Source organism: Phragmites australis, chromosome 1, assembly GCF_958298935.1.
Source record: "Phragmites australis chromosome 1, lpPhrAust1.1, whole genome shotgun sequence".
NCBI classification, from domain to species: domain Eukaryota; kingdom Viridiplantae; phylum Streptophyta; class Magnoliopsida; order Poales; family Poaceae; genus Phragmites; species Phragmites australis.
The window spans coordinates 49,785,662-49,857,750 of record NC_084921.1 but is presented as its reverse complement, the minus strand read 5'-3'; the positions used below and the strand labels follow the sequence as shown (position 1 = coordinate 49,857,750).

The following is a 72,089-nucleotide window of genomic DNA, read 5'->3' as shown; positions in this document are numbered from 1 at the left end:
GAGTATCCCCCTGCAGGGTGTATAAACAGTTCGAACTACCGCGTTCTTGGTCATGAGCATGCTATTGTTTCATTTGCACCCGGTCGTAGAGTTCTCGTGGTTGGTTCGGTTGTATAGTTCGGATATGTGGTTTGTGGTTCGAATATGTGGGAGGTGATTGAGATGGTACTTGTTATATATTGATACTAATATGGTTTCAGTTTCATATGATCAGTTGGTAGTTGCAGGGTAATTTCATATATGTTGGTTAAGTTAGTTGCTCACACATATGTCTAGGTTGCTTACCGTATATATTTTACTTAACCTTGTGGCCTACTCTTGCTAACAGCTCAATGCATAATCCTTGGAGTCGGGATATTATATACCCATATTGTGTAAGACTTGCGAGTACCTTCGTACTCAGGGTGCTGCCCTTAAGTTGATGCAGGTTCACAGGTCGACAAGGAGGGGGCGGTGTTTGGCTACTTTGTGCCTGCCGATCAGGGTGACGGGCAGGAGTAGCACATTCTACTCCAAACTCGGTGCTCTTGGTATGGAGCTTAAGGGCATGTGGCTCCATATCCTTTTGTTGTATAGTTTATTTTCTTCCGCTGTGTAGATCTTTTGTTGGTTGGGAGTTGAGGGGTTTTTGTCTCCTCCTAGCTCGCTTTTGTTGTAAATTATTGAAATCAATTGCATGTTTAATACTTGTAATATAAATGTTTATTACTCGCTCTTTATTAAGCTATGTTGTGATGTACCTGTTGGAAGGCATGTGTTTCGATCTTGGGCACACGTGCCAGGACTACCGGGATGATATTTTGGTTAATCATCGAGGTTGTGATTATGAATAATAATTCTCCTGGTGATTAATTAGAATATTATTTGGACGGTTCCTCACAATTCTGGTTATCATGAATTGTGTCATTCCTTAACTCCCAAATCCTCCAGATTAAGATTAGAACTCTGCGTCTCTGTTCTATTGGAATATTGCGTAGCACATCAAATAGCCATTCTGGACCAGTATACACAATGTCATCTATTGTCGGCAATTTCCACACTTCAACCATTGCTTTCCACAAGTTATATGCATTAGGACAGATTATCATAGCGTGGAATGTGTCTTCATCATTCATTCCACAGCGTGGACATGAACCAACCCTTTTAATATGATGGTGTTTCTTGTTTAGCATAGTCGACAACCCATTCGATAATAGTCTTCACGAACAAAGTTTCATCTTCTGTGGCACCGGGGTTTGCCAGATAAGATTCCAGTCAGGACTCTCCCCTAATGGCCATGAGCTTAAAGCACCAACATGTCTTCTCTGCACTATGTTATCTTTAACCATTTCTAACAAAGCTAAATAATATGCATTTTTAACTGTAAACCAGATTTCTTCAGGTGCCAAGCCAAAAAATCTTCATCCTGTCCTATCGAGGTTCTTATCTTCATAATTAGATCAACATCTTCAGTTAAGAAGTATTTTCTCAAAAAGTTTTCTTTTCCACATACCATTCTCGTCAAGGAAACTAGCAACTCGGGTAAATCTACATCGGCCCTGAACAGAGATAGGATGATGAGATGAACCTCGAGGAATCCATGGATCCCTCCACACACAAATGGTACATCTCCCGATCCTCCAAATAATCACCTTCTTCAGCAATTCCATGCCATGTTCTATACCTTTGTAAACCGCAAATGGACTACCTCTGAACATCATGTCCCTTTAAAAATCTGGCACATAAACTCTCTGGCCTTTCTAGTAGTCGCTAAGCCTGACAAGCAAGCAAAGCTTGATTGAAGAGACACGTATCACGGAAGTCAAGACCACCAGGGTTCTTTGGGAGGATCATTTTATCCCATGCAACCCAATGCGTCTTATGTTTTTCGTTCTCCACACCCCACCCATAACTTCTCATTATTTTCGTTAGATCATCCCAAACTGACAGAGGTAACTTAAACACACTCATAACATATGTGGGCAAACCTTGCGCCACTGATTTGATTAGGACCTCCTTAACCCCACCGAATACAAATTTCTTTCCCCAGTCCACTAATCTTTTATACAATTTAGCTTGTATTGATACTTTCCCCTATTCATCCTCCCTTTCGGCACATGAAGCCTTAAGTATTTAGCTTCAAAGCCAGCTTGTGTAACCTCCAACATAGCTTTAACTTCATGTTGTACTTCCTCTTGACATGAATTCTCAAAAAACAACGAGCACTTTGATGGGTTAATAAGTTGACCTGTGCTCACTGCCTACCTTCCAATGACACTCAGAATAACCTTTGCTTGATCTGGAGCAGCCCTAAAAAATTGCAGAGTATCATCTGCAAACAATAGATGAGATGCTGAAGGGATGGTAGGGTAGATAGTAATTGGATGAAGCCCTCTTTCAACAACAACATCTTGAATCAAAGCCAACAAAGAATTAGCGACAAAAGAAATAAGAAAGGAGACATTGGGTCACCTTGACGTAGCCCCCTTAAGGGTTTGGAGCTTTGTAATAGTCGGCCATTAAACTTCATTGAATAGCTCACAGTAGTTACACATTGCATGACCCATTTCGCCCACTGTTCTGAAAACCCCAACTTCAGCATTGATTTTTCTAGAAATTCCCAATCATAAGCCTTCGAAAGGTCCAGCTTGTATGCACAGTATGGATCCTTCGGATCACTGTCATGCTGGATAAAATGCAGACATTCGAAAGCCACAATGGCATTATCAGAAATCAAGAGGCCGAGGATGAACACACTTTGATTTTCTAATACAATCTTCTCCAGCAACGGACTTAATCGATTCACAAGACACTTTGACACAATCTTGTATAGAATATTACACAAACTGATCGGATGGAAATCTTTTAAACTTTTCGGCTGTGGTATTTTCGGGATTAATACAATTGTTGTCTCATTCACACTAGCGGGCATAACACCATCCCTGAAAAAAGCTAGAACTGCAGCCATTACTTCATTTTTCATAGTTCCCCAATTTCATTGGTAAAACCTAGCCAGAAATCCATTCAGTTCTGGTGCCTTTATAGGACCGATCTGAAATAGAGCATCAGAAACTTCTTTCTCCATGAATTCCTTAGATAGTATATTATTCATCACCTCTAACACCTTAGCGCCGATCAGCTGCAACACTGACTCCGGCTGCAAGGTAAGATCCTTTGTGTATACTTCCTGAAAATATGACGATGCCATTTTCTCCATGTCACTTGGCACATCACACCATGCCCCATCTGACATCTTCAGTGTTTTTGATATGGTTCTTCTTTGCTCTCCAAATCGTCTTTTTGTGAAAATAATTTGTATTCCTATCCCCTTCACTGAACTAGTTAATCCTTGCTCATTGTAACCACATTATCTCTTTGCGGTACAAAAGCTCATTCATACTATCACATTTTTCTCTTAGTGCTCTTCTTCCTGCACCCAAACTTTGCAGATCCTCGAGCTCTTTACGCATTCCTTCTAACTCCTTTAAAACATTGCCAAACTTACTTGAACTCCATGCTCGCAGGTCCTTCATTACATATTTTAATGACTGTGACACAGAAGCAAGATCACCCGAAGGTGCTGCTTTGTCCCAGGCATTACTAACAATATTGGGCAAAGTTGGCTCTCTTTCCCACATGATTTCATACCTCTGTAGGCGTCCTCTAGGCCAAGCTACATCCTCCTCTTTTAACTTCAGCAACACTAGGCGATGGTCCAACCTAGGAGAGGTAAGGTGGACCACTACCGTAGTGTTAAACATATCTCACCACTCCACATCTGCACACGTCTGATCCAATCATACTCAGACGTTCCTTTGGCCACTCTGATGGTTATCATACGCGAAGGGTACACCAGAAAACCCAAAATTGATAGCTCACAAGTTGCTAAAACATCCAGAAATGCCCTCATCTGCATCTCCGGCCTAAGGCAAGACGAAAAATGCTCATGTTGCCATAGGGCTTCATTAAAGTCTCCAATGACCATCCATGGCAGATTTGATCGAGTCTTCAACTCTGCCAACAAACTCCACATCAAATGCTTATTCTTCACTCTTGGTTCTCCATACACAAGCATTGCTCTCCATGGCTGATCTCCCATGTTCTCCCAAATACAGACATCAATGTATTTGTTGCTCTTTCCAAGGACTTCAACGTGCAACTGTTCCTCCCAAAACAATCCTAGGCCACCACTGAGCCCATCACCGCCTACCACCTCAATACCTCTCATACCAATTCTCCGCTTCAATCTCTTCATTCTGTCCTCTGATTGCCTAGTTTCACACAAGAAAACTAGCTTGGGGTGATTAGCGCACTAGGGCCAATAATTCTTGAATAGTTCAGCGGATCCCCACACCTCGACAGTTCCAAGACATGAGATACATTAGGCCCAGCAACGCTCCTCGGAGGAGCCCACCGATGTTGACAAGTCATCATAATTTTTAGGGTTGGTTGATGTCTTCCTCTGCCTTTTTGTATCTCTCTCCTTCTTCTGATTCTCCTCTTCCTGCTCCTTCTCCTCATCCGGGAGTCATGTTCCTTCAGTTTGCATTATAATATCCTACCCAGCGATCCCAACACAATCATGCTACGAGACATCATGCCCCTTATTCTCTATATCCTCAAGCATCAATCTCCTTTTGCTTGACGTATTTGAGCTCAACCTCCTCGCATCATTTTTGTCTAGGCTCAAGGCAGTTCTTCTTAACTCATCATCCATTGCATCGAGTAGTTGGGATACATCGAATCACCTCAGCCACCCCGGTCACGACCACGTCCACGTCCCCTTCCTCCCGTTGCCATCCATGGTTCATCCCTTCTCCACTCCGATGCAATCAGTGTAGGGGAGTACTGAATTGCATCCAATGCATGTACACCGTCACCATGTTCCTTCATCACATGTCCAACAAGCCCAGAAAACGTCGGCAATTTCTTGTACATCAGCCGATAATATTGTTTCTTCATCCTCACAGCGAGGCTTGTGCACCTGGTCAATGGCTTGTGTACATCCATCAAAATTTTCACTTTGACTCCCTTCTCATGCCCTTTCACCGTCACTTCATCCAACTTAATGAATTTGCCTTCTCGAGAGGCAAACTGCGTAGCAATGCTATCTGTTCTCATCTTCTCCTTGAGGTCACGGACTTGCACACATGCAAGGTATGTGTTTAACTTCACAGTCTTCGGTTCTGCCCATCCATCATACTCACCAAATAGAACAGGACACCCGCGGGAGATCCACAGGCCCTCATGCATCACACGCTCTCAATCTCCCAAGCAGTGAAATTGAACCGAGAACATGTTGTTCTCTAGAGCCCTAAACTCTACCTCCTATATACAATTCCATACTGATCTCATGTTGCCAAATAGAGCACCATGACTGAACTTCTTCTCGGTGTGCACACTTGCTAGGGCTAGCCATCTCGCATCTTCTTGGATTTGCTCCAGATCCTCCTCCAACACCACGTCCTCCTCCTCGTCATCACGTAATTCGAACCCCTTGAGCATCTCATCGATCGATGCTGACTGCAGAGCCATCGCCTTCCGATCTAGCCAAAGCCGTCGCTTTACTTTTCGCTGCTGAACCTGCATCCGAGTTCACCGATTGTTTGCCAGAGCGTTCTCCCTTCATTGTGTCGTGAGAAAAATCGTGAGGTCTTCTCTCCCGATCTCACTTTGTTATGTAGACGTCATAGAACTGAAATCCAATCAGAATCGGTGATGAAACCGAGTCCGATCGGTATTATTTTGGTATACTCCGTCCGTCGCTAGAGAGGATAGTAAACCCTAGTTTCTTAGGGTACCGAGACTTTAGTTTTTGTTGTTCCTCTTTTATACTCATTCATCGCGCCAGGGGGTCACCAACCCAGACAGGGGAGCGCCAGCTCAGCAGGGCGACACCTGACACATATGCTTATCATCGTAGCATCACGCTAGTAGATACTACCTCCACTCTCTTTTACCTGTAGTCTAGAACATCGACACGGTCTCTATCAAACACATTTGATTATTATTTTTGACAACTATCTCTTGGCAAAAGTTGATAAAAATTAGATGATGTTAAAGTATTTTTCATGATAAATTCATTACTATTATTTTTATGTGCTAAATTCTAATAATTTTATATATAAATAAAAAAAATTAAAATTTCACTATACGTATTTCAAGTCGATATATTTTGGAATCGAGATAGTACCGATCTGCAGGCTCGTGGTCGTGAGTGCTTACGTGAAAGTTTGCACTGCAGGTAGTGCAGCATTATCGAGGGCTACTATTACTCGCAGGTACCGTGTAAACTGGTGACCGTAGGCACGGCAATGCAGAGGGAATTAGCTAGGTACCGTGCACATGCAAAACTTGTGATGCAGCTAGCGCTAGCTAGGGCTACAGCAACTTTTAAGTAATTGCATAGTCCGTTCGATCCCAAAGGGCGGTAGTCATGTTTCAACCAGAATCCATCACATGGGAACGTGACCGATAGATCGATGCATGAGAAATATCGCATGAGAACGTGAGCGATCGCATGTCAATTAAACGCTCCGAATGACTACTGTTACAATTGATGGGACACACGAGAAATACATCAGAGGCAAACAAATGTGCCCTGCCGGTACGGTGAACCGGTGTAAGCGGAGGAGGTCCTCTTTTATGTCTAGAGGACTACTTCGAGACAATGGTGGACTACACAAAGTCTACCTGCAAATATTATTGCTACCATTTATATTACTCGCAACAATTATTTCAGAGATGATGGGTCCAAATCTGTCTCACATGGTCACACTTGACAGCGACACCCTATATGCATGTGATCTGTAGTACATCTTTCAAGACACTACTAGTAGAAAATAATCACTGAATGGCAACAAGGACAGCCACCATAGAATATAGACAGTGGGACCTTTCCAGCCGACGAGTATTTAATAATTAATAATTAAGTATCTTTGTACACGTATTCGTCATCTTGTACGGTAGGTTTAATAACCACTATGAGATAAATAAGACATATATGGATATTTCAAACAGTTTACAAAAATTATTTCTAGATTACAAAAGAATCCTCTACATATTATAATTCGGGAATGTTCTTAATGGGAGAAGATGCCCGATCTTCCAAAAGTAGTGATATATCGGTTATGGAGAACGTGACGTTGATGATTTAATGGCTCTGATTAGAATATATTGGTCCCCTCATAATTATTACATAAATATGGTTGACCTCGCCAATAAGGTGAAATTCCTGCAAACGCACCAATAACACAAGCAATAACGATGAAGAAACAATCTAAAAATTGCAAATTGGAAAGATAGCAGCCTAGTCAGTTTATTACAGAGGCAAAAATCTCACAAGCAATATATGTAGATATAATCTAAGCAAAACAAAAGTCTAAGAGTGACAGCAGAGAACTATACAAAAGAATGGGTGACGGCTGCCATAGAGAAGGCTACGACCAAGAGGGTGGATGTCCTATGGCACCCTTGGGCATGCTCTAGTGGTGGGGTGCATACTAACTTGGGCATGGGTTCCAAATGAATTTACAAGACCCATGACCCAATAAAAATTGATGCAACACCCGATAGAAAGAAAACGACTTACCACAGCATTTTGAAGGTCTTACTAGATGAATTTTGAAATAAGCTTTACATCAAGTAATCATACGCTCCATCAGACTCCAGATGAAATAATTATAGCTTCGGAAGGCGGTGCTGTCAAGTTATCCTGAACTGATTGCAGATGTATCGATGTAGTGGAAATAGAGGTAGGCTCAATCAAGTAGTGGAAGTAGCAGTTGCACATATTGAAGTAGTCATAGTCGTGTCTATGCAACACCATATCATGATCACTATGATGTAGGGAAAGTAGTGATGTGCTATTGTTCATCCTCGTAACAAGCTTATCATCATGTACCTGAAAAATCACGCATGCAAAAATATACATATTACATAGATTGTATGTATTGCACAGTTGTAGTTGTATCCGTGATGAACATGATCAAATCAGTTATGTTTGAGACTCTAAGTATATTATATTTTTCCGACTCAACTATATAAGAAGAGAAGGAGTACGTCAAAACAAAAGTGAAGGGGAGCTAGAAAACAAGACAGAAAGAGAGCCAAATAGAAGTAATATGAGGTTAGGTAAAAACAGAAACAACTCGTTGATACCCACATCAGATTCAAGCCAAATCAGATTCATCTGATAAGAGCTTCAAGATTTAGAACATAAAAGAACTCGCTAAGATTTATAATGATAGATCTATACACACTCTTATTATAATAATCTTCTTCTGGGATAATCAAGGCGGCATAGACATAGGATTATTATCGTAAGAGAGATTTAAATATGTATACAATCTTCTATCTTACTCTTCAATATGCACATATGCACAGTGGATGTCCAGATCTTCCAACCTTAAGTAAGTGTTTGTATAATCTTTTTTAATAATCATCGACAATGCAATATTATTATACAGATACATCCACGGGAGTCCTAAACTACTACTCTGCCCAAGCAGTAGGTATACCAACGGACATAGATCCTCGGCAGTTGTCACTGGCAACTACAGAGAGCTACAATGGAGTGTATTAGGAGCACTCCACAGCCGTTGATTCGGAGATGGATGGATTGGATCAACTGCTACAGTAAAGATACAGTAACTAGTGTTACAGTACAGATCCGTGCTACAGCAGAATCAAACAATGCAGCTACAGCATCCTCAGTAAACAGTGATTAATTAATGCCGAAGACTGTAGCAGCAGACTTATATTACTGTGCAAACAGTAATCTTCTGTATCCGTATCCTACACCAACAACAGCTATTATCAGCAGGTCTATATAAGCTACGATGTCCCACTCGCCCTACTGCTATCTAGCCGAGATTGCAGAATGGCGCCAAAATTAACACGTGTCGACATTTTACTTAGCTCCATCTCTTCCGCACAGCAACTTCGGCTCCATAGGGTCCATCCTGGCTCAACCGCCCAAGCATGTGTAGACCTCACCTCAGCTGATAAAAGCATTGCATTACATATTCACAATATCATGTCTTCTGTCATCAAATTTAGTAATATAAATTTGTTTACAAATGCAAACATCAATGACGCCCTAGCAGCAACTTCCAGCGTATTGTTGCCGTGCTAGCCTACAGCTCTATGTTCATGGAAATTAATATCCATCATATTTTCTCATGCATATGTCATGAGGTTTGCACATGTGCATGCTGTTGCCAAGCAAAAGTAGATCTAAGGACTTTAAAACCTTTATGCCAATTCAACAAAGGCACCTATTATATTACTATTTGAGTTGAAAAGGAGCTACCGCATTCGCTTTCAAAGTCACGAAATTATCACACTAATCGAAAAAAATGATCTGGATCACTTATTATTATAAACATCTAAAGATCTAGATTAAACTAAAGAGCTCATATCATATACAATTCATAAGTAGCTAAAGTCGAAACCAAAGAGTCCATATCAAATATAATTAATAAATACCTAAATTTGGATTTAAAAATTATGAAAAATTTACAGTTCGATTTTTATATGGTTTAAGAAGCAAACTATCTAAATAAAAAGTTTGAATAAAATAAAATAAAAATAATAATTAAAGTGTGGTTAGAATAGAAAAATAAGGATTCATATCAAATATGGTCCTATAAAAAAATCAAATTGTTATAAAAAATTAAATACCTAAATAAAGAGTCCATGTAAAATATAATTAATTAATAGCTAAAATTCATAATAAAAATAATGATTTTTAAAATTCTTACTAAAATAATAGATTAAGAAGCGTCTTGTAGCTCAAAGTCATCACATCAAGCAGTCAGCAGGGAAGACACAATACGTAGGCAAGGCAAATCTATTTTGATTTTTGTTAAATTGCCTATATCTGACTTATGATTTTGATAGGTGATCAAAACATATATGAATTGAACCAATACGTATATATGATTTGGGTACAGATTTGGAGCATAAATAATTTCCTTTTTCACTAACATAATTTTTATTTTCTCTTCTAATTTTATCCGTTTTGTACTTAAATGACACTAACCTTATAAAAAATAAAGACGCTAATTTTAATAAAAGATTATCATGATAAAATATTGCATCTTGGCTAGCTACGTTATTAACGTGTGTCAACTTGCTATTTCAAAATAAAAACGCAAGATTTTGCATGATGGAGCAAAGTTTGTGGGTTGTAATTTCAATAATGGACAGGTAAGTTTCTTTCTGTATCAACAAAGCTGTGTCGATATCTAATAGACTGTTAAGTCGACACGATGACATCGCATGAGTAACATAAGAAACCCTCTCCTGTTTTTAAGTGATTAGTTGAACAGTATGATTAAACGCCATTACATGCTCGCATGGCTTGATCCAACTTTCTGTACGTACGTGTCTACATGACTACGCACGCTTGGGAATCTCTACCCCTGGATATGATGATATAATACGAGTACATTGCTACCACATACAGACTATTTAAGTAAGGCATCAATATGAGCTATCACTTGTTCATAGATTCGGTGGATTAGTTCATAGTATTTTCATAGTTTGCCGTCGGTAATACTGTTCATGAGGCTAGCTGATAGCCTGGGGTGCCCTTGCGTTCACTGTTCATGTTCTAAAGGGAAATTTCCACTTGCCCTTACAAGCACATGACTTAATTATCAGGATAATTTATCAAAGGTGGGTCTGACCACCGTTTCATGATTTGATCGGTCAAACTCTTAGTCAAACTTCATAGTCACCCATGAGTTTGTTCTGACCACCAGATCTATTCAATATCGATTTCTTTTCTGTTTAACCCCCACGGAACCACTTTGGCCAGTGTGACCGCCAACCACACAATACCCTTTGAGCTTAAGTTGTCTCATGCGAGGTGACGATGACAACTAGATAATTACTATATATCCGGGTACCTCAGAGTTTTCCGTAATTCTCGAGACATATCTTTATCTCCAAGAAGGGAATCTATAGATAACTTCCCGTAGAAACCCAGGGTATCCCATAAATAGATAAGTTTGTCTCCAAGAATGGGAAGAAAGACTCCAGAGTACGTGCGACGTCTCTATATATACGGAGTCTGGGGATCCTAAAGAGAGGACGACAGGCCAACATAAGTAAAAAAAGTCACTCAAACCTTTTGACAAAACCAGAAGACACCCGCAACCGAGCAAGAAAGTCACCGACTAGGTTTAGATCCATCTAGTCTACTCACATACACCCTTGTAATAGGCTAAAATCAATACAAGACAAACATGAAATATGATTATTATCCTTAGGGAGACCTAAACCTGTATAAAAATCCTCGTGTGTTTTTTTTCTGTAATTTGTCTACTCAAAGCATCATCTATTTCTTCAACAAGTTCATTAGATTGGCGGTTCACAAATCGTCGACAACTGGTGCCTTCCGTGGGGATCATGAAAATAGGCATTAAAGATTCTACACAAAACATGTCGTAGACTATGCCGGTACCAAAGACTAGTTTTTCGGATGAGGGGTTTTATGACAACTTGACCCCTCCCGTCAACGAACCAATGATCAATCAGGTAGACTTCAGTGAGGAACTCTCCAACGATGATTCTAGCGATGACGTGAGTGGATTTACGGATCAATGAGGCAAGGAATATGACATCAAGATCAAACTACTCAGCTGCCAAGACAACCGTGAATGCCCTATTCACCACAAGTTGGGATCTTCGCTCGTAATTTTTGACAACATGGATTGTTGAGACACCTATCTGAAGCAATCCGATGAAAAATTCATGATGAATATGCCATCAAGCTGGTTATACAAGCCTTCCATGGCATAATACCCAGATCTTCGGCCACTTCCATCGGTCAGATATTGCTCCCTATAACCTTTGGGAAGTATGAAAATTTTTGGACAGAAAAGATTCTGTTAGACGTGGTTGACTTCGAGACGCGTACAACACAATCTTGGGAAGACACACTCTTACCAAGTTCATATCAGCCGCGCATCACGCTTATTGAAGATCCCGGACCTAAAGAGGTAATCAATATTCGGGGTTGCCCCAAGTCAGGTCTCCATTATGAGAAGCGCAGTCTCGACATGGCATCTCAACACCAACCAAGCAAGAAACCTAAGAACTCAAGGATCAAGGTTAACAAGAAGCCTCAGTCGTAACCGCGACCATAGTGCCTTGAGACGCAAACCCAGAAACTCGGGGGTTGGATTCCATGACTAGTTCAGAACTCATGTAACAGCGTCTACGCAACCCTCGAAGTAATAAGGGTCACTACTTATTGGCTTAATCTAGTCTATGTCGCTTAGATTTAAGATTTTGGGTCTACAATATCTCATGGGTCGTCAATAAACTCTGTAAGTCATAAGCGTAAGTACTAAGAGTATCTTTATAATAATGAAGATCATATTACATAGGAAGTCGATCAAATTCTTTTCCTGTCTTACTCATATTTCTGTGCATCATCATGCCTGACAATGGGATAACCCACTTCTTGGGTTTCTCATCCCAAACGCGCACCCGGGGCGGCGGAAAGTTTTTCTCAACCCAAAGACAATATCAGCTCTATTCTCTTTATTGTGTTTTCTATTTAGACTGGCTACCCAAAAAATTCTTTCGAGCAAACAGTCATGGGCTTAACAATTATTAGGTGCTAGAACCGAAAATGACATATTGTGTACTATCTTGAAGCAAATTCCAACAAGAAGGGAAGGATCGCTATGTTGCAAACTTGGGTTGCGAAAAGACTCCTTATTGCATTCCACGAGTGACCGAGGGCTACGACGCTTCCTGCTCAAGTGACCCTAAGGCTGGTCATAATAAGTGCTACGACTAGTAATTAACGTGTCCCGAACTAATCGAAAGAAGAAATCGGTAAGGAGATCACGATATGTTGTCGAATGCATCTACTACAAAGTATTCCTATCAAATGCGAAAATCGTTTAAATTCCTATAAGTCTAATAGATCTACCAAGTTATTTATTACAGACTACATGGAAAAGTTTTAAGGCAAGACGACCTCAGTGTCCTCGAAGAAAAAAAGACACAAGTGCTGATAAGATCAACGTGGTACCAGCAAGCTCTCCGGCGCTACTACGACCAGAACATCCACAAAAGATCCTTCAAACCCATAGATTTGGTTCTACGAGTCGTATAGAGCCAAAAAAATATCAACAAGCTATTTCTGAAGCAGGAAAGTTATCTGGTGGTCGAATCTAACCAACCAGGGTCGTATAAGTTAGTAAAGGAGGACAGTCAAGTCCTTAAAAATTCTTGGAATATCGACAGCTCCAAAAGCTTTATGTGTAACTACTAAGATTAAGTTTACACTAGTAAAATGTTCATATTTTCCGTAAGTTCGCTTGAATCTCTTTGTGTTTTTTTGTCTTTCCTAAACTAAACGTCTGACACTCATGATATGGGTACACCGGTGGTAAGCCCACCCAGATAAACCTGAACAAGGTCACACAGGAATTGACTTTAGGAAACAAGAGTTTTTATGACCAGAGGTGAAGTATGAGTGCTCAATTATTTCTTACCTGGGTCGGCTAATTCATAATGGCCGGTCGGTAGTTTTTTTCTATTTTCTTTGATTTCATATATGAGTTTTCTTCCCAGATTACTAGTCGGGACTGGATGAACACAATATATCAAGAGCTAACGGCAACATATTGTGTGTGTGGCAAAGCAACTTCTTTCGTGTGGAGACGATGTTCTAAGTTATGAACTCGTGTGATGTGACAAAGGTTCCTTATCATGTCCTTGAGTGCTTGGGGGCTACAATGCTTCCCACTCATGTCGGACCTAGGGCTAACCCAGTTAAACTCCCTGATTAATAACGAAGTCATCCTACCCTAGCTGGAGAGGAAGGGAGTAGCACTAAGCATGTTAAATTGTAGGCCTTGGTATCGAGTTCTCAAGAAGTCCCACCATTTTATTTCATTCTTTTTTTGTTTTTTACTAGCAAATGAATAAGTTTATATTTCCAAGCACATGATACAGAAGAAAGTCTAAGCGAACACGATGATTCTTTGACTAGCTACCGCGGCGGTTGCGAGTCCTACTCGGAGCTATGATATTTTGTGCCAGGGTCCCATCACATTTCCTATCCGGGATATCTTTCGGCTTATGTGGGGCCTGTTGGCACAAAATACTAGGAGAGCTAGCACACTACACTGACAAAGGTACTTAGTTTCCAAATGCCATATTGATCTTTTGCCAGAAAAGGAGGAACGATTATCTCACCATCATGCAAAATCTCTGCCACGACGGTTCAACTTTTGAAAAACCAACCGGACAGAGAGCCAGATTTTCCCCAACTTTCTCAAAATCACAAAAAGTTGTGACAATGCTTATTGGTTGACCTAAATTTCCTACTCAGACGAGGTCCCTACCCGGAGGCCCACGGAGCTACCCAGAGAGGGCCTAATATCTCGACAAGATGACACGATGACAATCAAGAACCCAGGTAGATGTACATCATACTCGGAAGCCCGAGTTATCATTCGGAGAGGTAGCCTGTCAAGGTGTCTTCCTCGGTCGTGCTAAGTTTTTTGATCCGTCACAACCTCATTTCATATGATGATGGAGGGCTTGACGATTACTACTAGATAATTACCACATTCAGGCACCCTAGGGTTTCCCGTAATTCTTGAGGCATATCTCTATCTTTGGGAAGAGGATCCCTGGATGAAAGAAAACTACTTGCAGGAACCCAGAGTATCTTGTAAATAGGGAAGTTTATCTTTAAGAACAGGAATGAAGACTTCAGAGGACATACAATGCCCTCTATATAAACGAAGCTTGAGGACCCTACAGAGATAGGGAGACAAGTCATTACACGCCCAAACAGAGAGGAATCAAGTCTAATACAAGCCAACTTGTCGCTCAAACCTTTTGACATATCAGAAGACACCCAAAGCCGAGTAAGGAAATCACCGACTAGGTTTAGATCCATCTAAGTTAGCCACATACCCCCTTATAACAGGCTCAGATCAATAGGAGACAAATATGACATAGGGTTATTATCCTCTGGGAGACCCGAACCTATATAAAACCCCCGTGTGTACTCCTACAAATCGTCTAGTCAAAGCATCTCCTATTTCTTTAACAAGTTCGTTAGATAAACCTTTTCTAACTCAATTTCTTAGGCATTCTTTTGCAAATGTTTTTGTAACATGGTGTATTGCACCTCGTTCACGATCATGCATCATAAGCATACATTTTCATTCGTTCATTTGTTCATTCGATGCATTATTCAATTATTTAGAGAGTGATGCATCAATGGTTTAAGCGATTGAGGACGATACTGAACCGGAGGTGTACGTGAGCGAAGCGCTGGTGCAACAAAGCAAGCATCTATGTATATTTCACCTTTTACTTTGGATCTTGTGGTGTCTAATTTGATTAATGATCACCTTATGCTTGTTGTGTATGATAGCGAGTCAATGTCAAGATTTATGGGTAAAAACTATGTTGATGCATGAGTTTCTACCTTTAATATTGATGATTCTCTATCCTTATAACCTACGTATAACAATGTTTATGTCTAACTTAAAAATTACTTGAGGTGCTTAGTAATGCATAGGTCATCGGTAGAAGTCAAACGGTATAAATATCCATCGTTCACGAGCTATAGGGCTTAAATATTATTCACAATAAAAATGATGTTGGGATGAAGAGTTTGTGAGAATGAGAAGAGATGTGGGTGGTGCTAGGGGTAGGTGGGGAGAGGAACCTGAATGCCATAGACCGCTTCCATTGATTAAGCATCGACCGTTATTGCCGTTGGCTTAAGCACTTTTTGTACCTCCATATATTCAATAAATATATGAATGAGCCAATTATTATACTTCATGCTAATGCTTGATTTGGGGCCCTATGACGCGTAAGAGAAAAATGATAAGGAGAAACAAGGTGGTGGGGAGCCAGATGTATCTGGGACACGCTCGTGATAACCCCGATGCCATATGGGTATGTGCAAATTGGTTGTTTTGGTTATGAGAAAGGTTGTCTCAGGGGCCGCAGAAATCAGGAAGTCCCGAGGAACCGTATTCCTCACAACCGGCATTATCTACATACGGCGATCGAAAACTATCGTGAGGAACGCCGTGAAGACGATCGCCGCTACCACGTCCGTAGATCCACATGACAAGATGGTTGACAGGACTCCCCTGCTCGAAGAGACAGGCATGACAGTCCCCCACCACCTCCTCTTGAAGATTTTGACGGGGGCTGCGAGGCTTTTGTACGCAAACTTCGGTCAATTCGGTGGCCCGAGAAATTCAAACCGAGCCTGATCCAGAAGTATGATGGGAAGATCAATCCCAATGAGTGCTTGCAGACCTACACCACTGCCATTCGAGCAGCCGTGGTGACAACAGAGTGATGGCCAACTACCTATTAACCACCCTTGATGGACCCACAAGGTCCTAGATGCTAAACTTGCCGCCCAACTCGATTCGTTCGTTGGCAGAACTTAAGGCTCAGTTCATAGCCAATTTTCAAGGCACATTCAAGCACCTCGGAACGGAGAACGACCTCCACCATCTGGACCAAGGCGACGACAAATCCCTTTGAGCTTTCATCCACCGGTTTAGCGACAAGTGTAACACGATCCTGGACATCTCCGATGAGTCGGTAATCATTACCTTGAAACGAGGTGTTCAGGACATGGATCTGTATGGAAAGATGGCTACTCAGAAGATTTGTACGATCAAAGAGCTTTTTGAGTTGGCCGATAAGTGCGCAAAATGAGTGGAAGCACAGGTGCATGCTAAAAACCTTCAATTTTGCAAGGACAAACCCAAGTCCTCGAAGAGCGGAGGAAAGAATAACAAAGCAGGTGGTAAGCGCAAGGGTTCTGATATGACTATAGTCGCGGTCGACAGGAGCAAATCGTGCAACACTAGGGACAACAAAGGCCTCAGTCGAGGTGGCGGAAAGTGGTGTCCCATCCATCGGAGCAATCAGCATGACTTCGATGAGTGCTATGTATTCAAGAAGAAGCTTGATGAAAAGATCAAGGCAAATGCTGAGCATGGCAATAAGTAGGCTAAGCCAAACATTGAGGGTGACGGACCCCAGTTTCACGAAGCTGACCATAGCTTGGCACACATCTTCGGAGGATCCACCACGTATGAATCCAAAGGGCAGTACAAGATGATCGACCGAGAAGTCAACCTGGCCCTAATTGGGCCCACTCGGTATCTCAAGTGGTCGGAACAGCCGGTCACCTTTGATCAAACCGACCATTCGGCCACAATACCACATCCTGGTCGATACCTGGTCGTGGTTCAGCCAACCATACTCACATCAAAATTTCCATAACTCTAGTCGATGGTGGTAGTTCACTCAACCTTATCTTCTCCAAAACCTTGGACAAGATGGGAATTCAGAGATCAGAGCTTAGGACAGGAGTCGAGTCTTTCCATGGCATAACTCCCAACTCATCGACAATGCCTCTCGGCCAGATCGAGCTGTCGGTCACATTTGGCACGTCCGACAACTTCCGTATAGAAAAGCTGACCTTCGATGTCGCGGTCTTCGAGATGGCGTACAATGTGATCCTAGGTCGCTCAATGCTAGGCAAGTTCATGGCGGTGATTGACTATACCTACCAAACACTAAAGATCATGTGACCCAATAGGGTCATTATGGTTAAAGGAGATCAGCGTGCAGTAGTTAAATGCGATAAGCAAAGCCTGGATATGGTCGAACACTTCAGTCGAGCAGCCACCACTCCTAAGGCAAACTCTATGTGTCAAAGGCACCAAGGTGTCATCGAGGCCAAAGATTCCAAGCTCGTAAGTCTTGCTGGCACTTCTAAATCCACCGTCGCTAAGGGCAAGACCAACGATAGCACCAGCAACCAAAATACTGATGGTTACGTCAAGTCAGTCCCCCTCAAACTGTTTGAACTATCCAAGACGGTTAAGGTTAGGGCTAATCTTGACCACAAATAGGAACTCGAGCTCATCAGTTTCCTCCAGGCAAACCAAGACATGTTCGCGTGGCAACCATCCGATATGCTTGGGGTCCCCAGGGAGGTGATCGAGCATCGACTAGATGTTAAACCCGATGCCAAACTTGTGGTGCAGAAGCAGCGAAGATTTGCGGAAGATAGGAAGCAAGGCATCTAGGAGGAGGTTGATAAGCTCCTAAAGGCGAGCTTCATTTGAGAAGTACGTCATCCTACATGGCTTGCAAATCCTGTCCTCGTCAAGAAAGCCAATGGTAGATGGAGAATGTGCGTCGATTTTACCGACCTCAACAAGGCTTGTCACAAGGATCCTTTTCCTCTCCCGCGCATCAACAAGATCGTCAACTCTACAATAAGGTGCGCGTTGCTATGTTTTGTAGATGCATACTCAGCGTATCACTAAATTAGCATGTGATTAGAGGATGAGGAGAAAATGGCTTTTACTACTCCCTTCGGTGTATTTTGCTATGTAAAGATGCCTTTCGGTTTAAAAATACGCCGGTGCTAGGTATCAAAGGTGTATTAATAATTGTCTACAACCCCAAATTGGGCGCAATGTAGAATCATACGTCGACGATGTTGTAGTCAAATAAAAAAACGGAAATGCATTGGTTGACGAACTCAAGGAAACGTTCGACAACCTTAGGCAGTATCGCATGATGCTCAACCCCAAAAAATGCATGTTCAGCGTGTCGTCAGGCAAGATTCTCGGTTTCCTGGTGTCAAGTCATGGCATTGAGGCCAACCCATGCAAAATTGGGACTCTCGACCAAATGCGGTCACCTCGAACACTAAAGGAGGTTCAGAAATTGACAGGTTGCATTACTACTCTTAATCGATTCATTTACAAGATGGGCGAGCGAGGGATGCCTTAATTCAAGCTATTGAAGAAACAAGACCGGTTTCAGTGGACAGAAGAAGCGGAGCACGCCTTACAGGACTTAAAAAGGTACTTATCGTCTCCATTAATCCTTACACTGTCTAACTAAAAATAGGAGCTCTTTTTGTATGTTGCAGCTACCCCACAAGTTTTAAGCATGGTACTGGCGATCGAACGGGAATGTTCCGAGAAAAAGGCCAAGGTCCATAAACCTATTTACTACATGAGCGAGGTTTTACATGATGCTAAGCTACGATACCCGTAAGTACAGAAGCTGATATATGTAGTCTTGATGTCTTCTCGGAAATTACAGCACTACTTTCAAGCGCACAGGATCACCGCCATGACGACGTACCCACTGAAGGATGTAATACACAATCGGGAAGCTACTGGACGAATCGCACAATGGGCGGTAGAGCTAAATGAGTTCGATGTAATCTACGCAACACGCACAAGTGTGAAATACGGAATGTTAGCAGATTTCATCGTAGAATGGACAAGCGTTGAAGAAACAAGGCCAAACATGGTCGAAGATCACTAGACGCTCTTCTTTGATGGATCGCTCACGCTCCAAGGCTCGGGGGCTGGCATTGTACTCAAATCTCCACCGGGCGACGAACTCAAGTACGTTGTTCAATTAGACTTTAAAGCTTCCAACAATGTTGCATAATATGAAGTACTGATAAATGGGATCCGCATAACTACATCGTTTGGAATTAGATGACTTCTTGTGAAAGGGGACTCACAGTTAGTCGTGAACCATGTTCAAAACGAGTACCAGTGCTCGAACTACAACATGGCGACTTACTTACTCGAGGTACGAAAGCTCAAGCAGAAGTTCAAAGGGCTAGAAGTAACGCACATCAAAAAGAGTAATAACTCAGGTGCGGATGAACTTGCTAGACTCGCTTCTTCTCGAGCACCGGTACCCACAGGGGTCTTCGTTGAGAAAGTCCTTAAACTATATGTCCCGACAGTTCGGTGAACGGATGCTTCCCAACCTGACCAGCAGTCTAGCCAGATCAGCATGGCAGAACCCGTAGACACTGATGTTGCACTACTCGAATGCAACTCGACATGGATGACTCCGTACCAAGCCTATCTTGAGGGTCGAGACATCCCTGATGATAATGCTTCTGTAGAGAAAATTGCTCGTAAATCCAAGCTCTACATTTTGGTAAATGGCAAGCTCTATCGAAAGGGGAGTAACGGAATCTTGATGAAGTGCATCACTCAGGAAGAGGGCAGTAAAATATTGCTCGATATCCATGCAGGAATGTGTGGTAATCATGCGTATTCTCGCACCTTGGTCGGAAAAGTTTTCCACCAGGGATTCTATTGGCCGACTACCCTCCAGGATGCTTATGAGCTGGTCAAAAAGTGCGAGAGCTGCCAATTTTTCGGAAGGCAGACCACTCAACCAGCCCAAGCTCTGCCAACAATTTCGCTTTCTTGGCCTTTCTCCATCTGGGGCTTGGATATCCTAGGACCATTCCCAGACCGTTCCCAAGGGTCCAACATGGTTACAGGTTCCTATTCATGGCTATCGACACGTTCACCAATTGGATAGAGGTCGAACCCGTAGGAAAAATAACAACAGAAGCGACCAGGAAGTTCATGAGGAGCATAGTTACTCGACTCGACATTCCGCATCGGATAATTACAGATAACGGTAGTAAGTTTAGAAGTGGGATCTTTATTGCATTCTGCAAAGAATTCGGTTTCAAAACATGTTTCGCTTTAGTAGCTCACTCACAGAGTAACAGTCAAGTTGAGCGTGCTAGTGGTATAGTCTTACAGGGTATCAAAACTCGGGTCTTCGACAGGTTAAAAACCTACTCGAAATGCTGGATAAAAGAACTTCCCTCAGTACTATGAGCCATTCGTACTTTGACCAATGGGGCCACTGGTGAAACTCTGTTCTTCTTGGTTTATGGAGCGGAAGCGGTGCTCCCGACTGAGTTGCAGTTCGGATCACCTCGAGTGGAAAGTTACTCTGAAGAAGGGTAGGAGCAATTACGAGTGGACAACATAAATTTAGTCGAGGAATACTGAGATCAAGCATCTATTCGGGCAACTAAGTATCAGCGGGCGTTGCGTAGATATCAAAGCCAAAGAATCCAGCTCAGGAAACTCGTTACTGGGGACCTCGTCCTACGAAAGGTGCAGAAACATGCCCAGTGCCACAAGTTATCACTTAAGTGGGAAGGACCTTATATATTAGTTGAAGTCACTCGACTTGGATCAGTACAACTATCTACTCCAAACGGCGAGATACTCGAGCACTCGTGGAACATCGATCAACTCCGAAAGTTTCATTCATAGAAAAGGTAGGTTACAAGTAAGTCGATTACATTTAATTTGGTTAGCTACTCGATTACATATTTTTCTTTTTCCCTCTAATCCGTGTGGCTAGTGCAAAATTGACAGAAAGGATCCGCTTAGCTCTTGCAAATAATGAAGATTCACAACCTCCAAGAGTTTGGAAGCGTATGGACCTTTATTCACACGAGTCGAGGAACCTTTTATACTCCTCCCTCTGGTGGCAGCTGATCACTCCAGGAATCGGCCACCGACCAGCATAAGGATCAGGAAAAGTGGCTGAGGCGAAGACACTATTGAAGCTACTGGCCGGTGTTAGTGATGTCGAGTGGTCTTCTGCGTGGCGCGAAGGCGATCTGGAGGTTGTCGACGGGGAAGACGACCGCGCCTCCTTAGCCAGCGATGACTCGGGGGCTCCACCACCGAAGACCTCGATGGTGGCTTGATCGATGATCTAGTCGAGATCACCATCATCCTTATTCCTCTCCGGTGCAGAGCGCTGTGTCATTTGGCTTGAAGCATAGGTCTTGTTGTAATAGCGAATGCACTGAATAAGGGGACGACGATGATCTATGATGGGCACTTCTTCCCTCTCCTTCCTAGGCCTGCCACTCAAGTCCTCGTCATCAGAGGAAGTGATGATGACCTCAGGAGGGACCATGGCAAGAGGCCTAGAGAAGAGAACTTTTGGGATTGGATCAAGAGGCGAAGATGGAGTGGAGGCCATGGCTTCAAGCTCTAGGAGTCCTAGGAGGCAATGAGCAAAGGAAACAAAGGAGGTGATAGACAAATGGCTTCGAGTCCCCTCTATTTATAGCGGGGGGAACGGGTCGTACTGTGTAAACGTAGTCGTCAAGATCCAAAACGATGGCGTTGCCTCAGGAGCATAGCACGTTCGACGGAAGTCAAGACGTCATGATGGCGTTATGGCTTGTCTCGTCTCTGCAAAGAGGGATGGGCGGTCATTACGACACGTCAAATCAAGGTTGTGGTGAAAACGAGCACAAATGGGAGTGGGTTTTTAATGCTCTCCTACCTGATGGTTCGAGTTTACTCGGTAACCACATTGCAGTTAAAACCATAACGCTCGGGGGCTTGCACTCTCGAGTGTTCAATCGAGAATGGTGCATTGATACTCATGCTCTACTACTTGTTCCGATTATAACATCGAGCATTGAGTCGGGAGCTACATCATGTATTTTTTATGTTTACGCTTTGCTCTCCACTCAATTATTACATCGAGTGTAGAGTCGGGGACTACATCATGTTTTTTATGCTTCTGTTTCGCTCTGCGTGTGGTTATAATATCAGTTGAAGAACCAAAAGCTATGTCGTACAATGTTAGTGTTTATGTTCCACTTTACACTCGAATTCAGTCATTGAGCAAAAAGACAGGGGCCACACCAAGTATATATTGATGCATATGCTCTACTCTCTGTCTTGATTATCACATCAAACAGAGAGTCCGGGGCTACATCGCATACTTTCGATGCTAGAGCTTTACTCTTCGTTCGACTCCATCATCGAGTACATAGTCAAGAGCTATAACATTGCACGTCATCAATGGTACATGTATGTCCTTTTCTACTCTCCGATCGAGTAATTTCTTCCTCGACCATAGAGTCAACAACAACTATGGTATTCCTTGACCATATTTCTTTTATATGTTTTTTTGCAAAATTTTATCTGGCTCTGCGTTGATCACATTGAATAGAATCAACAGAGACATGTGTTGGGTCAATGACGAACAACTATACCTCAGGAGGCATAATGGCACAGAGATTGTCAGACATCTCACGCCTAACGGCCAAAAGGGTTCTGAAGTACTAGTCTGCCTCACGTGTGCTCTCTATCGAGTTCATGTTTGTATGCTAATTAAATGCGCAAGTTGATAAAAGTTTGTAGAAAATTTGATATGTTCTTTATTTTTCTAGTTCTGTGCTAGTCTTTTCCTCATTATTATGATCTTCTTGAGTATTCGAGGGCCGCGTATCTAATGGCTTATTTAGTTAAGATTTCAAGTGTTGACAGATGTGTAATCGTATGGTCTTGAGAATAATGACAACACATACCTATCAGTTATTGCATCTAATTATGCTAATCCTATTTCATCGACAAGGGAATAGCAAATAAAAGCATAATAGACTAGTAAGATGTAGTATTGTTACAAGCAATCTCATATCATAAAATATGTTTTAAAGTATCAGAGCCAAATGGATCATCAGTGCAAGGGACTCCCCTCACTATCATCATTAGGCAGGTTGAGCCTTAACAACTCAATGAAGGCTGGGACAATCGGCTGAACTCTTTGAACAAGCTTTGCTGCCTCCTCGCTAGTACAGTTGAACCAGACTGTCACCAATGAGATATCGAGCGTGGGATTGTAACTCATGAAGATACCAAGCAATGTCGCGGTGCTTGTAGAGGCTGATTGGGACATGAGGTCGAGTGTCTGCTCCTTTAGCTCTTGAAGAGCAAGAACTGCAGCATCTTGTTCAGTCTTCATGGCCTTCCTTTCGACTCGTGCGGCCTTACTTGATTCCTGAGTTTCTCCTGATATTTGGCATCATCGTCGATTTTCTTCACCGCATCAGAAAGAAGTTTTTCCTTGCTGTTATAGGAGAGGCCTGAAGAATGCAAACCGAAAAATAACTTTTGTTAGTCACCCAATAATCGAATCACGCACTTGTGATCGGGGAAAGACTTACGTTCGATTTTCTCTCTATTGGCTTCAAGATTCTTTTGATGGTTGGCCTCGACAGCAGCTCCCTGAGCGTTTGTGACTTGGAGAAGAACCTTTATCGCTGCCCCTGGGTCATTGGTTGGGATCGATATTGAAGTTTCATTTCCCTAGAGCTACAAGTCTTCTTCGAGCATGCTCGAGGCAGGATCTTTAATCTGAGGAGTTGGAGCCGCAACTGAGTCAACTGAGGAAGTCAGTCCTGGATGGCTGGTCGGGACGCTTACAGTTTGAGTTTTCGCCTTTGTCGATAGTCTATAATCAACAGAATAAGGGAAGAGGAAAAGAAAAAACTGCCAGTCGAGATTATGACCCAGGTCAAACCTCTTCGAAATTGGGAAATGCCAAATGATGCTCGACTTTGGCCTTTTGGTGGTCACCTTCTTCATTCTTGGACCGGCAAGCGGAGTCGGTGGAGGAGGTACACATGGGCCAGGCAAAGCCAAGGCATCTGTAGCCTGTAAAGAACAAGATGATAAAAATTTATTATCTTAAGTTTATCAAGTGAAAGTATGACCAATTACAGAGCGATGATTCGATTGAAATGACCTCTTTGGTCAAGTCATCGGGCATGATGGTCTCTCGTGTTGGTGATTGTGAGGACGCGCCAAACGTCCCCTAAAAAAGTCACCCTCGTAGATTCGTCATTAGTAGAATGATCGAGAGAAAGTCGATAACTCGAGAAGAGTTACCTTTTCGATCGAATCGTCGAGTGTGGTGGTTGCTTGAGGAAGTGATTGAGGGGGTACGCTCGCCGTCCCCTAACAAAAGGCCACCCATCCAAATCGAACGCATTCAAGTATCCACTTGATAATTTGAAAGGAAAATTAATAAGAAGGTAATGGGAATTTTGATTTTAGTACCCATGGGCTCCTTCAGTTGCGCTTGAGAGGGTTCAGGTCATGTAGCTGGCGAGAAGACAAGGATGATCTTTTCAGTCAAAGAGACCCCTCGGCCTCCTAATTGGTTGATCTTTTCCCCTTGTCGACAACGTTAGCAGAAGAAGTGCTGTCAAGATCAAAGACCTCGCTCGAAAGGATGTGCTCTTGGCGGAAGACTAGGGCCTGCAGTCATACAAATAGGTCAAATCAAATAGACAATGATCGGTCCTGCTTTTCCATTAAGAAAATCCTCACATCTGGTCGAAGATTCGTAAGGGAATAAGGTAGAATGCCACATTCTGGTGCTTCGGTAGAGAAGAGCTTGTTTAACCAGGCAGTGACATCTTGTGCAAACAGGGCTGAAAAAGAGAAGAAATGTTATTCAACAAAGCTCGAAGGTCATGGCAAAAAGAAAAGGGCAAAGTGCTAACTAAGCCTTACATCCGGCCGCGTCCCTGGAGGCATCCTCATCTCCACTGTATTTCCAAGCCAAGCGCGTCTGTGCCTTCAGGGAGCTCAATCTCTTGCTAATGAAATCTTTAGCCACATGCCACCCGATTAAGTTAAATTGCCTTAATAGGTGGTGTGATCGGACTCACAGTGTTCTTGTGTCCAAGATAGATTTTGGATGGGGAAAATGCCTCTATAAACTAAAGGAGAACCAATTCAATCGGGATTGAAGACATAAAACCAAAGATTTTTCTAATCCTTCGACAAGAAAGATGTTAGGGGAACCAAGATATAGGAATTCTTCATTCCATTCCTCAATTGGAAACTACACCCCAACACATTTATTCTCTGTAATCCTCTTCAGTTTATAAAAGTACTCGAAAAGATTTAAACTTGGCTCGATGCCAAGGAAAGCCTCACACAGATGGACAAAAATACTAAGCATGGTGACGGAGTTGGGGTTCAGGTGATGAAGCTCAATTTGATATCGATCAAGCACATTGATTAGAAATTTGGAACGTGGGATGTTGAATCCACAACGGAAGAACAATTCAAAAACTACAAACTCGTGCTCGATTTTGCAGGAAGGGAATCTCTCACCAGATGCCATCCTCCATTCAACCAGACTGCATGGTGGCACCACTCCTTCTGCTTCAAGTTCCGCCAGCCATAACTCTTGCATCGCCGAGGGTGTCCAGGCCTCGATCATGAACCGCACTTCATCGTACTAATTGGGCGAGGCACCGGCGGCTTCTGCATCTGACCACTTCTCAGGAAAAGAGGGAGTTGAGATCTTCGGAGAAGAACTAGGATCCATGGATCTTAATTTCTTTTGGCAGTGGTGCGTGCTGGGACGGAGAAAGCTGAGGGGCTTGTGCAGGAAGACCGGTGACAATGGCGGGGAATGGCCACTACAAGTCTGGTTCATACGGGTAAATAATCAAAAAATTACCGTCTCTTCAACCACTCCCATCTTTACAACACTTGAAGCAGCGCGAAAAGAGGTATGGTGACGATGTGCGAATCTCTGCACGCCTTTCTTCCCGCATTAAATGCACCTATACCCATCATTTCAAATTTTGAAAGGTTTTTTTTTTAACTCTACTCAGAGTCGGGTGTCGATCAGTTGAGTTCTTTAATCTTTTTCTTCAAGTCTTGAGTGCGGTTAGTAGCAGGGTGCTCAACCCAACTGAGCTTCCACTCGATACTCGAGGAAGGTTCCGTCCATACTTAATTCTTTTGATTATAAGCCTGATCCATTTTACTCGACTAAGCTTAAACTTAGTGGCACTCGAATGGGCGCTTATGGAAACCCTTCCTCCTGGGTAGACTTAGGGGACTACTATCGAATATCTAACTATAGGGTATATGCGTATAAAGAGTATATCATACATATATAGGATATGTATAGCACATATTAGGTAGCTCCAGATATCACAGAACCGAATCAGTAGTACCTGATACACCCGGAATCAAGAAAGTACATGTTAGGAAGGTTTAGATTGGTTACCCAACTCGGAATGATTAGCATCTGAAGCAGATCTATCTACTTAGACGTCAAGAAAGACAGCTCCCTATCGACTACGGTTGGATAGGAGTCGGTGCACCACCCATATATAAGGCGGAAAGGCTGTGGGAAAAGGGAGAAAAAAGGGAAGAGACGCAAGTTAATGACCCTAGCAGAGGAGATGCTCGGTAACTTTAGCCCTAGATTAGATTAGATCCGATCTACTCCTTATAAAAGTTTTAGCCACATCGTTTGTACTCGAGATCATCAACATACAGCAGCAACACCCCTACAGGATGTAGGGTATTACTTCAATCGGAGACCCGAACATGTATACATCGTGTGTCTCGTTTTATGGTTAATCCCTACACTCGAAGGTACTCAGTCAATTTACGGATATATTATCGGAAAATAATCTTCGACAGGTGTATCGTTATATTTTGGAATGATTCAATATCAAGATGCATCATTGTATCAATTTGATAGAGATTTGGATTGCATCATTGAGTTGTAGAATGTCCTTGTCTGCATGACTGATTCATTTCAATTGTAGGCATTGTACTTTCTTTTGAAGATAGCAACTGAGTTGGAAGCTTCTTAAACGAAATCATACTTGCTCATTGTACTTACTATATGTAACCATGAGTTGGGAATGCTAAAACATGACAAGAGGTAATGCCTTCTCTGAAGCAGGCATCTGAATGTTTTTGTTCTGGTCGGAGAAGTATCATCAGCTGAGCTAAAAATTTTCATGACTCTGCAGTTTGACCAACGTCAGAAGCAGATGGTCCTTCCAACAAGTGATTGAACTTTCTCATCACAGCACCCGGAGATGAACTTCTAGGGGGGCGAAAATAGCCTGAGGTTGTTGGATCGAAGGTAGTCAACTGGTGGAAGGCGTTGGATGGAGAAACTGTGCTTCGACCGTAGTAGTCAATATTGGTGTCATGTGAAGTGTTCATCTCACTGTATGCCTCTCCTACCCACGGAGAAACTGTGCTTCGACCGTAGTAGTCAATATTGGGACACTTCGACAAGTTTTTGCAGTGCTAATGTTTTTTCAAAGTTTAGAGTGTATTTCAAAGTATTGTATAGAGGTTTTTCATATAGTGTCTTTCAGATATTTGGATATTTATGTACACATGTTTTTCAGATAGTGTCAATGTACAATTGAGTGTATTTCAGAAACATGAACCAAGCCTTTGACTGATTGATAATGTACAATGAATGAACAATCATGTATTTGGTAGCTCATTTATTTTTCATGCACATACCAATTGAATAATGTGAGATGTGTGACAATTATTTGTGCCAACATGGAATGTAGAATTTCTTCTCAAATTTTCCTTGCTAATATTATCATTAAAATTGTCTTTAAAAAATGTTAAAAAGTAATGAGATAGCAATGTCTCTACTACACCAGCAGCAAATAAGTTATCATACTTATCAGAGGCACTATAGTCTTTTTCACATTTAAAACAGACAATCTGTCATATGGTAAGCAGGACTGCCAAACGGTTCGCTTCTCTAGCCAGCAAATTCTCAAGGTTGTTAGCTTCTCAAGGCAACCAATTTCTCAAAAAAGCTCCTCGGAAAAAAGCTGTACCAAACATGATCTACGTCCAAAGGACGTACTACCAAATAGCTCATATTAAATTTTGAGGAGTCCTATGGTTTTGGTGAGAGATTAGTGCACTACATATGTATTAGCACAAGCTTCTGACTGTTGATTGTGTTAATTGTTGCTGAAAATTGTTCAATTGCCATCATTAAAGCTCAGAGACGCCTCTGGTTCATAGTCTCCTCGTGTTTAGATGCCTCTTTAGCTTTGCTTACCCGCGACCTCCACCGCACGAACGTGCTCAAACTTGTCTCGCTCTACTGCACTATCGCTAGTCAGTTTAATTCGCTTCGGCACCTAGCAAGCAAGGCAACCTACCAGCTTACTTGCGCATCAGGCTGCAGCACGCCAGCAACCTCTCCTCTACACGTAACTCCGGTCGAGGTAAGAACCGCTTGAGCTCAAGCAGCGCCCGCCGCAAGTCATGGCCTATCCCATCTAGAGGTCATGACACTTGATTCTTGGAACTTGGTTGAGATTAAAGCGGTGCCCACCTGTTGGTTGAGACTAGCTGGGATTAAGGAAGGGCACGACCGGTGAAGTAAACAAAGTGATGGATCCATCAAAAGAGGGCAGACATGTTAAGTGATACATGGTATTAACTGTGTAGCGACATCTAAAACGACATCTCAATTCAAACAAAAGTAGTATATACATAAATATGCGGATGCTTCCGAATGTATGGTCCTATATGTGAAACTTTATGAAGGTGATTCAGAAAGAGTTGGCTCAGATGCATGTAGGAAGTGACTATCACCTACGCCATTTCCGTACCTAGCTTTCCGAGTGCAACCAGAGACACACAATTAAGCTGCCACGTCAGCTCTTAGCAGGCCAGCTCGACAACTTACCTATCCGGAGAAACAACTTGATTTGCGTCGCACTGCATATATGTCGCCGCCGAGTGTCCATCCAGCTGCAGGGTCGTCGACAGCATCAGCACGGCTCCCGCATGTATCCGTGGGCACCATGCAGTTAGCCCCGCGAACAGTACATGTACATACCTTGTTGCGTAGTTGCACTTGCTTGGGAGCTGGATCCTCGCCGGACTGGACTCGAGACTGGACCAACGCGATGAATTGCTACGACGTACTGCGCGGGCGTCCCGGGCATTGACTGATCGACCCCGCTGCTGCTGTTCCAACCTCGTGGGTGCATTGACATTAACATGTGCTCACCGAGCAGCAGTAAATACCCGGTGAATCGCTCTCCTCGGGCTCAGTGAGGCTGCAGCTCGCCGGTGACGCTCTCCTGCGCTACAATCATGGATCGTCAGGGCATCCGATTCCTTTTGGGGAGGAGATTTTTTTTCCCTTCTAACAGTTCTTATTATAAAGGGATTAGAGGATTTTTAAGATTATTTCCTTTAGAATCGTATTCTCTTTTCTTTTCCTTTATGAATCACTTCTAAGAAAATCTATTAGAGATAAGAAAAAATAAAGAGAATGAGAATAGAGAGAAATCAGAAAAAGAATAAAATAAAAGAAATATGTTTGGAGATAGTCTTAGAGTGTGAGGATAGAGATCGTATGGAGTGTGGTCATCGGCAGTAACTGATTAACTGCCCAGTGCTCATTGCCCCAAAGTAGGAAGGTGTGGGCTTACCTGTTGTTCTGCTATTTACTTGCTGGGCACGAGAAATTTATTACAGTCTTGGTCTGGTGAAAGCGGCCAGCGGTTGATACTGGTGGTCTATAACCCAAACACCTTTTTATTACAGAAATCCTATTTTCAAGTCAGGTGTTTATCCCTCTTTTCTTGCTTGATTTCTTTCAGTGAAGTTAGAGGAGGGGTTTCTTTGGCGAGCCTCCAACGAGGTATGGTTTGGGGTTGGATCGGGCGGGATCACTGGAGAACGGCGGGGCTTAGAGGGATGCCACAGCGGCAAGCCTGCTCGATGGTATGGCAAACATGGGTGTAGGATGACAAGAACGCCACCGGCCATGGGAGATGGAGGATTGTCGGTTGGATAGTGTCAGGGCGGTGGTGTCACAATGACAGGTTGTCGAAGCCGGCTTAGCATGGTGGCGAGCATCGGAGGTGGTGGCAAGAGCTGCCAGAGATGAGAGCAGGAGGGGGAGGGGGTGAGGGCATCCGTGATAGAGAAGCTAGGCAACAAGCAGCTTGGGAGAGGGAAGAGAAGAACAGAAGGAGGAAAAAAAAGAGGGGTGCCATTAGATCAAAAGGAAAGAGAAGATCCGATAATCCAGAAATTCAGTACTCGTGTAGCATAGATAACCCCTTTATTATGCATCGCCATTCACCAAGCACGGAGTAGCGGCATGCAAGTTAAGTCGATCAAGCACATGGACTCGGCAACGGATAAAACTCCCATACCACACATGAGAACAACTAGGGTAGTAGAGAAATCGAATGTGACTAAGCTAGCAAAGCCTAGTAAAGCAATGGGAGGTCAAACCAACAAGCAGAATACAAAAAAGTTATCGTAATCAAAATGAGATTCTCTAACTTCAAAAGAATTGAAGTCACGGTGACTTCAAAATGTCGTAAGCCATTTGATCTCAGTGGATAGATCATATTTGATGCTAAAATACTTTATAAATAGTGTAACGGCTATGTTACATGATGAGAATTGATATAGTAACCGACTATGAGTTATTATGCTCCTCTACCAAATAATTGTGCCTTTTTGATTTCACAAGGATAAAGTCAGAGGATCCAAATCCCAATCAGACCACCCATTATATATTGTGAAGTCAGAAGATCCAAATCCCAATAAAACCACCCATTATATATTATGAAGTCGGATACAAATCCCAGCTAGTCCACCCACCATATATACCACATCCAGACATCCTTAACACCAGACATCCCCTAGTATAAAATGGCCTCCTTCGGGGACGCCACGACTCACAAACACGCCCCGCATATGAAAGCGCGCGCGCGCGCGCCCACAGTACCACGCACGCAGGCACGCGAAAAAGCCCTGCTCCGACGTGCTCATGGCTGTCGAGGCGGGGGCGGCGTTGCATGAAGTGGTGAGGGCCCTGGCGGGCTCGCTGCAGCCGCACGTCGCCGCCGTCGTCTTTGTGTCCGCGGTGTGCACGGTGGCCCTCGCCGCCCTCCTGGTCGTGGCGCGCATGCGCCCGCCGTGGTGGTGCGCTTGCCCTGTCTGCGAGGCCTACCTGACGGCGTCGTGGACCGGGGAGTTCGACAACCTCTGCGATTGGTTCGCGCACCTCCTGCGCAGCTCGCCGGCGCAGACCGTACACGTGCACGTGCTCCGGAACGTGCTCACCGCCAACCCGGTCACCGTGGACCACATGCTGCGCAGCCGCTTCGAGAACTACCCCAAGGGCGCACCGTTCTCGGCCATCCTCGCCGACTTCCTCGGCCGCGGCATTTTTAACGTCGACGGGGATGCGTGGCTCTTTCAGCGCAAGCTCGCCGCGGCCGAGCTCGCCTCCCCGGCGCTGCGCGCCTTCGCGATGCGTGTCGTGGCTTCCGAGCTGCGGAGCCGCCTCATGCCCCTGCTTCACTCTGCCTCCCTTGAAGTCAGTGGCAAGGTGCTCGACCTGCAAGACGTGTTCCGTCGCTTCGCCTTCGACTGCATATGCAAGATATCTTTCGGTCTCGACCCCGGCTGCCTCGAGCTGTCGATGCCGGTGTCGTCGTTCGTGCATGCGTTCGACACGGCCTCCACGCTCTCTGCCAGGCGCGCTACCGTGCCCATGCAGATTATCTGGAAACTTAAGCGTTTCTTGAACCTCGGGGACGAAAGGAAGCTCCGGGATGCAGTCCGCCTTGTCGACGCGCTCGCCGAGGAGGTCATCCGACAGCGTCGCAAGCTCGGCGGCGTAGCCTCGGGTAGCGATCTTTTGTCGCGCTTCATGGAATCCATAAATGACGACAAGTACCTCCGCGACATCGTCGTCAGCTTCATGCTTGCCGGGCGCGACACCGTCGCCTCGGCGCTAACCGCCTTCTTCTTGCTCCTCTCCGATCATCCAGAGGTAGCCGCCGCCATCCGGGACGAGGTTACCCGCGTCGCCGGCGACGACGACCGAGACACGGCCGCTAGCTTCGCGAAGCTCAAGGACATGCACTACTTGCACGCCGCGCTGTACGAGAGCATGCGGCTGTTCCCGCCGGTGCAGTTCGATTCCAAGTTCGCCGCCGGCGACGACAAGCTTCCAGACGGCACTGTCGTCTCGAAGGGCACCAGGGTCACCTACCACGCCTACGCCATGGGCCGCATGGAGTCGGTGTGGGGCCCCGACTGCGGCGAGTTCCGGCCGGAAAGATGGCTCCGTGACGGTCGGTTCGTCCCCGAGAGCCCGTACCGTTACCCGGTCTTCCAGGCCGGCGTGCGCGTGTGCATCGGCAAGGAGCTTGCCATCATGGAGATGAAGGCCGTCATCGTCGCCGTGGTCCGGAGCTTCGACATCGAGGCGATCGAGCGGAGCTCGCGCCGGCCCAAGTTCGCCCCGGGGCTAACCGCAACGTTCGCGGGTGGGTTACCGGTCAGAGTGTGCCGGCGAGCACGTGTGAGCGGGCACAGCCCGCCAATCTAATGAACGGAATAAAAAAACTGTTGGTGTCGTCACGATTCGTTCTTCTGCTTTGCTTGTCCTTTGTCCCGTTCCATTCAACCGGAATATTAGAATTACATTTATATGGCGCGATTAGTCGTTCGTCTCCACTTGAGCTAGACTAGAATGGTAGATTCCTAGAATTGACGGAATTAGTCATACCAGGTTCTTGTTTTAACGCGAATTGGATCAGATAAGGAGGGGAAATCACCGACTGGAATTTGCACACTTCATCAGGCATGCTGTTCACTCGGAACAGAATACATGCAGAAATGGAATGGATGCCACTTCTGAAAAAGAGGGAAGAAATGCTGCGGTTACGGAGATTCTTCGCTGTTGGAGTGCGGTCTTCCCCGTGGCGCAAAACCAAAATGCTTCTATCGCTTTCCTTTCCGTGGAAAGAGAACGAAAAATGGCCACGCGTTTGGTACAGAATCCGGGGTGGCGCCAGTTGTTTGTGTGGCCATCTCCAATAGAGGATGTTTCCACTACTACAGTACCCCGAATACTGTAGCACTCGTATTTGCTCTCTACCAGATGCAATATCTAGTGTTACAGTGTTGAATAGAGAATCTGACACTTTAGATTTGTCAAAATACTGTAGCAACTGCAATATTGTTGACAGCAGTTGACTGTGGGTCCGAAGAGAGGAGAAGAGTAATAGAAGGTAGAAAATAGGGTAGCTGTTGGAGATAAAAAAATAAAAAGTACTATAATAGTGTAAGCGGATGCTGTAATAGTATTATAAGGGATGAATTTTTAAAGTATCTACTGGAGATAGCCTAATGACCTTTCTTTTCTTTCTTTGCTGTCATTGAGGATCCAAACATTTCTTGATGTGCGCGTTATTCAGAGGCATGTATGCATTAGAAACTGAGATGTGAGATTTGAGGTATGTTTGCTTGCTTTAGGAACTAAGATCAAGAATGTTTGCGTTTGTTTTAGTAACAAGTTCTGAGATACTGTGTTTGCTTTCGAAATTCGTGTTGATGAGCTTGTATTGAGTGAGCTCGAGCCTGATCGAGCTTCGACCGAGCCTACCTCACGAAGCTCGACGGCCAAACTAGTCTCACTCGAGCTCGGTTCGAGTTGGTGCCGAGCTCGAGCTTGGGCATCTGGCAGTGGCAGACCTAGGGATTTAAGGGAGTCTGGGCTGGGTACAGGTCGTACCCGTACAGTCTAGACTTTGTCTAAAATTTAATCAATTAAGTCACGAATTTTCTCATAACCTATATACAGATACAGAGATGAGTTAAGATGAAGCCCGGACGGGTGCCCAGGGTCGCCGAACCCTGGGTCCGCCACTGCATCTGGGTTTGCTTGACAGCCCTATGCATGTACGGCTGTATAAACAGATGCTTATTCTTGGTGGTCGGGGTGGGAGCCGGAAGGAACCGGCGCACATGTTCTCGTGGGCGTAGGTACGTTGTGGGGCGGGCCACTGCAAGGGTTAGATCCTCCGCATGGTCCTGCCGTCCCAACGTGTTCTTTCGTGTGGACCTCTCGCCAACCAAACCAATCAAGTGATGGAGTGCTACGACAAGGCTGCTAAGCTAGGATGCACGTTTTGTTCTGTCTCTAGTCCCGGAGCAAGATACTCCTTCGATAATGTGACGAGGGCGACTTTGAAACAAAATGATGCATGGGCCGCATCTAGTGATGGACTACTTCACCAATGTTTAAAACCCAATGCGACTGTCTCAAGTTGCAAGAAGCAAAATTTGCAACAAACAGTATCGATCGTGACGAGGGCGACTTCTGATGACGACGCTGCTACAATTTGCACTTTCCGGCCGCAGCAAAAGAATCATGTGACGAATTTGCTGGATATTGTTGCCTCTGTTTTGCTTTGACAGGATATTGTGTACTTCTGTTGCGTGGTCGTTTTTTTTCTCTCGAATATGCAGAGAACTGCACGTCATATATTATTAATACAAGAAACAAGTGTGATTGCAACAGCACAGAATGTCTTCACACACACGCAACACGGTGGTTCATGGACCGTACTTACAAGCCATAGGGACACACAACACAGAAAGCTAAGCGGATTACTCAGAGTGCTGACGACCAAGTACCGACGCGCTGGCCAAAATCCAGAGATTAGCATCGTGCTTGATCTGTTCGAGTAGCTGGTGGACCTGTGTCGAGCGCCTGCTGAAGACTAGGGCATCACGCTCCTTCCATGCATGCCAGATGTTCAGCATGAACAAAGAACAAAAACCTTTACTATGTGGGAGGAGGCGTCTTATTTGTATCCGACGAGAATTTGATAGTTAGCTCCACAAAATGAGAAAAGTTGCAGGAGTCACATCTGTTTTCTGCTTTTCTTTCTTAATGCCCTATTTTGTAGATATCTGCTTTTGTATTTTGATATTTGTTCAAAATCTAATTTGATACTCATTCAATCTGTGTATCTTCAGAGAGTGGAGGCACTTCTCATATGAGCCAAAATGTGTTTGTTTCACTAATACCACCGAGTCAGCTTCATCTAGAGATGACATGAACAACAAAACCTTACCAAAGGTCTCATCTGCATCTGTGCCCTAGGCCAGTGAAAGTAAACTCAATAGCGTTTAGTGCTAATTTCTGAGCCTAACTTATGTTGTACATTGGAAGGGCTAAGCATTATTTCAGCTGAATGAGATTCCTTTCTAATACTATCTTCCCTTGGGGTTATAATTGTGCAAATCAATACAGATCACACAGCAGGAAGATCGGAGGGAAATACAGTCAGGTACAATTTCTAGAATGGGCTCTCCTTAAAACAAACACGCACAAACTCTAGTTCGAACTTAGGAAAGGTCACATTGTCGTGGAGCATATGTTTTATAGCCCAATAACTCCTCTTATGTTATCTTAATCTTTCTGATTAATATTCATTAAAAAGAAAAGTCAACTAGGGGAGATGTCCACCCTAGCATTAATATATGAAAGTTGTTAATTTTCAATCGAGTGAAAATAAGAGTATGTTTCACTTGACAACATCAACCGTTGGATAAAGATCTAATGACTGACAAAAAAAACTGATTCACAAATGAACAATATTTTTCTATAGAGACATATATAATTTTCTGATGCATACTAGATAAAAATTCCTGACTAAGTACAAATCAAAAGACAGACACACGATCGGATAGACAACACGTCAAGTGAAACAAATATCTGATTTCAATCGATTGAAATGTAGTAAATACGTTAATATATAGGATGTCAGAATCAAATCCTGATTAGTTGAGTGACAACCACCCCCACTAGTCAATATATCTAAGAGGAATTCTCATTCAAGGTTGCTATACATGGACCAGTTGTCAGACCAATTGCTATAGTAACCTTTTTAATGCTTAAGTACTTTCTAGAGAAGTATGATAAATACTCTATTGGTCCAGAACATAATCCTGTTCAATCCTGCAGAGTGACTTATGATCTTTTGTGACTTGAGAGCAGCTGAACGGTGAAGTGACTTGATGACAAAGTTGTGTTTCGATTATCATTTTGCACCGTTGCTCTTTTTATTTCATTAAGTATAAATTTAAGGGTGTCATAAACTTGCGGGGAATAAATACGCTGTTAAAATTGGTCTGCTGTCCTCTTGCACTTTTTTCTACTTCTTTATCCATGTGACTGTATAGAATCATCTTGATTGAATCATGGTAAAATGTCTTTAATTATTGCAGCTTTGATTTTATTTTGTTCGCCGGGGGAAATGTTTGGGCCCTGGACTGGTGCCCAAGGTTGAGCGACAAGCCTGACGCTTCTATAAACTGTGAGGTTGTGGCCATGATAATCATGAACTTAATAGTTGAGTCATTGAGGATTGTGAAGGGTTTAAACTTGTCTGAACAAACCACTTTATTATCCAGTATCCAGAGACAATTTTAGTTGGATGCCACCCCGAAGTTTGTGATTTAAGAAACATACCACTTGTCCTGACATGGCAAGTGGGTCCAGAGCTCACTGCCCACAAGTCAATGATACATCGAGTATCATTTTACTGAAGTGCAAACTTTAGGGTGGCATGTATCTATAAACCCATTTGCGTGCAGGTTGATTACATGATTGCACTTATCTGTTTTCTGTCTATACCAGTAGGCTAGTAGCTTTGTTTTTATTTTAGTACTTGCAAGAATATTTTGAACTTAAAAATGTAAGTAATACCAAATCAAGGGTGAAAGAGAGAGAGCTTGAGAGAGAGGGGGCTCGACTGCACGGTGGGAGTGAGGGAGAGAGAGGGAGTTGGTGGGGGATGCTGCCCCAAGAGGAGATGGGGTGGTTGCCCACCCATGCGGGTCCTACATGCTAGAGAAAGAAGCTTGTTTCAACTATGAATTCATTTCTTTCTCTTCCGAATTTCTTTCTCTCATACAATTGACTTAAAATCAAGTGCTTTAATGCTCCAAAACAAAATTACTCAAAATTAAACACAATGCTTATGAAGCATGATTAATTATTTAATTACAACTTTAGGACGTGACAATCACCTAAGGTACTAATGCTACCTACAATAACACACTTACTCGTACGCCCGTCCAGAGTCTCGTGGGGGTGGTAAGGGCACCATCTGTTGGTACCCGAACTGCCTCTGTACATGCTCAAGAGAATATACTTCTACATTATTTATGTACAACAAGAAGCATCTGGTCATTCATAAGTCTGAGTCACGCCAACAAGAGGATACGATGAGCCCTCCAGTCGTAATTTCGGTCACTCGTGCCATACACCATGAATCCTACTCCATGAGATTGGTGCTGAGGACGTCCAGATCATTGATCACCTGGGAGTAGGTACCATGATCTTGATGATGGCTCCATCTCAGCCTACAATGAATCCACCAGTACCCCCATCGTAGGCCTCATGTCATCTATAATGCCATCGAAGATAGTGACTGGATAGTAACAATTAAGAACCCAAGACTAACAAGCCGAGAGGTACTCCCAGCTCCATAGTTGTAAAAGGCGTAGGTGTAACAAATCCCTTCTTCTTTGACCACTGGGTTGTAGCACATAATCCTCTGTAGGTTACAGTCAGTATAGCAGATCCCTAACTGTAAGATGTTAGCTCATAAGGACGTGACGCAAGCTGACTCACTAACCATACAATATGGAGGATGATATAATTATCTATCGTGATGTAGAACATGATGCCTCTCAGCAGGATATACTAGTAAAACTCATAGTGCTGCATAACTGTATCCATATCCGATGGGCGTGGACTGAATTATGGCAACCCATGAATCCAGGACATGGAGAACCTAATATCCTTCATGTCATATTGCACACCAAATCTACAGGATGAGGAGGGTCAATGAAGGCTGAATATCACTACAATATTTGAAGTGCATCACATAACAAATAATTACTTACCCTCAATGTAACCCTTTCACTGCTCCTTGGCTAGTCGCAAAACTACTAACGGGGTGTCCCTGATTGGCAGTCCGGTCAGCATGGTCACGTCCCTTAATGTTACAGCGATCTCGCCAAAAGGAAAGTAGAACGTGTGCGTCTCAGGACGTCACCGGTCCATGACACCTGTGAGCAATGGCTCCTCAATCGACGGGAGAGGTGTCCTGCCACCACCCGCTATGGGAGCTTCGACCATCATGAGAGCAAAATATAGAAGTCCTACCTATGCAAGTGGCTCGTGGAATCAAAGGTCTAACTCCTTACTTATGTGGACACTCCGGGCTCACAACAGCAACTGTAAAAGGTATCTAATACATGTACTGAGATAGTAGCAAATTATTTTGTCAATTAAGAAGCACATATAATTGTGGTACCTGCTGCCTTATGAAAATCATCCTTCCCCTATGATTCTCGTCGTAACGCTGCTAAAGAAGCTCGGGAAGACCACCATGAGCCATGAAAATGATTAAAACTTCATGGTTCAATAATTAGGTTAATAACAAATTAAATATATTACAATCTTCATGGTTCAATAAATAGGTGAATAACAAGCTGCATGGTTCAATAAAAAACATCATCTGTGATACCAGTACCATACGATACATTACAAAATAAGTAGTGCAACTAATAGGTGAATAACAATCTAGAATACAAACTATGTCTGCTTATAACTTCAAAGAACAAACTAAATTACAACAACTCTAATACAATACAGTTTGATAATGGCATGATAGTTTACTACTAGGTCGAGCAAGTCCTACTATCATGACCAGATTGTTTGCAAAGTTTACACTTGCGTAGGCTATCAACAACATCTGCTTCATCTATGTCACCTTGCAGTCTCGTGGATCTCAGCCTTCCAGGATCCATGCGTTGTGCTCAGGCATAAGGTACAGATCACGATACTTCACGATCAATGCATTAAGGAGCACATGACTTTCAAAGATACGGTCCTTCAACATCGGAAGGAGGTACAAAGCGTTCGAGGGGCCTAAGTGTCATGAATTAGGGCCCAATGCTCTGCCGGCTTCCCCGCTATCCACTAGCTAAATGTAGTACATGAATGGCTAACAATAATTTAGCCCCTAACCATTTGCATCCACAGATGGTCCTCCTGAGCTTCCTACTCTACCATCATCATGTGAGTGGTCTCATTTAATTCTCTCCATATCTCGTTGAACTTGTGTGCTTGTTCTGAAGACACAACCCTTTAAATCTCTTTACAAAAGACTTGTTGTGGTACCTTGTGTACAGGTTTGCGACCAAGTGTCACATGCACCATCTTCTCTCCACATCAGGACATGCACTGGAGTTGTTTGTGCTATCATGCAACACGTTCAATGCATGCAAAAGGCCCTTGTTACGGTCTGAGATGATGCAAACTCGTTTTCTATTGCTCATGACACGTGCCCTCACCAAGGTGAGGAACCACAACTAGCTATCATTATTCTCACTCTCAACCACTGCAAAGGCGAGGGAAATGATCTGAATACTTGCATCTGTTGTCATCGCTGTCATAAGGGTATCATGGTACTTGCTGCTCTGAAATGTGGTATCCACGCATACAACTGGCTTGCAATATCTGAAAGCTTCGATGCATTGTCCAAAGGACCAAAATAACCTAATGAGGTATTAGTCGGTGCTGCTATATGACCCATGCTCTAGCTTGATCGACTCATCCACCATGGCCCACTGAGTCCCTGCATTCATTATGGCAATCTTTTGCAGTAGCCTCGGAGTATAGTTGTAAGACTCTTTGAAACTTCCAAACAGCATCTTCAACTCTTTCTTCTTCGCTTACCACGTGATGTGGTAATTGATCAGCATACTCGTCTTAGTCTGCACTTCCCCCGTAATTGATTTTGGCGACAAACATATATATTCGTGCCAACTAGGGTGATGAGGAGTTAGGCTATGAACCTCGCATCAACAGTATGGCTCACATTCCTAATAGTCTCTTCGCTGCATATATGTGAGTTGTGTCTACTGATCATAAAATAGTTCTCGTATTTTGGCTCATTTGCTCGTACAAAGTAAGGACGATTCAGGTGCTTGATACACCTGACATCATACTCCATAGGGTTAGATTGGGCGCACTTGTGGTCTCTTCTTGTCATTACAACATAGTTGCTAATAAAGTGGATGACCTCCCCATGTTACGAAACTATTGTCCGACCTAGATGTCGCTATTCTGATTTCCCCAGTTAGATAAGGTGTTATACTCAACGACGACACAATCCAGCAGCCCAGCACCACGAAAGAACTGGATCGCTGGCATCGGGTCCTCGTTGTCAGTAGCATCTTCATCCTCGCTACCACCAGCTTTATCCTCCATGCATCTTACATCTATTTCAGAAGGGTCCACTCCAGCTCCCTCTCTACCAAAATTGTCCTCCCTGACATCTCCTCCCTCCTCTTCATGCATCACATGCTGCTCTGATCCTTCCACGCTAGTCACTACATCACCTTGCACCAGTCGCGGCACTATATTTACGTACACCCCTATTTCAAAGTTCTCCTCCAATGTCTTGCGTGAGTTCAAAGCTCATACATTGTTCCTTCTCATCTCAAACAATGTATGGACAACGATCAAGCTATTTAGAACAAGCCGTGGCCGGAGACCCTCTAGGACAACAGTATGAGACTACTGGTTTACATGTAAAAATCTCATAACATGTGATTTCATATCATCTTGGTCAATAGATAGCTCAACCGGACCCTCTATGTGCTGGTAGTTCTGACTTGTTACGAGCATCCCATGCAAAACTGCAGACGTTCTCCATGATAAATATGGAAAGTCATACCGTATCTGCTAAACAAACATACATGTAATAAACTAACTACTTAGATGTATGTACAATACACAACTAATTATTTACATGTTAGTAAATTAACAATGCTAATTAAATCATCAATATTGAATTCAAATGAAATTATTAATATTTATGATGGAATTAAAATATTCGACAAACATTACCTAAGTATTAATATACAACTATTATGATTAAATATTTAATAAGTATTAATGTTTTTTCCTAGAATTCACTTTGCACAATTTCAATTTGACAATTTATTTTAATAAAATCTTTCTATCCAACCCATTTTTTAATCTTTCTTAAATTCATTTTCTTTTTTCCTCTCTTTGCTCTCATTACACTGACACCCTACTTACACCTATGAAGAGCATGCATGCACTAGGCCATCACCTTACGCCACCACTTGCACAAAGTGCCACCAGGAGGAGAGGCACCCGTAGCCATGTGGGGCCCACCACCATACATCTTTGCTGCTGCTGCACACTATCTTCCACGGTTTCATTAAACCTATGTGATTAAGCTAATTAATCAAACTAATCAAATTAATCAAATTAATTGAATAAAACTAATTAATTCGATTAATTATATAACTCTAATAACTCTGATTAATTTACGTAAATACCCTAATTTATATAATCAAATTAAGCAAATAATCTAAGCACTCTAATTTATCAAATTAATATAATTAAATAAATGTAATTGAACAGGTTAAATAATCTACTTAATCTAATTACTATTGTTAATCTAAGTATTAATTAAATATATAATCTAAGTATTTACTGTAACTCGCACTGATGCTCCTCGGGTTACTCCTCTCCTGCTGTTGCTCCTCTCCTCATGTTGCTGCTCCTCCTCGCCTTGCGCTGCTTCTCCTCTCCTCACGCTACTACTTCTCCTTGCCTCGCGCTGCTTCTCCTCTCCTCGTGTTGCTGCTCCTCTCATCTCTTCTCATGCTGCTGCTCTCAACTGAAGCCCGCTGCCATTATATAGCAAAACACGGCGCCTGGGGACAACGGTGCGTGGGCTACGCGATGGGTGACAAGACGCAGACAGCAGCGATGGGAGACAAGACCATTGCCAACACAAGCACAGGTCTGTATTCGGAGGTGCCGAATATAGGCCGTTTTTGGCAACTCAGGTGTCGAATACGATGCATAGTGCCGTATTCGGCATCTCAGGTGCCGAAAATGGTCAGATCTACTCTTTTTCGGTGCCTCACGTACCGAAATCGAATTTTCGGTAAACGAAGTACCGAATACAAATGTTAAACTTGTAAATACGCCGATATATTATCTATTTTGACAAATACGATACCATATGTTGTCTATTTTTAAATTTTTGCCTCCATTGTCTTATGTCATGCTAACTGCGAAGGCTGTGAAATCGACTCCATCAAGAGTAAGAGGGCGACCAAGGAAAATCCCAATCGACAAACTGACAGGTTCATCTGGCACTGTATTAAAAGAAGATGTGTGTCCAAAGCTGTGAGATTGTCTGAAGAATCAAATACCAAAAGAGGCAGAGGTGGATCTAGAAAGAAGCCTGTTTCAACCGAGCACAATCATTCTACAGATTTAATGGCGAAAAACAAAAGGCGCAAACAGCTCCCGAGTCAAGTTACCATGTGGCCCTTGTTGAAAATTGTATGAAAGGATCGTGCTTCAGAAAGGGTGGGGGGGGGGGGGAACCTAAAAACATATCTGCTTCAAATGAAAGTAGCTCCACATCTATTAGTGGTGAAGCATACACAATGGAGAGATCTTCCACATCTACGACAATAGGATCATCTAGAAATGAAGACATGGCTGATGAGGCTGGTTTGATTGGGCTTAATAAGGGAATTGATGGTTGTGAAGTCATGAAAGTGAATGAAAGCAATACTACCAATCAAGCTACGCCTATTTTTAAGAACAGTGCTAGGGTTATTGATGAAGTGGAAGCTACAGAACTCGTACCACTCAAAGAATCAAGGGAAGATGACAACATGTTTAGTTGTATAGGAAACTCAAACTCTTCTCCAGTCCCAAAAGACATTGCTCTACCAAGGGTTGTCTTGTGTTTAGCTCACAACGGCAAAGTTGCTTGGGACATCAAATGAAAGCCTCCTTTACTATGTCAGTCAGAACAGAAATCACGTCTAGGCTTCCTTGCAGTATTTGTGGGGAATGGCTCTCTTGAAGTGTAAGTCAAGCGACCCATTGCTATGCTAGATCATTGTTTTTATTTGCAACATCATCACTTACATACTTAAATTCACTCTCATGCGCAGGTGGAAAGTTCCATCTCCACACATGATCCAGAGAATATATTCCCCTTCTAAGGTGGAGGGTTCTGAACCTCGTTTTCTAAAGCTACAACCTGTATTTAAGTGTGTCAATGTGAAGTGCGGGAACAGACAAAGGTATTGTGACTTTTAGCCATGCGATTGATATTTTTGCTGATAATGCTACTGTGCCTAGGTTGTAGGTTTTACTTTTAGCCATGCGATTGATATTCCTCAGCATGAATATTCCTTTTGAAGCCATTACCTCTTTATAATGGTACACAGCATTCCCTTGACAGTTCCTCCTCATGATATGATATTGAACGGTATATTTTCCTCTTGCAGAGCATTGTTTTCTTAATTCAAACCCTGTGACTTTCAATTCTTTACCTGAGAACTGCACTCTCGTACAAGTTGCTATTCTGAAGCTTTGTGGCTGTATTTTGATGTTCCAGGTTGCTTTATGGAACTTCTCAACGAACTTGTCATCACAAGGTAATTAAATAGCTTCCTTTTACAAGGTTCTGTCACTAACACTTTTAGCAAACATGTCTGGCTCTGGAACTGGTTACTTTACCAATTTGATACTAAGCTATTGAATTCCTGAACTGCATATTTCTCATTTTATTTTGCTTGTGATTAAAATTAGACATCTTTTCTTCTGAACGCACAGATTCAAAACCTTTTATGTGTGTCACTGCTGAATCTGTTCCCATCAGAGCTCTCTTTTGGGCACCTTACATAAGGTACCCTGCTGTATTATTCTTCAGTTCCATTTCAAAGCCAGTCCTAACTCGTTTGCATCCTTAAACAGTGAGGAAACACAAATACCTTTGTTACTGCTGGAGAGAATGGTCTAAAGTTCTGGGATTTAAGGTAGGTGCATACCTAATTCTGGTATTATGTAGATGGAATCTTCTTGGAGGCTCATCTCAACTCAAATTCTTTATCTTTTTGTTAAATTTTCACCGAGCAGAAATTATAGCGAATCGAGTCTGTTTTTTTGTTTTTACTTTATTCTTTCCTCACTGTCATACTCCTGTCCTACGATTTTTTATTTTAAAACATTTAATTAGTTCATTTTGAGACATTTTAGATTTATTATATCTCTCTGTGTAATATCTTCAGTCTATAAGGGGTTTCTTGCATATTGCCACATGCACATGTGTATATATATATATTAGACTAGGGCTTCTAGGGAATACAAGTTGCTATTCCTAATATGATATTAGGGCTAGAGTTTTTTTTAGATGCTGCAACTTGTTCAGATCTAACTTCTCCTGGCGGTTCTTCTCTCCGCCGGCTCTCTTCTTGCTACTGTTATGGGAGTCTTATTTATCTTGGTGTCACTCGTCCTAACATTTCCCATATGGTACACATCCTCAAGCAGTTCATTTCTACGTGTTTTGCGCCTTTTTTCGTGGGACTATCTCATCGTCTCTTTTTTTCATGCTCCAACTCTTTACAACTTCGCACTTATTCTAATCCTATTTGGGCTGGTGATCCTTCTGATTGTTGATCTATTTCTGTCTACCATGTTTTTCTTTGTTGTTCTCTCATTGTTTGGAAGACTAAAAAGCAAATCGTAGATTCCCATCGTCTGGTCATTCTCGCACCTACGCGGCCTAGGCTAGCCGCCCATAGGCCACGCTCCAGTGGGCCGGCCTAGCTCCAGGAGACTAAGCTGGATGTAATCTCATCCGGCGTTGTTCTATCGATGCTTGGTGGGAATTTTAGAGAGTTTGCTTACATTGGCTTGTCACACTTGAGGTGGTGTTTTGATTGCCTGCTATTCGTATGTTGTTTCTATGTCTGTCATGCGGATTGGCTGCTTCTCCATCACGGCTAAGATCCCGTTCTTCTCCGATGAACATGCTTGGTGGCTCACTTCAGTTTATGGTCCTCAAGACATCTCTGAAAAGGAACTTTTTCTGGAGGAGCTGTAGGCTATCCAGGATGTCTGCCCCAGACCTTGGCTCGTTGTTGGCGACTTTAACCTGATTTTAGATGCGGCGGACAAGAACAACACACACATCAACCGGAGAAATTTGATGCGCTTCCGCCGAGCTATCGATGATCTAGAGTTACGTGACCTAAACCTACATGGCTGTTCCTACACGTGGAGTAACGAACGTGCCAACCCGATGCTCATTAAGCTCAATCACGCTTTAGCCACGATTGAGTGGGAGGATCTCTTCCCTTTCTTCTTCCTTCAGGGGTTATCGTTAGACTTCTCAGACCACTGCCCACTTCTTCTTCGATGTAATCCATCCATCAAATACAAACCAAGATTTCACTTTGAAATCTTTTGGCCCAAGTTTGATGACTTCCTCGAGACTATCACATGGTCCTGGCGCTGCCCGGAGAATGTCTGCAACCCCTTCCGGTGTCTCGACAGTCTCCTTCGCAACACTACAAGAGAGCTTCAGAGCTAGGCGGCTAAGAAGATTTAAAATGTCAAGCTGCAACTTCTTCTAGCCAAGGAGGTGGTTCTGCAGCTTGATCGTGCGTAAGAACGCCGACTACTCTTTGTTGATGAGTTTGAACTTCGCAAGCAACTCAAATGTCTTTGCTTCTATCTGTCATCTCTAGAGCGTACCATCACCCGACAACGATCAAGGATCATGCAGTTGTGGGAGGGAGATGCAAACACATGTTTCTTCCACGTGCATGCCTCCTTTCAACGTTGTAAGAACCATATCGCGTGTCTTTGGTCTGGTGATCATTCGGTCTACTGCCAGGAAGACAAGGTACACGTCCTCCAGAGTTACTTTGAGCAATTGCTGGACGAGGATGTGGGCAGATCAACCTCGATAAACCTGGAGGTACTGGGGATCTCTCCACAGGACCTTTCCTGCCTCGAGGCGCCATTCAATGAGGACGAGGTCCGTTCAACAAAGCACCTAGTCCTGATAGCTTCACTGGCGCATTTTACCAATCTACTTGGCCAGTGATCAAGGGCGACGTGATCAAGGCCCATGTTTTTTTCACCCAAAATGGAAGGCATTTCCACTGTCTCAACGGTGCCATGCTATCTCTACTGCCCAAAAGTCCAGATGCCGCAACACCTAAGGACTATAGACCAATTAGTTTGCTTCACGGCTTCCCTAAATTGGTTTCGAAGTTGCTAGCGAACCGCCTAATGCGGTGCCTTGGTGACATTATCCTCTTCAATCAAAGTGCATTCATCAAGGGACGATTGATCCAAGAAAACTTTAAGTATGTTTACGCGCTGCGAAGCTTCTCCTGAAGTGGAGAATTCCCAAGCATTTGCTCAAGCTCGACATTTCCAAGGAATTTGACATGGTAGCGTGGCCATTTGTGCTTGAGGTCTTACATGCTTGGGAGTTTGGGCAACGTTGGAGGAATTGGATCGCAATTCTGCTGTCTTCTTCATCGACGCGAGTGTTGCTTAATGGCCAGCCAGGTCTGCCCATCCGACACTATCGCGGACTGCGGCAGGGCGACCCATTGTCTCCTATGCTCTTTTATCCTAGCGATGGATGTTCTCAGCTGGCTATTTGCAAAGGCAAGTGCAGTGGGCCTCCTCCAACCCATTGGCCATCCTGCGATCAGGCACCAGTGCAGCATGTATGTGAACGACGTCATTCTCTTTGCCTCCCCAACGCTTCAGGAAGCCACGACCATCCTGGACATCTTCGGGGCTGCCTCAGGCTTGAGGATGAATTTGGAGAAATGTTACATTACTCCAATCTATGGTAGTCAGGATGCGCTGCTTGATATTCAAACAAGCCTCCGTTGCCCAATCGTACATTTCCCGATCAAGTACCTAGGTTTGCCGCTGTCCACTAGGAAACTACCCAAGCATCAGCTTCGCCTGTTGGTTGATTGCCTCGCCACCAAGTTGCCTTCTTGGAAGGGACTGCTGTTGCAGAAGAGTGGACATCTAATTTATGTGAAATCAGTCCTTTCATCCATGCCAATCTATACCCTCATGGCGGATAAACTGCCCAATTGGGTAATCGAGGAAAATGATACTATTTGACGCAAATTTCTCTGGACAAGGACCGGCAAATCTCTATGGGGCAAATCTGTTGTTGCATGGGGCGCAGTCTGTAGACCTTTGAAGCTTGGTGGCCTCGGTGTTCCCGATCTCAGGCTCACCGGCTTCGCGCTGCGCCTCCGTTGGCTTTGGCTGTAGAAGGCTAACTGGGACCGGGCTTGGGAGGCACTGCAATTGCAGGTTGAGCCAGAGGTTCGAGCCATGTTCGACGCTTATGTCTTTGTGCGGCTCGGCAATGGTGAGCACGCCCTCTTTTGGTCGGATGCATGGCTTGGCAGGCTCACGATCAAGTCCCTGGCGCCGACGCTTTGGGTGACGATCAGCCTTCGTGCCATTCACATCTAGACAGTAGCGCAAGCACTAAATGGCAGGCAGTGGATACGAGACATTGAGGGGCCGAAAATGGTACTGGTCCTCATGGAGTACGTCTACATATGGCATCGGCTCTCAGTCACCCAGCTGGAGGTGCAACGAGAGGATACGTATGTGTGGCGATGGACCTGCGATGGGATTTGCTCGGCGAGGCTGGCTTATGGAATGCTTCACCTCAGTGGTGTTCGTTTTTAAGGAGCAGATAGGATTTGGAAGTCTTGGACTCCTTTGAAAGTGAAGGTTTTTATTTGGCTAGAGTCCCGACGGTGTATTTGGATGTCGAACAAGCGCTTGAGGCATGGGTTGGATGCTCACCTCGCTTGCTGGCTTTGCGATCAGGAGTCTCAGTTTGCGGATCACCTGCTGGTCGGATGTTCCTTCTCCAAGTCTATCTGATGGGAGGCTCTTTCATGGGCCCACCTTGATTGCGATTTCCTCATGGATGCCTCTTTTCAAGATTGGTGGGCTCACATCACCTCCCTACAGCCGGCGGCGATGCGGAAAGACACCAACACGTTTTTCATGCTTGTCGCTTGGCATCTCTGGAAGGAACACAATGCTAGGTTATTCGATCATCACTCCTCTTCGATGTTGCTGCTTCTTGAATAGATCAAGGCGGATGTGGAATTACGGATAGCAGCGGGAGCTCGACACCTAGGTCACTTATTCTGTGAGTAGTATGTTAGGCCTTGCGGCACTTCGTTGCCGCCTTGCGTGAGTCTCCTTGTGTCGCGTTTGTAACCAAATTTTTAGTGTTGCCTTCTTCTTAATATAATAATGCGCAATTCTCTTGCGTGTTTGAGAAAAAAAAAATTAGGCATCTGAGCTTGAAATAAGCTAGCATTCCACGATGTGACTCACGGATTATTACGTTGTTTCCTTTAGCATATGCGTTTACCGTTCCATCGGGGGGAAATATGAACAACGTAGCGCTGATTATGTAATGGCCTGATGGAATTTCATTTCTCAATGCTCGTGATTTAAAACCTACTCACTGTCATGTTTCTTGGTTGATTCATGACTGCACTATTCGAAATGCTGAGTGAGCCTATGAAAATCAGCCATATTTTTTCTCCGTTTCTCGTGGCTCCACCGATAATAAACTATGTTTCAGCTAAAAACTCAGTTTCTTTCCGACACAAATCAGTTGTAATGAGATTGTGCAATTTGTCTGAATTTTATGTAAAGAATCAATATGCACAATAGTTTACAAGTGGACAAAACAAGCCTTCCTTACCGGAAGACATACACCTTTATCCTTCTGAGATAAATCTACCAATACTTTATATGGATGAACAGTCAAAAATTCAAATGATGATGTACAACTTTTTTTTCAGAGTAGAGTATTCTAACATCAGAATTTAAAAGCTGCTAATGAGAATTACTGGTTAGTGTAATATTAGCAACAACCCTGACCATCCCTAACCATATTTCCTTTATTTCGTTCTCTTTCGATTTTCTTCCCCGTTCCCATTCTCTTTATTTTCTCTCATCTCCATAACTTTCTTTCGAGGAGAAAGAAGAGAGAATCCCGTCCTGAAAGGAATGACCTTGAAAATCCCATCATGAAGAAACTATGAAGAGAAACCGTAGGAGCACTAAATGGAAAAAAATCTCTTCATAACAGAATTTTAGTTTCAAAGGGAAACTGTTAGGGCTAGCCTTAACATCCCTCGCATCGATGTTAGTATACACTAGTACAGGAGTTCTTAGTCGCTCCAGTTATCCACATCAGCTGTAGAAAGCCCATGCCGCTTGTCATCATCTTCCTGTAAGAGTTTTAGTAGTGTCAACGATGGAATTTGCCTGACAAAATTATGCCATATTCTTCTCCCTCAAACTGAGAGAGAATAGAGCTTACTAGTCAAACCTAGCAAAAGGGGTTGCAACTTGCAAGGCACCAATGAATAGATGACATACCATTTCAGTAAAAGCTGGAGTTGATGGAGACCACACAAGAATCTGTCTATCGTTGCTGCCAGTATAAAGTTCCTGCATTCCTGAACAGTTAGAAATGGAGAAGATGTTGGAACGCTCACACTTAACACAGGATAATAAACTAACTTACTTGGTCCTGCGCGCTATAGTAGCAGCAATTCACGAGTTCGTACCTCGTAGTTCCCCCGAATGTTCGAAATGTCGTACCGGACCATAAATTGTATGCCTAAGCATATACAACAGTGAAGTATAAACCGCCAAATTACTTCAGCAGTTAAACTGACAAGCTAGCAAACAGCAACGCACCTTGATGCTTGCCATGAATGGAAGGAAAACAAGTGATGGATCCTCGGTGACAGCTAACTGTAATGGCTTGCCAGTCTGCAATCGCATAGCTTCAAAATTGACCAAAGTATCGCAGCCTGAATCGATGTCCCATAGTCTTAAACGAGAATCAGATCCTGAACAGAATCAATGATACAGTCTTAGTAGCAGCTTTAATACTGAAAACCTTAGTGCATAGTAATCCTTATAGGCACAATAAGTCAATAACTGAAAAGCAACAATCAATAATTTCTTCAAAATAACATAACGCTTGTTCACTTACCTAAGCTAAGAAGGTACATCCCATCTGTAGTTGTTTGTAATCCAGTAACAGCACCATAATGAGCTGTTGCACAATTCTGACTGGATGACAAACCGGGATGCAATCTCTGTTGCATATGTCCATGTGTCAGGTTGACTTTTGCGCAAATGTGGTGAGTTCTTCTTAGAGTTAGGCTACCTCCAACGCAGCCGGCAAAAGAATCCCCTATTACTGTGCTGACGATTTTTTTATCTTTTGCCCATCGGAACGGGAGGCAAACTATTCCAACAGCATCGGCATCGACTTATACAGGAATACGGGTACAAAGCCAACACCCTCAAACTTGCGGATAAAAATTGGACTCCGCATTACTGTAGCTAGAGGATGACTGTGGGTTCGAGGAGGGATAGAAAGCAATAGAAGGTAGGAAATATAGTAGCTGTTGGAGATGAAAAAAATAGAGAATACTGTAATGGTGTTATAGAAAATGAATTTTTAGAATAGCTGTTGGAGATGACCTTACTTGTCCTTTTCTGAGCTGAGTAGCTGCTTGTGGACGGTGAAGGCCCTAAGGAATCCATATGGTCCTGCTTAAGATGAAAAATGAGTATATTGATGATCTACGTTTTGCTTTTAATGATTTGAATTATCTCCGAGTGCGGTATAGAACACATTGCAGTATTAGAGCACTAAGTCTCATCTACATATGCTGAAACTAGTATGTTATAGAATCCCAGTGTAATGAACAGATTTGTATACTAAGTTAAAGGTTGACAGCTCTGGAATTTGTATATAAGCAGCTGTATTTTAGCGTTCTGACCAAATACTCTTGATAAAGAATTAAATCCAAAAGCAGACAATAATAATGGGCGACAGTGAACATACTTTCTCTGTAGTGCTTTCAAGAAGAGGAGGCCTCCTTCCAAGCTGAGACCGTGACTGATCAAGAACACAAAGCCTCCAGCTCGTCTGATGTCCCAAAAACGTATTGCCCCATCGCAGCCACCACTCATCAAAATCCACTCACTTGAGGCAGACCACTCCAGAGACATGATACCATCTGAGATGATGGGGGTGGCGATAAGAAGGTACCATACAAGAACATCAAGCATATTTTCATCACCACATTAGCACAAAGAATCTAACCACGATGACCGGACAACGTGTGGGTACAGGCTCCAGAAGCAATGTCACACAGACGGACCTGAACATCTGCGCTCCCAGTAGCGATGAGCATGTGCGTTGTTGCAATTGGAGACATGGCTGCACTATACACTTTTCCAGGCATCTTAAAATCCATGATGACCTAACAAAACAAAACAAAACAATGCGCACAGATATCAGAACATCGGGATCACACACCACAGGGGGACAACAGAGAAAGATTGGTAACTGAGAAAGCAGAGCGTAAACTTGAGTCGAATTGGTATCCCAAACTTTGACGCAGTGATCAAAGGACGCTGTGACAACCAGCCCGGTGTCCACAGGGTACCAAACGGCCGCCGAGATGGCAAACTTGTGGCCATTCTCGTGCTGCTTGTCCACAAGCAGTATGTTCGTGTGCTTCGCGATGAACCCAGCTTCGTATTCTGTAGCGTTCCGCACATCAAATACAGCGGCCGAGCCGTCCGACGCCCCGGAGAGCAGGTACCTCCCCTCTGTCAAATCAACCTGACCATATTGTCAGATTACAGATACCAGGGAACGCGACTCACGAAAATCAAGTTGATCTGTGTTGCGTGCAATTGACGCACTGCCGCAGTGGTCGACAGCGGCTAATTGATCCGAGGGGAGGGGAGGAAGAAGCGGTACTGGAGGGTGTTGACGGCACTGGTTCGGGGCGGAGTATTGTTTTGGTCGGATGGGCCAACAATTTTTTTTATTTTATAGTGTATTTTTTATATTTTGTAATGTATTTTGGATTTAATATTGAATATTTCATTGATTCGGTTACTTTATGATTTAGTTAGAACCTATTTAGCTTCATCAGTTGTCTCTAAATTTCGATCCGAGTTCCGTCACTGTGCACCGTGGTTCCGGGTGTCGAACTCCTTACGGTTGGAGAGCGCGAGCGAGACCAGGCACGTAGCTCCCCACGCTCCCTCCCACTCACCTCCTGCTGCCTTTGCTGTGGCGGTGGGAAGAGAGGCACAATCGGGTGGCTTTTTGCGACGACCAATGTGGAAGGGATTAGCTGCTACGCCTGAAAGCTTTTTTAAAATTCGACAGTTTATATCTTGATTCTGACCCGTAGGAATTAGGATTTGATCCAGATTCTGAAAGGCAATTAGGGTGTGTTTTTTTTTTACTTTAGCTAAGTTTGTAGAATTTATGGAAATTATACTGTGGAGTCTAAGATTTTATAGTATAATTTGGCTCGTAGATTGTGAGAATAAGATTTTAGATTTTAACTGTTTTTATTTGTTTTTGCATTTGAGACTAGAATCCATAAATAGAATAAAAAACAAACACATTCTCGCTATTATCAAGAAGTCCTGCATAGACGCCATCCCATCGTGAAAGCGGAGTTCTGTATTTACGTTAACTAACTCCGGTAGCGTATCAATACGTTGTGTTGGATGAGCCACAAAGGCTAGCCCGCCCGCTGGGGCCTAGGGTCATAGTTGTTCCAATATCATACGTCGAATTGGCTCGCTTGTTGAAAAAGAAATCCGACATAAACTTGGTTATCGTATTCACACGCGGACACCGTCCTTTCCCTCCTTCCACCAAAGCGAAGCACGCCGCGTGCGTACCTCGGAGGAATCCTTCGCATCCTCCACCTCATCGATTCTGCTGGACTGGGGTGGAGCTGAGATCCATCCGGACTTGGATTGGTTTCTTCTTTTGCTGGTAAGGAAACCCTAGCCTGCTTGGATGGATTGCTGTAAGATTTAGTTTTGTTCTGCGATTTCTCCCTTTGATACGAGCAATCGAGTCCGGATCTTTGTTGCTCGGATGGATACACCGATACATCCATCCAGTTTGTCGCGGATTCGTTTATTTCCCAGAAACTTTTTTGGGGAAATTGAACCCGCTCATACCCCTAGTTTAAGTCCGACATTAGGGTTTAGGACTTCTATGTTATCTAGTTTTACAGATTTTGGAGCCTCGACTCTCCTGTTTGGGGTGTACCATGATGTTAAGCTAAAATTACTTTTTAATCTATGTTTACGATGTGAATTCTTCCGTTACTTTTTTAAATTATAAGGAATTAGTTTGATGAAGAGTATGGTTACCAGTTGTGTTTATTTAAATCTGATTCTTACCCGAACTACAGGTTTCTCATTTTTGTGTCCCGGCCAAGCCCAGGACATTTCTTGAGGCAGCAGCATGCCTAAGATAAAGACAAGCCGTGTTGTATATCCTGAAGGATGGGAGCTTATTGAACCAACAATCCGTGAGCTGGATGCCAAAATGAGAGAAGGTATGCACAGATGCTCATTCCGTTGAGTCTGTCGATATCTTCATGCCGTGGGATAGTACTAATATTTTGGGCTCATTGCAGCTGAAAATGATCCACATGATGGGAAGAGAAAGTGCGAAGCTCTCTGGCCAATTTTCCGTATTTCTCATCAAAGAAGCCGCTACATATACGACCTTTACTACAGAAGGAAGGAGATATCAAAGGACCTCTATGAATTTTGCCTGGACCAGGGTTACGCAGACCGTAATCTGATTGCAAAGTGGAAAAAGGTAAGTATCCTTGGTTCTATATTATGTACTGCCTCAATTGGATGTTTCTCTACCATAGCGGCAATGCTTATATTCTGCTATGAGTAAGTAGTTTAGTGGAAATGTTTCATACACTTTATATATTCAACTTGTAGTTTAAATGACAAAATACTCCACTTTACTAAAACTGTGAGAGTTATGTATACTTTATTTATGGGGAGAGATGTATAAATATGGACAGGGATCCTCTGACGTACAACGCGGCACCTGACACACGGGGCCTGGGCCTAGGCCCGCATGTCAGCGAGCGTGCAGCAGCCCTGCAGTACGTCAAAGGATCCCTATCCGTATAAATACTTGATAGTATGCAGTAGCTGCTAATGCATGGCTTCACTTTTCTATACACCACAATGAACCGCCAATGTAAGCTTGAACAATTAATGTCCAGCCCATTGGTGTTTGTTTTTGTTGGACATTGGAGGTTAAAATGTTTACCAGTTCTGTCCTCCAGTCCAGCCCATTGGTTTTTGTTTGTGTTGGAAATTGGAGATTGCAAATGTTACCTGTTTATGGATCTGGTCTACTATAGTTTACTGAAAATGAATTTGTCGGGCATGCCATTTGTTCAAACAGCTGGTTTGCACCTTGTTGGGATCGAAGTCCCAGACAAGGTGGGCCTTAGGGGGTGAAAGTGGCAAAGGTCCCTTATAGTGACGTGTACTGGAAGTGGAACAGTTTTCGATTACCTTTCACGGTTACACTGTGGCTCTATTTATAGCCCGTACCCAGCGATCACGGGCCCGGTTTACATATCTTACCCCCTAACCTGCTATATTTCCGGAATATCCGGGAGTAATATGGTACAAATGAGCATAATCCTATAATTACAACAGTACTCAGGACAGCAGTAACTGGGCCCACTGTCGAGCTGGCTGTCCAACCGAAGGGTATCGAAGCCCTCTTCGTCCGACCACCTGACGAGCTGCCTTCGCCGCCTCCCGGCGAAGACCTGGTCTTGTCTTCGCATGGTCCAAAGGATGCGGGACGCGAATCGGGGCTTCGTCCGACAATCGAAATCGGTTAGCCTTCGCATGCGCCAATCCGGTGAGAAGAAGATGATTGGACGCACGCACCCTTCGATCGACTTCGCTCTGTGATCTTGATGACTGACGGCCGAACTCCTGCAACCAGCACGACAGCTATCACGTAGCACCTCCAACTAACTTCGCAGTTGTCTTCGAGTGTGGGGGTGGCGGGAGATGATCCCCAACACACCTCTTCCATGTAGTACCTATTGGGCTAGTGGAATTGCTCTAATATATTTTGGTTTGTGTTTTCTGTTCTGATTGATTTTATTGCAATAATTTGTGCTTACTGCTACTTTTTGTCCATTCGCAGCTCGGTTATGAGCGCCTTTGCTGCCTTCGGTGCATACAGACACGGGACCACAATTTTGCAACTACTTGTGTCTGCCGGGTCCCCAAGCACCTCAGGGAGGAGCAAGTTATAGAATGTGTCCATTGCGGCTGCAAGGGATGCGCCAGCGGTGACTAATCTTGTCATTATGTTGTTGGGCTCATGACTCATTCATCACAACCTAACCACTTTGAGATGTCTCGTGAGCATGGCCCTGAGAAGTCAAACGCTACCTATATATTTCCTGACGTTGGTGTTCCCAACTGTTATGTCGTTAACTATGTACTGTAATGATTTATCATGCAACTCATGCCCATACTGATTTACTAAAACTCCTGCGCTCCGGTATCAGATGAATTGACGAGTGGTTTCGCATTTTTCCACATACATGAATCTATGGGTTGGTATCCATGAGAGACCATGAGCGTAGTTTTATCTTACCAGGGCCAAAAGCACGCTGCTCAATCGTTTGTGATATCCCGTCTTTGAACCTCCGTACGTTTCCTGCAGATCGACGAGAGAGCTACCTTACGAAGTATTTGTCGGATGTCGATGTTTTTCATGACCGTAAAGACACTTTTTTATGTTCGACGAACTGACCTTTATTTGAATAAGCCTACCGAAGTACTTTGGAAGCAGCAATGTCTATCTCTAGAACTAGAAGTAAGCGAGGCACTGATTGACTGGCTGGCGGTCAACCGAAGATTCCAAGCGAGGACGGCCAGCCGGGCGGCTCATGTGCCGTCCGACTCGCAGATTATTCCTCCTGGCACTCCACTATATTGCAGACGAAAAATGTAGAGACAAGAATGAACTTAGAATTAAGAACTTTACTTATTAATCATTGAGTTTATATATATATATATATATATATTGAAGGGATATGAACATGTTCTTTCGGTGGTAATTTCACCTGAACAGGTATCCTTTGGCTGGCAACCGTTTTACGGTAGTTATTAGACTAATTAATCACATATTAGTCTCAAAAGATATCTGTTCGTAACACTCCCTCTTTATCAATTATCTGAATGTAAACTTCTTGTTAGAATTCCTTCAAAAACACTGTGGGAAAAATATTAGGAGAAAATAATATATTTGATATGTTGATATGCCATTAAAACTATTTTAAAACATAATGGGAAAAATAAGGAGAAAATAATATGACATATATTAGTTATTGCCTCATTGTACGCTCATATAAGAAACCTAAGAGGAAAAACTCATTGGTGAACTTAGAGAACAATAATTATGATCTTTGGATTATATTAAACCTCCAAAAACTACTTAGAAAATAGGAGGAATAAGATCGATATTGCCTCATTAAAAACTTATATGAGAAACTGTATAGGAAAAACTCATAAAGGAAAAGAGTGCAATATAATATGAACAGGTTATCATTCAGGGATCAACTCCCTCTAAATCTTGCATATCTTGCAGTCGTCGCATACTAATTCCATATACATATTTTTGGAATGTAGAAGCTGGTAAGGACTTAGTGAATAAATCAGCGAGTTATCACATGACTTAGTTTGCAAGATTTCTATCTCCCTATTATTTTGCAATTCATGAGGATAGAACATTTTAGAAGCAATATGTTTGGTTATATTGCTCTTTATGTAACATGTTTGCATTAAAGCAATGCATGCAGAATAATCTTCATAGATAATGTTAGTGATTCAATGGAACCAATTACACATAATTATTGTATATGGTTTACCATTCTGCGAAGCCATACGTATTCGTGTGATGCTTCATATAATGCAATTATTTCAGAATGATTTGTAGATGTAGCCACTAGAATCTGTTTTCAAGACTTCCATGAAATAGTTGTTCCACCTTGTAAGAACATGAAGTCTGTCTATGATCTGATATTATGGGGGATTTGATAAATAGCTAACGTCAGTGTATCCAATCATATTCATATCTTGTTTTCTACAGTGCCTTGGAGATATCAAAAGATATTCTTGACTCTCGCCTAATATCGTTTTTTAAGCAGCACTATGCCTAGCTAGTAAGTTCATTGCAAATGCGATATCAGGCATAGTGTAATTTACAAGATACATAAGCGCTCCAATGGTACTGAGATAAGAAACCTCAGGTCTCAGTATCTCTTCTCTTTCCTCTCGTGGTCTATATGGATCTTTCTCCATATCAAGAGATCGAACAACTATAGGAGTCTTGGATGGATATGATTTGTCCGTATTGAATTTCTCTAATATTTTCTGAGTATATACGGCTTGGAGTACTAGAATACCAAAGGAAGATGCTCGAGTTGTATACCCAAGCAAAATTTAGTTTTTCCTAAAACCTTAATTTCATATTTCGTATTTAGATGATTGCGTGCTTCATCTATATCTTCTGTATTTTCGATGATATTGAGATCATCAACATAGACAGAGATGATGCAAAATCCTGTTGAGGACTTCTTTATAAAGACACATAAGCAATCATCATTGTTAGAGTACCCTTTTTGTAGAAGGAACTATTTTAGTCGGTTGTACCACATTTTCCCGACCGCTTTAAGTCATATAGTGATTTCTTAAGTTTTACACAATACATGTTGCGGTTTGCGTTTGATTTGGAATGTCTAGTTCTTCGGGGACTTTTATCTATATTTCCAAATTAAGTTACCTATATAGGTATGCGGTCACTACATCCATCAATTGTGTAGATAGATGATTTTTAACTGCCAATGAAATTAGATATCAAGACGTGATTACATTCATTACTGGAGAATATATCTCATTGAAATCAATATCGGGTCTCTACGTGAACCCTTGTGCTACAAGCCTCGCTTTATATCTCACCACCTCATAATTTTCATTCCTTTTGCAGACGAAAACCCACTTGTATCCCACAGGAAAGATGTTACGAGTAGTAGGTATTACTGATGTGAATACCTCTCTTTTGGAGAGCTAGCGCAATTCTGCTTGGATTGCATCCTTCCATTATGTCCAGTATGAGCATTTGCGGCACTCTGCCATGGTCTTGGATCTGGATCATAGAGAAGGTCGTTTGCAATCTTTGAGATGAAGTATGTATCGATAATTGTAGTCTTACGGTCAAATGATTCTCCAGAATCAATATAATTGATGAAAATTTCATCTACCCTCTCTGACCCATCATGATTTCCCATTACGATAGAGTCGAGGTGTTCCGATGTCCCATCATCAGTATTTATGTGCACGGTTGAGCTGAGATGTGGATGTTGATCATCCACTAGATGTATAGTATCCATAGGCCTTGGGTGTCGTTCAACTTGATGTTAATTTGCATTTACTATTTTTTAGCAGGGATTCCTCTGTTTTCACTGTAGTTTGCAAGAAACTTTATCCTTTATTGTTGTACTTCTCCTCTTATTCTGATTTGGAAGTTGAGTGGTTTTGTTTGGTACATTCACTCTTTCCAGCGTATACCTAGCAAGAATATAGGATTTAGTGACACCTTCGTTGTTAGTAAATGCATCTGGTAGGTTATATGTAATATGTTGTAAATTTATGATTTTCTGAACTTGGAGTTCAGATTCTTGAGTACGTGGATCTGAGGAGGAAGTGTCTGTGGCATTCTAATTGATTCCTAGCATTCTTTCTGGTACTTGAAATCTCCCCCTAATACCAGGAAATGCTCCTCATCAAATATACAGTTAGCGTACCAGGCTGTAAATAGGTCCTTGTGAGGGGTTCGAGGTATTTTATGATCGACAGATAGTTATACCCCACATTGATCTATAATTTCTTGTGTGCGTCCATTGATGTACGCTGCGGTGGTGAGATCGGTATGTATACAGCGCAACTGAACTTTCGTAGATGGGAAATTCTAGGAGGATTTTCACGTATTAACTGCAGCGGAGAAGCTGTGTTATATACAGTTGGTCGCGATTGAATTAAGTCAGCAGCGTGTAAGACTGCAAGACCCCAACATGAAGTTGGTAAGCTGCAATTACGTAATAATGGTCGTGCGATGAGCTTGACTCTCCTGATGAGAGATTCGGCCAAACCTCCACTATCACTATCACTATCTAGGAGCTTGAGTTGTGATTTGCCTTCTGCCCTTTTGCCATGAGACACTTGAGAGTGTCGTTATCGCTCATGTCACCAAAAAGTGACTTTGCCGGTGTAGAGAAGCGAATGTTGATAGTGGTGACTCCTTCATCATCAAGTCGGAGTTGGAGTCCCACTCCTTGTCAATGTGAGCTCGACCCGAATATTTCTTCTTGTGGGTCTTGAACTTATCTTTCTTGAAAATCTTGTTCTTCTTTTCTTTCTTGTCCTTGCTCTTCTTCTTGTTATGACAATCAGCGATGAAGTGGCCAACTTCGCCACACTCGTAGCAAGCTCTCTTGTACGTTTTTCTCTTGGGCATATCTCTCTTGTACTTGCTATAGCCACCCTTCTTTATGAATTTCTTACAAAAAAAATTATATTTCTTCATCATCCGAGCTCTCATCTTTGTTCTTAGAGGTGAAACTTTGCTTGACAAGATTCTTGACTTCATTTGTTTCCTCCTCCATGAGCTCATAAGTAAGAATTCTCTCAAGTACATCACTTAGTGTGAGGCTCTTGTAATCCCTTCTTTCTCGGATGAGATTTCTTGATGCAAAAGCTCTAAGCAATCTTCTCACCAGTTTGTGATCATTAAGCTCTTCACTTTCAAGCCCTCTAATCTTGTTCGCCAACACCAACATGCGATCATACATTACTTGAGGGGTTTCATCATCTTCCATCACAATTCTTCCTAATTTCCCTTCAAACAGCTCTATCTTGGATTCCCTCACGCTTATGGTGCCTTCATGAGCAACTTGAAGTGTGTCCCATATTGTCTTGGCCTCTTCAAGTCCATCCATTTTGTTAAACTTCCCCTGACTCAAAGCACCGAGTAACACACTTGCGGCTTGTGCATTGCGGTGGAGATTTTGCTCTTGCTCGAGAGTGGGTTGTTTTTCTTCATCCGATAGCTCAAAACCTATACACACAATCTTCCAAATACTTGGATGAAGAAAGATTAAATACAATTTTATTTTGTGCCTCCATGCAGTATAATGTGTACCATCGAAATAAGGTGCGCGCCTGGATATATAAGAATTAAAGGCATTCAATTTATTATAATTGAATTCAATTGCGACTCCCTTGCCTTTACTATTGCCTGATGTCGAAAGATCATCATTTGGACTTTTTAGGCTTGCCGGACCTTTCTCCCCAAACGCTGACATCTTTAAATCCTCCAAACGGTGAATCCTTGTAGGAGGTTAGTCTCTCATACCAATTTAATGTACGTGATGTCGTCTAGAGAGAGCATGAATAGGTGATTCCTAAAAATTAAAATTTCATAGAGGATTAACAGAATCCAGACACTCCGGTTCAATCCAGAGAGTCTGGGGTCTGGAGACTCTGAGCTAATCCGAATAGTCTGGCCTATACATGAAATTGAAAACTGAGTAAAACTAAGCGAGTCTAGTTGGATATAAAGGTTACCACGGGTTTTAATTGATGTAAGAGCTTCTTTTAACCAACCACTTGCAATTACAATCTTAAAAACAAGTAAATCGAGGCAAACCCAAAAAAAACAACTAGAACAAGGAAAACATGCAAGAATGTAAAGGAGACAAGAATTTGTTTCCCAACGTTTGGACCAAATAACCCTATATCTCCGTTGAGGTGCTCACAAAGAGTTCCTCGGGCCTTTTTCAACCCTTGTCCTCACCAGGCGACCACGAAGATCGAGTTTGGGCTTACTCAAGAGTTTCTCATCCCTTGCGGAGGTTAGAAAAACCTTCACAGACTTCCCGGGGTACTCCACAAGCTTGAGTGCTCTCCGAGTGACATCTAACCATCTAGGAGCTCCAAGATCTAAGAGTAAAGAACACAAATCTATGGCTTGATGATGAACTCAAGTGCTCAATGAATCGATCTAAGCTCACTAGCACTCTTCTCACTCTCCCAACTCAACTCTCAAAATCTAGCAAAATTTAAAGCACTAGAGGAGTTAGAGGGGCTATTGAATGGCTATGAGTTTGTCTCGAGTTGGCTCAGCAGCTCAGCAGCAAATGAAGGAGGGGTGGGAAGGGTATTTAAACCCAACCCCTAAAACTAGTTGTTACAATACTTTTTGTGCTGACCCGGAGTATCCGGATTCACCCGGAGACTCCGGGTTACTATCCACAATCTGGAGTATCTAGGTTTACCCAGAGACTTCAGGTTGGGCACTCTAAGCCCAAATCAAGAGCCCAGCTCAAAGTCTAACTCAGAGACTCTAGGCTACTGTTCACAATCTGGAGTATCTGAGTTCACCTGGAAACTCTGGGTTAGGCACTCTAAGCCCAAATTGAGAGCTTGGCTCGGAGTCTAACTCGAAGACTTTGAGCTACTGTCCAGAATCCGGAGTATCTGGGCTAACCCGAAGACTCTAGGTTCAGACAACTTTGCAACTATCTTAGTGTCCGTGGGTGATTGTGTCTCTCAACTTTTAGGTCTAAAATGATACTTTGAGCATTGAGACACCTTCAAGACTATCAACACATATTACTCTTGATAGTACGGCATTCCTAAACTCAAATTTGGAAATAAAATCAATTTAAATCTATGAGTAACTATATGTCGCTTCTCTTTTTTTTTTGAGGGACGCCAATGCCTTTTAACTTTATCGATGGGACTAAAATATGTTCATAACCTCAATAACTCATTAGTCCTTTAATAATTTGTCATCAATTATCTAAAACTCACGTAGGGGGCCTAGATGCACTTTCAGGAAGCAAACTCCATAATCATGTTGTTCGTGCGCTCAGGGTCCTCTTGCTGCTGCAGATTGATGGCATTATCTGGTTCTGGAGGAATGCTTTGGGAAAAACTGGCCTTCCTGGTGGTGTTAGGTTGAAGATTGAAATATGTTTCATATTTTTCACCTTGAGCTGGTCGGCTTTGTCTGATGGACTTAAGGTAAAGATCAACCAAGTATTTTGGGGTGCGGCATTTCTTATTTATGTGGCTGTAGCAACCATATTTATGATAAATGTTAGATTTATCTATGTTGTTCTTGAAAATACCCTTCCCCTCATTGTGTCCATGGAATTTCTACTTCTTGTTGTAGTTCTTTTTGCTTTTGAAGTTCTTTTGGTGGTGTTTATTGCCGTCGAACTTTGTATTCTGAATATTAGAGTTAACTCTAGGTAAAGGGACAGTTCTTGTATGGCACTGGTGATGGTTCTTTAAAAGAAGTTTATCATGCTTTTTAACTTGAAGTTAAGTGTGAATTAATTCAGAATAGTGTTGGTAATTCCTAACACGATATTGTTGTTGCAATACCCTATAGGCAGGAAGCATTGTAGACAAAGTTTGTTCAATTTTCTTCGCATCTATGGGAGCTTTATCACAAAATAACAACCTAGAGTAGATCTTATGAACAGCATGATTGTATTCTCCAATGGACTTAAAGTCCTGAAGGCGAATGTTGGACCACTCGCGTTGTGTTTCAGGCAGTATGACTGCCTTTTTTTGTTCATATCACTCTTTGAGCGAGCTCTATAGATCATATAAATTTTCATCCATCAAGTATTCAGATCTTAAATCTGGATGAAGATGGTGTCTTATGTAATATAAAGCCCCATACTCGATTTGATCTTGAAGTAGCGGATCTCTCTCTAGAGGAGGATTAATCGCCGTTATGAGTCCACGGGACGATAGACTTATCTTCATGTACATTGCCCATATTAGATAGTTTTGCTATCTAACTCGAGTATGTTGAACTTGATGTTGGATATTTTGTCCTATAAATTGACCAATGATTGAATGAATTTACTCTTTGGGTAAATTGGAGAACCATGGTAATATTGTAATAATACAAAATTTGTAAAGTCAAGTTGAGACTTGAATTACATAGTGTGGACCTCAAATTATGTTGCTAACACATTGTAGGTAGTCACCTCAATGGTGTAGACCTCTCAGTAGTTGGGGCATAACTTTAACTATGCAGTAGATGTCATGAATCTCACTGCCTTGTGTTATACAAATCTTGTGTTAACATTTTGAAGGTAATCACCAAAATGGTGTAGATCTTTGTTCCAAATTTGATATTGGGTACGCACGTTGAGGATAATCATTGTATGTTGGACATAGTGTAGATCCCTCAGTAGTATTTTAGTATTACCTTGTGTATGGCCAATATGCAAAGATTTAAAATTTTGTGTTATATCAAGTAGATGAGGTAATCATGTGATTTGCATTAATAAGTTTTTTTTTTGCAGGAAATCAAATTTTAATTGCAAAAACAAAGTTGTAAATGTAATGGCATGTCATATGGAATGCATAAGGGCAAACACATGGGACATAATAAATTTCTGATAAAACAGGGTCTAGAACATCAATTTACAACATAAAACAGTAATGAACATAATTACTATTAAAGCTAAGGGCTAAAACATAATTTAACAATATTGTGAAACATTAAATATTGGACTTGGCTATTAATATAAAGAAACTTGAGGGGTTTATTGAATAATGGCTAGTCCACATGAGTTCTTAGTCTGTGGGCCAACACAATTTGGGCTCCGGCCTTTTGGCCCAAGGCTTGGTTGGCATGTTGAGGTCGAAGCCACGGGAAGAAGAGGTGAGGCTATGGTTCGCCATTGCTCCAAGGAGGCTCCTGCCACAACAGGTCCTAAATATCCAATTGTGGAGGGTGATCGTCGCGTCATCCACTAGAGCAGTGGGCGCGGCGTCGTCCCTTGGAGTAAGTGGGGTGTACTAGGGGAGTACATCCCTGTGCGCTCTTCCGGATTCTCCTCCTCCTCCGAGTACACTAGTGTTGTCGGATTGTTGAAGAAAGGAAGAGCACCACGGCGTGCTGCCATAGTGGGCGATGGTCCAACGGCAGAAGCGGGTACAACCCTTGTAGGGCCGCGGTGGCGATCAAAATGTCGATGAGTACGTGCATAGGCGCGGCGATGGGCACGTGCACGGACACTATTACGAGTGCGACCGAGCGACGAGATGGGACAAATGTGACGGAGGATTGCCGCCTCCAAGGCTATCAAGCAACAAAGAACATCTCCAGTTGTCGAAGGTGAGGGATCTATCTGTGTCCTTACCGTGATTTGGGAGAGGCCTTCGTACCTCTCCGGTGCTTCTTGTCTGGCTAAAATCGTCTCTTTACTTCGGTTGATCGCTTAGTGGAGATCAAAGTGCTGATAACGTGTTGCATTTGATAAATGTAGAAAGACAGGAATGAACAATAGAATCAAAAACTTCAGGTATTGATCATTGAGTTTACATATACGGGACATGAACATGTTCGGGTCGTAGTTCCACCCGAATAGATGTCTCTTGGTTGTTAAGTGTTTGTAGTAGTTATTAAGCTAATTAATCACATGTTAATTTCAAAAGATGTCGATTCGTAACCCACTCCACTGGTCTCTCACTCAGTGATGTCTGGGGCGTTGGTAAGTACTATTGGCTTTGGTTGGCCTCGTCGTGTTTCGTGAACACGGCAAGCTGTACCCAGGGGTGAGCAAAAATACACGAGATCGAAAACCAAGCCCAAACTACCCGAGACCGAACCCGAATTACCCGAAGACCGAAATACTGAAGACCAAAATTTCGGTAGTATTTCGGGTATGGGTCCCAGATGACCGATTTTTTTTTATTATGTTCCTCGGGTATCCAAAATATCATTATGTTCTTTTTATTTAGTATTTCTAGAGAGAAAAGTTGTTCTTTTTTATTTAATGTTATAGTGTTTCAAGAACAGATATATACATACATGTTCCTATAGCGTCTATTCCTTTATTTAGTGTGTGAATTGTGATACATTATACAAGATTATGAGACTAATTTTATTATTCATCGGTCAATATGGGTAGTTTAAGACAAACAAATTTGATAAGATAGTAGGCGACAACTTTACTAAGAACATGTGGTAAGCTTTTGCTTTTATTTCTTTTCTTAATAATTATGTATAAATCTAATATATCAAACAAAAAATAACAAAAGAAGTATCATATAAGAAATTTTGGTATTTCGTGTACCGAACCGAAATTTCGGTATCGAATTTTAGATACCAAATTTTTAAACTATATTTTAAGTACTAATTTCAGAAGACCAAAATTAAAAATACCCGACATACCCGGACCGAAAATTCGATACATCCGAACGGCCACGCCTAGCTGTACCACGCTTGTCGGTTCGTCCAGCCCAGGGTGGAGGGACTCACGTTGGCGTCTCGACAGATTCACCCCGTACGTATACAACAACGGGCCACTCGTGGTACAGCCCGTAAGATGCCAACACGCGAACTGGTGGAGCGGCCCGGAGGCCGGAGCGGAGCGATCTAGTAGGTGAGGCATCGTCGCTTGGAAACCGACGGCGCTGCGGGGTGTACCGTTGCGGGGGCTCGTCAACTGCTCATGGTCCCCACGCGTTCGACGGGAGCGTGCAGCATGCATGTGTCGAAGGCGAGTGTAACTACCGCCGGCGCGTCGGTGCGAGTACGACGTGCGCTCGTTGCGTTGCGTTGGCCTCACAGGAAACCGAGAGTTTTTTTTAATGCGTAGGTCAAGGCGCCGGCTTGTCTGCAAGCGGCGGTGTAAAGCTGAGCCCCCACCGCCCCGCTGGGGAATTTTTTTTAATATTACTTTTTTGATATTACAGAAATAATATCGAAAATGAAGAAATTTTAAAAATAATAATACATATTTGTCCAATGGTTTGACAAAAAATAAGTTTTCACCTAAGGTACGATAAAAATACTATTTTCGTCAAACCGTATGACGAAAATAAATGACGTGTCTCCGGCGGCAGATTAGCGTCCCGACGGTAGTTTCGAGGTTATTTTCGTCAAACCGTTAGACGAAAATTAATTGTCGCTAAACCATAGACGGAAAATTAATTTTTGCCAAATGGGTGGCCGAAAACTCCGTGCCCCCTCACCCTTGCATCCGCATCCGTGAACTCATCTCATTTCGCTGCCCACGGGCGACGATGCGAGCAAAGACTGACCGCGTGAGCAGAGGAGAAGATAGAAGAGAAAAGAGGAAGAAGGGAGGAGGGAGAAGGAGGAGGAGGAAGGAAGAGGAGGAGGGGGGAGGAGAAGAGTAAGGTAAAAAAAAACTATTTTTTCGATGAATGTCTATTGTTTTATCTGTATGTAGATTTAATTAGGGATTAGAAAAATATTTTTTCTTTGTAAATGTTGATTTTTATGTACAAATCTTTGTATTAGGTTATTTTGAGTATTAGGTTAAGAAAATAAAGCACTTATAGGCATGTTCAAGAGGCTGTGCAGATAGAACCAAAATCGCAAGTTTGATGTTTTGTGGGAGGAGTTGGAAAAGAAAACAATGACGCATGTGCAGGAGAGAAATAAGAAGCCGGCTACTGATGATGACACTGTACCGGAGGCACTGCCGCCTCTTGGAGCAGACATTGATTCTTCTAATATGAGAAGAAGGTCGCAAAGAAACATTAAATGTTTCTCACACTGGATTGAGATAGAGCCAAAGGAGAAGTGATCCTTACTCTATGACACCGGAGGTGCTAGGTTCGTGTACTGGGCTATGTCTTTATCGAATATGGGTAATATGACCTAGTATATTTGAAAGTTGATACCTATTTGTTTTGATGTTTTTTGGTAGGTATGGCGTCATGACTACCAATATAGCAGAGATTTACAATTAGGTCATCAAAGGGTTACGTGGACTCCCTATTGTTGCAATTGTTGAGGGAATGTTGTACGGCATTATTGGTTACTACCTGAAGAGGCATGCTGCTGCTGTTAATCACTGTACAACAATGCGTACACCCTATACCCAACGGATGATGGAGTACCTGCAAAAAAAGAACACGAATGCAGTAGAACGTATGGTTCATAGCATGGGCATCATTGAGCACCGCTTTGAGATAACCCTGAGATCAAAAGGAGGAGTGGGGAGCGATACCAGAATTGTCACTTATGAGGAGAACCTAGGGCAAGTTTTCAATGGATGGTGTGAATGCTCCTGCAATAAACCGAAGCTTTTACATGTCTCATGTTCTCATTTGTTGGTTGCATTATCACAAGTGGGTGTAGGATGCTCAGTATATGTGTCACAATTTTACTTGAAGAAAAATGTGGTGCTGACTTGGACTAGAGACTTCTGTGGATTCAGCGCACAAGGTGACTTAACAATTTACGATAGAGATATGCCGATATGTCTGCCCCCTATGATATTTCTTAGATATTCCCATGAAAAAGGTGGTCGATCGTAGCCTAGGTGTATTCATAACGATATGGATGAAACTGAAGTTGACGGCCCTGTGAGGAGGTATCATGAGTGTGATGAGTATGGTCACAAAGCAAAGGATTGCCCACACTCTAACCCCAGTGATGTTGAAGTAGAACCATCCACCGGTAGTCGACGTGGGAGAGTTGCACATGGAGGATTAGCAATGCACAGGACTAGGGTAGACCATGAAAGATGTGCTATCTAGGAACTATGTGTTTCTTTAGTTATTTGTGTATTTTTTATGTTCTTGATGTAAAAACTAAGTTGTACTATTTGTGTATTTTTTTTATATTCTTGATGTAAAAACTAAGTGTTTTTATTTGTGTATTATTTATGTTCTCTTTGTCATATGAAGTTGTTTGTGTATGATTTATGTTGTTGACGTATGAATTATGTGGTCATCAATTTACAATAACTGTGTGTCATATGTTGTTCTGTTTTCGCAGAGATGGAGGCATCGTATGAGCTTCTCGACGGTTTTGTGGACGAGCGTCACTGTGGCTTCTTACAGGCCACGTGTGATGCTTCAAGTATGCCTGTCTTATGGATTTGTGCACCAATGATGGCTTGGCGACTACACCCGAACTGGTTCGGCAGGTGGTATAGATGGTTCAATTTGCATACGGCAATATTTAATTTGTCGTAACTAATCAGCTTATGTATTTGCAGGTTGGGTCACGTAGGACTTCTTCTGCTTGCACGGATGATTCAGGCCACAGATGAGGACGCGGGTCCGCATCAGGTGGCTAAGGGTCAGGAGGACGAGGGCCAGTTGGAGCGGTCACGTCAGTTCCCGTTTGACCGTTCCCTTAATTCAGCTTGAGACCGGAGACACACACATTCCACATGTAATTTGGGGATATGGTAGTCATGCTGCAAGATGTCTCTATAATGACTAGGTTACCGATTTCACATGCCGTTTAGTGAGATGGTAGTCACGCTGCAAGACGTCTCCATACTAACTATGTTACTGATTTCTGGTGAACCGATCAGTCCCTCGGTCACTCCAGCTGATTGGCAGCAAGACTTGTTTGAGAGGTTTCATGTAGTTCTACCTGAGCCACTAAACGTCTTGTCCATTGTAGTGCATCAAAAGCACGGGCCCTAGAAGCAGTGGTTGGAGTAGTTCAGAGTTAGTAATTTTTTACGTTACTTCTCTAATTTCATATTGCATGTGCTTTGTCTATTTATTACTGGTAATAACAATCAATCGAATTATGTAAGTGGATAGGATGGCCGAGGATCCCACCGAGTACCAGGTTGCTCGACACCTAGAGGCTTACCTGCTATGGTTATTTGATTGGGTGATGTTCACCTCCAGCTACGGTAACATTGTGGATGCATGTCGGATAGCCTATGCCCGAGCTATTGCTGATGCAGCAGTCGCCGACATGCCTCAGGTGTCTTGGGATTCGGCGGTTCTCTACACCACCTATCGCACCATATGCGACTCCTACGTGATGACATGCAACGCGTCTAATTTGATGAGTATGCCTCTACTGCTTCAGCTGTGGTCCTTCGAGCACTTTCAGGTTGGACGACCCCTCGTGGTGCCTATGCATTACACCTTAGATATGTACGCTGGCAATGACATCAACAAGCCTACGATGGGATCACTTTGGAGACGCCAACGGGTATGCCCTTCAGACTATCATTCAAATTTTACTGTTGTAACATTGATAACCTAACTTATATGAATTGTAATTTTGCAACTGCAGTGGGTGAGAGTTCAGGTTCGTTCAGGGTATGAGGCTTTTACTGAGAAGTTTGACCACCTAAGGGCTGATATGGTCGTTTGGGAGCCGTACACCGCCAACTTGGTGTTGCGACAATCTGTTGGTCGTGGGATCTCCTAATTGTACTTCAGGGACTCGGCATTTTGGATGATGAGGAAAAAACTAGTGTTCGACGTACTCACCAAAGACTATACCATCCACCACGTGATGCGCCAATTTGGACAGTGCCAGGAGGTCCTGGTCCCGCTAGGAGATCGTGTTCCTGCTACCGTACACACGTGAGTTCTAATGTCACATACCTCGTTTTATTGTGTGTATTGCATTTCTCTAATTGACACTCCATTGTAGGTTATTGACGAAGGGGCCACCAAGGATCATGGCTGACCTGACCATCCAGATGCAGCCCTGGGTGCAGTAGTGGCTCTTGCGGACGTGATCGAGTTTGGTGCGTCTTACAACGACTACAGTTACCAGCAATACCTATAGTGGTACATTGCGTAGACTTGCACATGTCTCCTTTGTGTCGTGGACCCCCACGTTATCCCTCTGCTAGCACTGCTACCCTGTACCTAGGACACACAGGAGTGGCGCTACACCTTGCGGTTCGTGAAATTTCAAATTCTTACGGCTTTTTACATTCACATTACTACTAGTGCTAATGGTACTCGTCTACTGCAGTCCGACGTCATGAGAGAGATTCACGAGGAGGCGATGAGTTCAGCTATGAGACTGCGCGAGCAAGGCACATGTGGTATGGCGATCGATCATATCGTTGAAGCGTTGTAGGATCTAGGATATCGACTAGAGGGGGTAAATAGGTGGTTTTTAAAACTAATTGCTAAGCAATCAACAAAACTTACGGAAACAAATTAAAGATCACTAGAGCAATATGTAAACAACTAAGAGCTATGTCAAAATTTGCAATCCTAGGGTGACATACAATAATTTATATTCTAGAAAGATAAATTGCATAAAATAAATTGCATGAAAGTAAATTGCTCGAAGGATGACACGCGAAATTTATCATATGGTATCGGTGATTTGCCGATCACCCCTAATCCATGTTGAGGTGAGTTCAAGCTTCTAACCACTTCTCTATCAAGTATCCAATTCTCACATGAGTAAGGGCTCACACCGAGCAACTTGATCTTAAGACGGAATAGAACAAGAACTACTCAATACCGTGATTCCACTAGAGTTGCACTTAGCCTCTATGGCAAGACGTGCTCAAAGCCTCTCACAATCACAGGCGTGGCTCCTTCATAATCTTCTTTGAAGGGCTCAATAACACAACAACCTCCAATCTGTCTAGGAGGCGGCAACCTCCAAGAGTAACAAGTCGATGACACTTGTTTGAAGGATCACTAGTGCCCTAATGCTCAAACTCTTCAAAGTTATGTACTAGATGCTCTTACACTCTCAAAAATACAACCACTAAGCCAACAAAGAGAGAGGAGGAAGGTAAGAGTTCCAATGAGTTGTAGTGAAGTGGTAGGGCCATTCCTTGAACTAGCCAAGCCCTTATTTATAGCCCACACTCAAGAGTAGGATCATTGTTGTTGATTTGATATCTCTGCACACTGGGCAATCAGACTGTAGCTCAATCGGCGGTCAGACCGCCGCAAATACAATGGCTACAAAAGGTGTGATGATAACTCTGACACACGTCTGGTGGTCAGACTGTAACCCCTCACGATCAGACCGCAAGCAGGGAACAAAATATTGCCAAAACTCTCTATTCCCATGGTGGTCAAACCAGCCATGCCGGCGATCAAACCGCCAACCAGACTAGAGGGTCCAAACCCCTCTGTCCGTTTGGCAGTCAGACCAACACACTCTTTGGTTAGATCAGAACTGAGTTCTACTAAGCATCGACCAAGTTTGTACAACGGTCAGACTAGCCTCTCCGATAGTCAGACTATCACAGCTCAATAACATCCCAAAGACAGTCTTTTCTTGATTTCTCTCAAACTAAATTTCCCACTCTATATGAAATGCAAGTTTGAGAAATTGTGGCACTATAGATATTTCAAGTAAACGCAAATCAACCCCTCTTAATAGTACGGCACATATCTTATCAATCCGGTCAATTTCTCTTCTCTAATCTACTTTGACCGACAAAAGAAAATATCCTACAATTATACCTTTGCCTTGAGCTAGCCATTTTCATGTTTTCCACTCATGCATCTTCTAGCTCCGTGGCATCTTTATAACTAATCTTTTGATAACTCATTCAAACATGTTAGTCCACAAAAGACATATTATTATTAATTACTAAAACACGAATTAGGAGCATAGATGCTTCAAGCGTTCCCCCGCTTTTCCACCAAGGCCCGATGTTGTTGTACGCGAGCCATCAGCCACGCATTCAACGCAGAGGTACCCACAACCTTTCTCCACCGTCGCCACTAGCAATATGCTAGTCCTCCGCCTCCGCTCCCTGATTAGGTAAATTTTTTTTACTCCAAGAATTTTTTATTTAGTCTAAGATTTTTTATTTCATTGAAAACTATGTCATATCACAAATATATCAAACGCTATAAGTCTTAGAGTAAAATAAATATTTTATACGTAATTTTTCTTTGAAATATTGTTGTACATTTACGTAATATTATCAATCTGTTGTTTTAGATCTATGTAAAGTTAATTAACTTGGTATTTTATTCGATATATTTATTTTATGTCGCAATTATTTCAAACGCTAGAAATCTTACAG

The 72,089-nt window shown here is 42.9% G+C and overlaps 2 protein-coding genes and 2 pseudogenes across 2 annotated transcripts; 3 read left to right on the top strand and 1 right to left on the bottom strand.

The window, feature by feature from the left end:
* Window positions 1-30,955: 30,955 nt before the first annotated feature.
* Window positions 30,956-32,917, top strand: LOC133924913 (cytochrome P450 94C1-like). The gene has a single exon (XM_062370655.1). It carries the CDS (start codon window positions 31,309-31,311, stop codon window positions 32,878-32,880), a length of 1,572 nt encoding a protein of 523 aa, XP_062226639.1. The 5' UTR covers window positions 30,956-31,308; the 3' UTR covers window positions 32,881-32,917.
* An 8,990-nt stretch (window positions 32,918-41,907) lies between these two features.
* Window positions 41,908-46,330, top strand: LOC133885755 (uncharacterized; annotated as a pseudogene).
* Window positions 46,331-49,481: 3,151 nt separating this feature from the next.
* LOC133885744 (WD repeat-containing protein ATCSA-1-like) lies at window positions 49,482-53,084 on the bottom strand (annotated as a pseudogene).
* Window positions 52,935-55,770, top strand: LOC133924906 (protein BUD31 homolog 1-like). The gene is made up of 4 exons (XM_062370643.1): window positions 52,935-53,149; window positions 53,577-53,723; window positions 53,805-53,992; window positions 55,370-55,770. Exons 2-4 carry the CDS (start codon window positions 53,630-53,632, stop codon window positions 55,523-55,525), a joined length of 438 nt encoding a protein of 145 aa, XP_062226627.1. The 5' UTR covers window positions 52,935-53,149; window positions 53,577-53,629; the 3' UTR covers window positions 55,526-55,770.
* Window positions 55,771-72,089: the final 16,319 nt, after the last annotated feature.

What these genes read in the sequence shown, in the direction of transcription:
- LOC133924913 (XM_062370655.1), top strand. Translation starts at nt 31,309, where the DNA reads ATGGCTGTCGAGGCGGGGGCGGCGTTGCATGAAGTGGTGAGGGCCCTG.
- LOC133924906 (XM_062370643.1), top strand. Translation starts at nt 53,630, where the DNA reads ATGCCTAAGATAAAGACAAGCCGTGTTGTATATCCTGAAGGATGGGAG. An exon ending in GGATGCCAAAATGAGAGAAG is followed by an intron (nt 53,724 to 53,804) that starts GTATGCACAGAT and finishes GGCTCATTGCAG; the next exon opens with CTGAAAATGATCCACATGAT. An exon ending in TGATTGCAAAGTGGAAAAAG is followed by an intron (nt 53,993 to 55,369) that starts GTAAGTATCCTT and finishes GTCCATTCGCAG; the next exon opens with CTCGGTTATGAGCGCCTTTG.